At 43.1% G+C, this 63,077-nt stretch overlaps 2 protein-coding genes across 4 annotated transcripts; one reads left to right on the forward strand and one right to left on the reverse strand.

The window, feature by feature from the left end:
* Positions 1-21,820: 21,820 nt before the first annotated feature.
* On the forward strand, positions 21,821-40,751 carry Smu1 (SMU1 DNA replication regulator and spliceosomal factor). Its single transcript, XM_060391037.1, has 12 exons — positions 21,821-21,969; positions 23,548-23,758; positions 25,375-25,527; positions 26,596-26,706; positions 28,219-28,347; positions 30,772-30,891; positions 34,241-34,357; positions 35,439-35,566; positions 36,191-36,317; positions 38,242-38,409; positions 39,337-39,489; positions 40,225-40,751. Exons 1-12 carry the CDS (start codon positions 21,944-21,946, stop codon positions 40,321-40,323), a joined length of 1,542 nt encoding a protein of 513 aa, XP_060247020.1. The 5' UTR covers positions 21,821-21,943; the 3' UTR covers positions 40,324-40,751.
* Positions 40,752-42,624: 1,873 nt separating this feature from the next.
* Positions 42,625-53,992, reverse strand: Dnaja1 (DnaJ heat shock protein family (Hsp40) member A1). Of its 3 annotated transcripts, none has more exons than XM_021664596.2 (9): positions 53,853-53,992; positions 52,677-52,818; positions 52,387-52,564; positions 50,072-50,176; positions 48,358-48,585; positions 45,642-45,756; positions 44,602-44,717; positions 44,259-44,359; positions 42,625-43,731 (listed from the first exon to the last, which is right to left on the reverse strand). In XM_021664596.2, the coding sequence occupies exons 2-9, from the start codon at positions 52,806-52,808 to the stop codon at positions 43,513-43,515; spliced, it is 1,194 nt and encodes a 397-aa protein (XP_021520271.1). In that variant the 5' UTR covers positions 52,809-52,818; positions 53,853-53,992; the 3' UTR covers positions 42,625-43,512. The 3 variants fall into 3 exon arrangements, with proteins under 3 accessions (XP_021520271.1, XP_060247022.1, XP_060247021.1); XM_060391039.1 differs by lacking the exon at positions 53,853-53,992 and adding an exon at positions 53,487-53,563; XM_060391038.1 differs by lacking the exon at positions 53,853-53,992 and adding an exon at positions 53,368-53,505.
* Between the last annotated feature and the right edge of the window lie 9,085 nt (positions 53,993-63,077).

Below are 63,077 nucleotides of genomic sequence, written 5' to 3' on the forward strand. Positions count from 1 at the left end.
TTATCAGATGCTCCTGCTTGAATTTCCTACCCCGAGGGCCACTAGGGTCCAGCCCCTTCCACATTAAGCTTCCATATTTATTGGGTGTCAGGTACTACTCTCTGAGTTAGGAGCTTTAAAATGAGAATTTAAGCATGCTCCCTTGCCTCTTAGCAACACCATTGCCCATCACCAACTTCCACTGGCTGAAAGTTATTATTTTTATCTTTGGGTACGAGTGTTTTGTCTGCATATATGTGTGTGCATTTTGAGCCTCTGAGAACTGGAGTTACAGACATTTATGGGCCATGTAGATGCTAGGAACCGGATCCCTGGTCTTCTGCATGATCAGTAAGTGCTCTTACCCCTGGAGTCATCTCTCCAGCTCCTAAGAAGCTTTATTAGCCTTTACTTCCACTCTTACCCTTGTCCCCCTGTCCTGGCAGACTGCTTTGTGAGGTAAGGGTGCCTTGTTGAGCTAAAATATGATTGGGTAGAGGAAGGTGGAGGCTCTGGTTGTCCAAGATTGCTCTGTCCAGGCCACTAGCTGTCTTGCTGTGCTTGGGCTAAGGGAAGGCTGTTTCCTATGACTGGGAGCCCTAGGGTAGCTTTGGAGCTGGAAGGCGAATTCTGAAAAGACGAAAGCAGTATAATAGGTAAGTTCTACTGTGTACTTCATCCTGTCCGTGGATTTATGAATGTCATCCTGTGCTGTGGGCCTGTGCACATCTGCCTGTCTCTGTTCTGTCTGGGAGTAGCCCACGTGTTGGTTTCTGTGCTTCCATGCTTGTGTGTAATTGCCCTTTATGTCCATAATTTCCTCCAGCCTAGAGCTTCCCCTTCACTTTAATCTCTCTTCAATCTCAACTACTGGTTAAGAATGGCTCCACCTTAATCTCAGAATCCAATGTTTTAGGTTAAAACACACATCAGTTCTCTCATACTCTGAGTCTCATCAAACCCATCTTCCACCTCACTGAGACCTCCAATCCCTTATAGCTGACAGGGCCTCCTGGGTTCCCTTAATGTCCCAACCTGTTCCTTCTAAATACAGGTATGCCTAATGGATCACCTGTAGCCACTGCTGGGCAATTCCTTGACTTAATGCAAGCTGCTTCTCCTCCCTTGTTTACAGCAATTCATTTTTCCAGCCACAGCATCTTTCCTCATCCCCAAATTTTGCTTTGAACTACCTCACAGATAAAGCCATGGGGTTAAAGGGTGGGAATTTTCTCCATTCCCTGCCCCATCCCCCTCCAAATCTGTCTGTAGCCACTGCACACCTGATGTTCAGTGTGATCTTTCCTTACATCCAAGGCTAGATATAGGAGGAGGAGGTGAGCCATGGGGAACAGCTCAATGGCAGAATACTTACCTAGCACACAAGTAAGCCTTGAGTTCAGTACCCAGCATGTAACCATATACACAGACAGCACCCCCATCCCTGCACTGTTTTTAGAGATAGGGTTCCTCTGTGTAGCCCTGGCCAACCTGGAACTAGCCCTGTAGACCAGGCTGGCCTCAAACTCAGAATTCCACCTGTCTCTGCCTCCCAAGTGCTGTGATTAAAGGCATGTGCCACCAGCTAGTCAGCCCTTTCTTAATTTAAAAACCGAAACAAAACTTCAAACCAAATTCATTCTTACAATTAATTATAGGGGGAGAGGAAGCATGTGGATTGAACACAGGCTTTGTGTGAACCTGACTAGTGCTCTATCTACCACCATGCTACATCCTCAGACCCCCAAACTAGCTCATACAACTAGGATACCCAAAGTTGTGCCATTTCTAAGATTAGCTAGATCATCTGATGCCATTTAGGCAAACTGTCTCTTCTGTCTCACTTTCCACATCTATAAAATAGGATATTAATATTTCCTACCACCACGTCTTTATGAGGAAGAAGAGCAACCAGAAGTCCAGGGAGGGTTTTGGTGGCTCTGAGGTCTCTTGCTCTATAGAGTGAGTCTTATCATGCTGCAGCTTCACTCTACTTCCCAGTCATGTTACAGAATGTGAAGTCTCAGGGCTGGAGAGATGGCTCAGAGGTTAAGAGCACTGGCTGCTCTTTCAAAGGTCCTGACTTCAATTCCCAGCACACACATGTGGCTCATAACCATCTAAGATGAGATCTGGTGCCCTCTTCTGTCCTACAGGTGTACAGGCAGTCAGAATACTTTATACATAATAAGTCAATCTTAAAAAAAAAAAAAAACAAAGGGAAATCTCACATCTCAACCTTTCAAGCAGGCTAGAAACAATACTTTGCTATTACTTTTTAATAAAAAACTTATTCTATTTTATGTTTATGAATGTGCACCACCTACCTGCATGCCTGGTATCTTCAGAGGTCCGAAGAGGGTTCAGATTCTCTGGAACTGGAGTTAGGGTGGTTGTGAGCCACCACATGGGTGCTGGGAACTGAACCCCAGTCTTGAGCAAGAACAAGTCTGCTACTCTGCCAAGCCATTTCTCCAGCCTTTGTTGTCACATGAAAATCCAGTCAGGTTACCTTGAGTCAGTGTCTGCCCCTGGGCCATTTAAATACCTGGGATAAGAAATACCCGTTGAAAGATGGTTTCGATGAACCATTCCTGGGTGTGGTTGGATGGGCACAGGAATAAAGTGTAATTGTGATGAGGCAGGATTTAAAAAGTAGGGACATTTAAGGAGGACCTTAGCTAGGGAAAGGAGTCCTTTACTCTATGACCTTGTTTGCACTTCAATGTGGGGAGTCAAGAATTTCCGTAAAGGTCAGGAACAGTTGCCTTCATGGAGACAATGCTCATTTTCCTTATGTATCTGAAAGTCTGAGAACAACAAATGAACTGTTTGCTTAGACTGCATTCCTCTCTTATCCCTATGCCAGAACAATGCAGAGGCCACCTTACAATTCCACCCACAAAAGGGAATTCTCCAGGATAAGAAACACAATCAAAAGAACTCTTCCTTTTCTTTCTGTTTTCCTTTTGTTTTTTTTTTTTAAATATTTGTTTATGCTGGACATAATGGTGCATGCCTTTAATTCCAGCACTTAGGAGGCAGAGGCAGGCAGATTTCTTTGTGTTAGAGGCTAGCCTGGTCTACACAATGAGTTCCACAACTACATAGTGAGACCCTGTCTCAAAACAAAACCCAAATAAACAAACAAAAGATGTATTTATTTTCTATGTATGAGTGTTCTGACTGCATGCATGTCTGTGCATTGTGTGTGTTGGTGACTGGTGCCTATGGAGGCTGGAAGAGGATCCCTGGGGACTATATTTAGAGCCACTGTGAGGATGGTAGGAATCAAACTCCCGAAACAGCAGTCAGTGCTTTTTCTTTTAACAGCTGAGCCATCTCTCCACTCTCCAGCTCTGTTTGTTTATTTTGTTTGTTTGGTGTTGTTTAGAGACAGGGGCTCAGAGCGTAGCATAGGCTAGCCTTAAGCTTGCCGTAATCAATCCTTCTATCAACTTCCCAAATTTTGGCATTATAATTGAGAGTTACCATGCTCCATTTTATCTTGTAATTTTTTATTTTTATGTACAAATAAAGCTTTTGGAATCATGGAAAAGCTGGATGCCATACAGGTGTCACATTCTACAAATCATTCAAAGAATATGCCAGATTCCTCTATCAATGTCTTTGTCTATGAGTGGCTCACTGGACCCAGCAGGGGCTCATCTGGACAAATTCCGTAATAGATGATAGTTCTTAGTGCACAGTAGGCAATAATGTCTGTGATGTTTCTAGTTTGTGTTACAGGTGGGAGGTCTGAATGGGCTGCAGATGCCACATCTAAATGCATGAATGGGTTTTTATCATCACTGTTACCTCCTCCTCAGCGCCCTCCTCTTAGCACATCTTAAAACTTAATGAAACAGTTTATTTTCTTGGTTGTTTAACACAGGGTATCTTGTGTAGCCCTGGCTATTCTGGCACTCACTCTGTAGATCAGGCCAGCCTGATCCTCCTGCCTATGCCTATGGAGTGCTGGGATTAATGGAGTATACCACCACTGTCCAGTAGTTAAACATTTTCTTAAAATTGTATTCATTTATGTATATGTGTGCATGCACTCTCAGAGGCCAGAGGCCAACTCTCCAGAGCCTCTTCTCTCATGTGAGTCAAAAGGATAGAACTCAAGTTGTCAGGGTTATTGGCACTCATCTTTACCAGCTGTGCCATCTCTTTGGCTCTTTAGTACCTAATTTAATTTTTAAGCTCTCCCTAATCTTTGAACCTCTGAGAAATGTAACTTCAAAAGCCATAAAATTGGAATGGGGATGTAGCTCAGTTGATAGATTGCTTGCCTGGGTTCAGTCCCACTCACTGCATAAACTAGGTGTTGTGGTGCATATCTGTAATTCTTAGGAAGTGAAGGCAGAAAAATGAGGAGTTAGTTTAAGGTCATCATAGCAATTTTGAGGCCAGCCTGAGATACATAAGACCCTGTGTCAAATAAAGAAAAAAAGCCACATGACACTGATATAGCTCTTCTTGAGATACTTAAGTGCCCCCATCTCTTTTTCTGCCTGCACTTCAGATTTAAGGATACACTTTCATAATTTTTTATCTCTTTTCAATAAATCCAACTTTGCTTCATACTGACTCATTCTGAAAAATCTCTACGGTAAAAAACCAAATCAACCAACTGTTGAAATAATATTCTTGTGGAATATACCCTTCTCCTGAGAGACCAAAGACTTAAAAATCAGTGGGTATTGTTTTAAAGTTTAAAGCAGAAGCCTGAACAAATGCTAGCTACGTGGAGACTTGTCTAGCCACCTTCGGGGAAGAACTAGCCTTAATGCCCTGAGGGGAAGAACTAGCCTTACTGCATTCTTTCCTGCCCACTAATTATAAAGTTGCTAGGAAACCGGCCCATATGACCAGGCCAGAACTGTTTGTAGTCTTGGTGCCTAAAGTGGACCAATCATTTCAGAAGTCAAGTTTCCTAACTGAATCATATAATACCAAAACATGTAAGTCCATGCTTGTGGTTTTGCCCCATAAAAACCTTGCTTCCCTAGACCATGGGGCCACATTCCTCTCCTGTCTCCACAGGAAGTTTGCGCCCCATGTTCAAACGTGTATACAATTTCAAAAAAAAAACCTCATGTATTTACAGCAGAGACTATTCCTGGTCTTTTGGGGTTCAAGAACTGAGTATAACAGTTCATTCAAATGTGATTTCTCTATCCCACTATCTGGTTTCAATCTAGGCATTGCATTGTGATGCTTATTCTAAACATCACCTGTCTCAAGTTTGTGTAAATGTTATACCCAGTTCGTGAGCCCCCAAGAGATCTCCAGGAATCGACTCTGTTGCAAAACACATGAGGGTCTTTTTATTGAAAATTACAAGCTGCAGCTCAGGCCTATACAGCCCCACCACCGAAGCGGTGGGAGCTGAGCGCGCTGCGCCCAGGTTAGTTGGATGATATATAGATTCTGGTTCCTCCCAGCATGCCCAAGGCAGGGGCGATTCCTGCCTGGCAAGCATCTATTGGTCAAAATGCTACATTTTGAATTGATTGACTATAGGAAGGTTCCCAGACCATAATGACCTGGTGTCCCTCCCTAGAGGGATGGGCCAGTTTCCTAGCAACTGTTATCTCTAGTAGGTGGGGAAAGAATGCAATAAGGCGGTCCTTCCCCTCAGGGCATCAACAGACTTCTCCACCCACATAGTTCAGCCCTTAATAATAGCTGCTAATTTTTAATCTTCTTGATCTCTCATTAACATACCACCATTTGTTCTCTATATTATCAATTAAACATCCAGCCAGTGCTGTGCAATGGAGAGAATAGGGTGGGACATCCTGGTCTGGAGGGGAGAAGAAAGAAGCAAGAGAGTAGGAGCAGAATCAGCAGGAAGGTCTTTGAACCACATGGAGAGATGGACCAGACCTAAGATATGACTAAAAGCAAGCATAATGGGTAGGAAACTACGTGGGCTTGGAGGTTTAGGATGGAATAACTATTGCCCAGCATTGTACTCTAGGTTAATTAAATAAATCACAGTCTCTGTGTGGTGATTTGGTTATATAACTGGTTTAGGAATAACTGCTGTTAACTAAAAGATAAATAAATAGTAAATATTAATAACCCACAACAACTAACCAACAAAAACAATCCAACAAAATAAAACAAAATCCAACCAAAATAACCCAGATTCATCTGTGTGAAGGCTGCAAAAGAACTCCATAGTCTTGGGCTATGTGCACCCTGCTGCTTCTGACAGTGAGCTTGCCAGACAACCCCCCAAAACTTAGCATTGCCACTGGAAAAACAGACTTGGTGTTGTTCTAGGGACAGGATAGTATGAGGAACAAGGGTAGACTCTCCCCTTCATCTAGCCAAAGGAAAAGGAGGAATTTTGGGTATGTAAATTGAGAACTAATTTTGTGCCCAGAGTTCTTTGAGGTTGTAAGAAAATAATTTGGGGAAGGAGGGCCAAAGATGTCATGTAAGAGACAACTCTGGGAAATCCCTGTATCGAAAATACCGGAAGCTGCTGGGGCTCCGTGTGACCTGGCCCTGTGGACTCCATTTGCTCAGATCCCAGATCAAAGGAGTGCAGAGCAAAGCCAGAAACCAGAAGTGCCAGCAAGTCCTGGTGGGGTAACTGGCCTTGGATTCTTGTTCCAGCCTGTGGCAATTACCTTTTCTGGAGAAATAAAGATCCTAGCCATTTCTTTCATGTGGCTTTGTGTCAGAAGCTGAGTTGGTCAATAGGACACACATAATGATTCTAGGGGCCAAAACAAAGTTGAGGACCACAGGAAGCCCGGTTAGCCACCACCTGCTGATGCATGAATAGGATGCAAGCTGTGTGTGAGAGCAGCAATTTATGAAATAGGATAGTATTCCCTCACTCCAGAGCCAGCCAGTTTTAGGCCTTGTTTTAACTTACAGTACTCATTTTCTCTTTGTATTAAGAGTGTTATGTTAAGGGTGTGGTGGCACATACCTTTATTCCCAGCACTCCAGGAGTTAGAGGCAGGTGGAGGATTTCTGTGATTTTGAGGCCAGCCTGGTCTACAAAGCAAGTCCAAGACAGCCAAGGCTACACAGAGAAACCCTGCTTGAAAAAAAAATAAAAATTATTTTTTTAATTATGTGTAGGTGTGTGTGGTGGTTTGAATGAAAATGGCTCTCATAGGCTCATAGGAATTGGCATTATTTGAAAAGATTAAGATGTGTGGCCTTGTTGGAGGAAGTGTGTCCCTAGGGATGAGCTTAGAGGTTTCAGAAGCTCTGGCATGTCTAGTGGATCAGTGTTTCTTCCTGCTGCCTGCTGAAGTGGATACAGAACTCTCAGCTACCTCTCCTGTACCAAGTCTGCCTGCATGCCATCATACTTCCCATCATGATGATAATGGACTAAACCTCTGAACTGTAAGCCAGCCCCAATTAAATGTTTTCCTTTATAAGACTTACCACAGTCATGGTGTCTCTTCGCAGTAATAAAACCCTAAGGCAGTGTGTGTGTACATGTAGTTATCTACAAGTGAATATAGGTGCCCTCAGAGGTCAGATCCCCTCAAACTGGATGGTTACAGATGATGTGAGCTGCCATGTGGGTGCTGGGAATCACAGCTGGGTCCTCTAGAAGAGCAGCAGGTGCTGGTAAGTGCAGATCCTTGTCTGTAACTCCAGAGGTTTTCCTTCTCACCAAATGACAGCACATACTTCTAGATATGCAAGACATGTTTTATATGTAATAATTATTATATGTAATAATTCATTTGATCCTCAGAAATTTAATATTTGTTTTGAGACAGGGTTTCTCTCTGAATCCCTGGATGCCCTGGAACTCACTCTATAGACAAGGTTGGCTTCAAACTCACAGGTATCCACCTGCTTCTGCCTCCCAAGTGCAGGGATTACAGGCATGTGCCACCACCACTGGGTCCTCAGGAATTTTGAGAATTCCTATTGGCACACCCTGAAATTTCTAGCTAGGCCACTCTCTGTGCTACTGCTCACAGGCAAGAGCTTTGTTAGGCTCTTTTGGTATTTAAAGCCTCCTATAAGATCATGGGAAAGAGGGTCATCAAAGGGTAGAAATAGAGCTAAAAGAAAAAGGTAGAAGGTACTGAAATCTAAGAATAGGTAAGTTGGCTTTTTTTTTTTTCAAGACAGGGTTTCTCTGTGTAGCCTTGCTGTCCTGGACTCACTTTGTAGACCAAGCTGGCCTCACACTTACAGCGATCTGCCTGCCTCTGCCTCCCTAAATGCTGGGATTACAGGTGCATGCTCAATGTAAACCAGGCTGGCCTAGAACTCACAGAGATCCATGCAAGTGCTGGGATTAAAGGTGTGCCAACAGGGGAGCTCTTCCAGGCCTGGAAAGTGAAGTTCTCTGGAATTCAGTAAGCTCCACATTCCTGTCATCAGAGAGACACCAAGGCTCCCCCTGTACCTGTCGCTATGGACACAGAGTAGTGTGTGTCCTCTCATGGGCCCTCAAAGACTTGATCCCCTTCAAACTGCACCTTTTCTCTCAACTAAAGCTGCCTTAGACCTTAGGGCCTGTTCCCAAGTCCTTTGGTGTCCCTACCCCCTACCACAACTGCTCAGCTTTCAAAGCCTGAAAAACCAAAGAGCTTGGTTTGTGACTGTGAGCCAGTGCAGAAGGTGAGATGCTGGTCAGCTCATCTGTTTTTAAGTTTGGTATCCATACCACTCATCCAACAGTTTGGGACCACTGTGAGGTTTGAAACTATGAGGTGTAAAGCAGCATGACCTAGACATAGACAATCCCTAGGCCTCGTACCACCTGGTAGACATGCATATGAACTGTGCATGTCCATATGAACTGTGCATGTCCTGTCCAAGCATCATGTCCTCAGTTTCCCTGCCAATCCCATTTCTTTGTCTTCTGAGAGAGGCTTCTTGCCATCCTATTCTCCTCCCATGGGTTTAACTACTAGGACAGTGAACATATTATATCCAGCCACTGATCTGGATATTTCTGGAAGGAAGGAAGGAAGGAAGGAAGGAAGGAAGGAAGGAAGGAAGGAAGGAAGGAAGGAAGGAAGGAAGGAAGGAAGGACACACCCTGGGGCTGATGAGCGATGGTGGAGGACCCTGGCAAGCATGTGCAAGGCCCTGCAGTCAGCATCCTTAGCAGTGAGGTGTTCAAGGCTCCCAACTCCAAGGTGCCTTTGTCCAAACATTCTCATATATCATCTGTGCCCCACCAAAGAACAGTAACAACAAGTCCCAACCAGGTCCTACAGCTGTACTGATTTTCTATGAGCTCAAAGTCCCTCACAGTGAGAGTTGAACAGGGCTTTTTAGTTCCTCCTCTCTCCTTCTGAGGCCAGAGGTGAGGCTCTTCAGTGCTCCCTACCATCCTCACAGTCCAGACCAGTTCGACAATCCACAGGCTCTGGCTGCTCCTTGCCCAGTGATCAGCTGTGTGGAGATGTTTAGGAAAGCGGTCCTCAGGGGGCATAGCCATGTGGCCTAGTCAAACACAGTAGTTCCATTCCCTTTGCCAGTGATGTCCTCAACTCGACAAAGAGCCTGGCCTTGGCCTGTGGATCAGCAGAAATGAGGAGTATGTGTGAGAGAGAGATTTCTAGGAAAAGGCTTTGCCTTGATAAAAACTGATCTGTGAGGAGAAACTTCTCCCATTTCCCTCTGGGATCAGGACACCATGGAACTTCTGAAGGGAACAGGCCTGTCCTTTGAAAATTACAGGAAAGCATATTTTTGTATCAAGTTAAAGTAGATAGCTTTTATCCATGGACATTTTGAAATAGATGAGGGTCCTTTGTCAAGGATTCCAGCCCTGGGCTGGGAAATGAACATTAAAAGCAGGAGAAAGTCATGTTCTGCCATGAGCTGGTAGAACTGTGTGATGGGTTTTCTCTAGACTTGGCCTCATGTTAGGACGAGCTGGCCTAGGTCAACTTCGCTTCATCTTTCCTTTCTAACATTAAGACATCTGGAGGCCGGGTTCACAGCAGTGGTTTTAGTGTGGCTGTCCTGCCCTCTGCTGGATCGAGAAGAATGTTAGTTAAGTGGATTTCGGGAAAGGACAACTAACTGCCCAGAAAGGGGCATGAGCAGAAAAACAGGATTTCCTGGCTCTCTCATTTGTTTTATACAAATCATGTTAAGAAGGCTATAATTAGTAGCCCAGGTTAGACTCAAATTTGGAGTCATCATCCTGCCTCAACTTTACAACTTTGCTAGATTTACAAGTCTATGCCATTCCCATCCTGCTTGTTTGAGTTTCTTTTCTTTTCCATTCTTTTTTTTTCTTTTCTGAGACAGGTTTTTCTTTGTAGCAGCCCTGGCCATCCTAGAACTTGCTACACAAATCAAGAACACACAGAGATCCACCTGTCTCTGCGTCCCCATGTACTGGATTAAAGGTGTACACCACCACACCTGGCTTATTTGAGTTTCTTTCTCTTTGTATGTATGGAGAGGTGTGAAAGGCATATACCACTCTATAGCTAAGCAAAATTTCCAGACAATCTAATCTTTAACAATTGATAAAGTTTATCATGCTGCTAGCAAGGGGACAAGAACTTATTCCTTGGGGAGTGGAAAGGACATAAAGTTCATGAATTATATGTACTTGATACTTACATAAACAACTACTTAAGAAGGGGGAGGGAAGGCTCTTTTAAATGGGCAAAGATTGCAGTTTCTGGGCTGATGGATTAACTCCATGATGTATGTGTTTAGTATTCATGAAGGACTCAGTCTTCTCCAGCACCACAGGATGGGTTGTGGGTGGAGACCACAGTCGGTCTCAGTACCTACGCTGGCAAACATCACAGTTTTTTTCTGTCGTTAGAGGGAAACATGGATAAGGACGGTAGGGCTACTGATGTGAATGAGATTCAAAATCCAGCATTTCCTAGAAGCAAATGAGGTTTCATCTGTGACTGTTGATAATGATGTTCTCTCTCTCTCTCCCTCTCTCCCTCTCTCCCTCTCTCTCTCTTTCTCTCCTTCTCTCCCTCGAGATTAACGCCACAATAGGCTGATGTTATCTCATGTCTCCAGGGCGGAGTCTGATCTGATGGATGAGCATGTATAAACTTCATTCTCCCAGAGACTTTACCAAGTAGCAACCCTGAAGCAGAGTACAATTACTGCTCCCCCCTTCCCACTTCCTGCCTTCCTCCCTTCCTTCTCTTTTACACAACTTTTAGTACTATAATTTTTTTTTGTTTGGTTTGTTGGGGTTTTGTTTCTTTTGTTTTTTTCGAGACAGGTTTCTCTGTGTGGCCCTGGCTGTCCTGGAACTCTCTCTGTAGACCAGGCTGGCCTCAAACCTAGAGATCTACCTACCTCTGCCTCCCAAGTACTGGGGCTAAAGGTGTGCACCACCACCACCTGGCCTAAGATTTTATTTTTACATGCTCATGATAAAACATTATAATGGCAGCCAGGTGCCATAGCACATACCTGCAATCCCAGCACTCCCAGGAGATCACCATGTAGCCTTGGTTGTCCTGGACTCACTTTACAGAACAAGGCTACACAGAGCAACCCTGTCTCGAAAACTAATAAATAAGCAAACAAAAAATATTTTGATGATGCCAAAAAAGAGCAGAATAAATATTAGTTAAAATCTCATCATTCTCAGGGCTGGAAAGATGGCTCAATGGTTAAGAGCACTGTCTGTTCTTCCAAAAGACTGGGGTTCTTTTTCCAGCACCCATGTGGCAGTTTACAGTTGTCTGTAACTCCAAAATCCAACACCCTCACACAGACATACATGCAGGCAAAACAACAATGCACATAAAATAAAATTAAAAAATAATAAATCCCATCATCCTGGGGGCTGGAATGATGTATCACTGGTTAAGAGCACTGGCTGTTCTTCCAGAGGACCCAGGTTTGATTCTCAACACCCACACTGGCTCACAACCATCTGTAACTACAGTTCCAGGGTGACCTGAAGCCCTCCTCTAGTCTCCAGGCACACATGAGGTGCACAAACATACATGCAGGCAAAATACCCATACACATAAAATATAAATTTTTAAAATTTAAAAACCCATCACCGACATGATATTATTAGGTGAACATTATTCCAAATAGTCCTTTTGGATACATACAAACAGAAATTGAAGGGATAGGTAGCTGTGGCCAATAAACAAACACAATCAAAGCTCTTATGATGGCTAATTTTTTTTTTTTTTTTTTTTGAGACAGGGTTTCTCTTGTAGCCCTGGCTGTCCTGGACTCTCTGTAGCCCAGGTTAGCCTCAAACTCACAGAGATCTGCCTGCCTCTGCCTACCAGAGTGCTGGGATTACAGGCCTGTGCCACTGTGCCTGGCTGGCTAATCTCAGTTATTAACTTGAGGGGATCTCAATTACTTACCCAACACACTGGTCTGTGCGGGCATTTCCAGAAAGGATTTGCTTTGGTGTAGTGAAGATGGTTCTGTGAGTGTACAGTACCTACCATTAGAAGGCCAGGTATAAAGAGGTCTAAGGAAAATGTTTGCCCACCTTCACTTCCTGCTTTGAGTGAGGCTGATGCTGCTATTGCTGCCCTTCTCTACCTTGGTAGTTCTCGAAAGGCTTCGGGCCATTGGTGAACACATCTCCTTGCTTCTGTTCCCATTGGTGCTGGAGAGCTTCCAGAGAGATGTCTGCAATGTTTCTGAAGGCCCCCTATCCCATGGAGATATCCTTCATCATGGCCCCTTGTGGGATTCGGAATACCCTTCCAGTGGCCAAGAGAACTGTGAGAACCAGGACCAGAGTCTTTGTGTAGACAAGGAGACTAGACTTGATATCCACAGCAGGTAAGAACCCCGGGGGAGATAGGCAGGAAGGGAGCTTGATCACCCCACAGGGAGTTGCATCTAAAGTCTGAAGGGATAATCAAAGGTAGATTGGTCTCCCTAGAAATAGACAGGAATTTAAAATGGGAATGTATAACTCTTGAATGGATGGTGAATGAGTGTGTAAATGCTTGTCATGGTCCCATAGCCATGTGGCTATGGTATCTCACTGGGTCCCAACCTGTGGTTCTGATGAACCAGCCTGCCTCCATCTTAGGCTTAAAAGCCACCTTACAGTAAAGACAAACTAGGGTCATTCCAGTTTCTGATTAAGCCTCTGTTTCTCAAAGACTGGGCTAGGCCCCACCTGCAACCTTAACTACAACCTTAACTACCGCAACCTTAACAACTGCAACCTCAACTATTGCCTGTTCCAGGAAATGGCAACCACGCCTGTATCTCAGAAGATTATTAGACTACCTGTTGTTATGGCTACTTTATGACCACTTTGCAACCATGCCTTTGTTTCAGGTTGTTATGACCAATTTGTTATGCTTATGTTCCGCTTCTGTAACAGTGCCTACTTGCCTGCCAAATCCCCCATTTGGAAACCCCTACTTCCTGAACTGTAAAAGCCCTTATTTTCCCCATGTCCAGTGTTGACCTCTTGAACCCCATCTTAGGGGAAGGCAGCAGCCCACGCACACAATTTAAAAAAAAAACAAACAAAAAAAAAAAACCAAAAAAACAACTTGCTTTAATTAATTTGGCCATGATAATTTGGGTCAGAAGTCTTTCTCTTCCAATCCTTGGGATTAACAGTGTTGTCGATATAAATATGTCTTTGTTTGGTCCCAGGTGTGGGATGTTGGACTGATTCAGACAGTCCACAGCAACAGACTATTTGCCTCAAGCCGTCTCTGAGAGAGCTCTTTGCCAGCTGCAGATAGTTTAAATCTGAGGACTCTGGAGAGAGAGTAAATGCCGAGCCCAGAGACTGTGAAGAGTTCTGGGAAAGAACAAGGCTGGTCCTGCTTCCCCTTGCTGCTCCTGGTTGCTATTGTGAGGCAAGAAGTTGGAGATCTCCTGAAACAAGGATTGGACTGACTCCAAGGAACCTGACAACCCTAACCACCAGAAAGCAGCTAAGAGAACTGTGGACCCTCTCTCACTAGCCCTTTCTCTATCCTACCTAATGTTGGGGTGTTAGAAGGGATTGGGGTGGAGTAGGGAGAAAAAGATGAAGTATAAAGAAAAGTTTAAAAAGTATGCCAACAGAGTGTTGAGACACCAAGGGCGCACCACATTAGCTTCGCCAGAGGATGACATTTTGCCCATAATGTTCATGGATCCCAATAGGCTCCAATTGCCAGTGCCACACAGCACTGAGGCAGTCGCAAGATCCTGTCCCTCCAAAGGCATCTGTCCTTCTCAGTGCCCTCCCCTCACCCAACAAGATGGAAGCTTTATTACCTGGTCATCTACTTGTCTGAAGAAGAAAGCTCCTCCATGATTTCAGAAAAGGTATAAAAGATTTTTCTCTTCAAAGCCAGAATTAAGGAGGAGCTGCTCCCTAAATCACATATGGAACTTTTTACTGATGGGAGCTGAAACACACACTTGGTAAATAGCCCCTCACATTTAGAGACTCAATGCAACAAACAACACACAAGGAAAGGAACTGCTTTACCTGAGAGGGCAACAAAAAATATAAAAACAGACCAAACCTTTCAGCTCCTAGAAGCTGTCTGAGCCCTGACTGTGGCATTGGTGCACTGCTACACAAAGAGTCAAATTTGAATGAGTTAGGAAAGCCAACTGGTAGATCAGGCAGCCAAAGAGGCTGCCCTCCATGAAGACAGGGCCTTGCAGTCCCTCCTATTAGCCCTGGGAAGGTACGTTTACACTCCCACTGCTCCCCGAGCTGCCCTCATATAAACCAGAAAAAGAGCAACAAATGAAGGGGCTACTGAAAATCAGCGGGGATTGCTGATTACCACAGACAAAAAATAACGATTCCAGAGATGACAGTTCCCAGTCTAGCAATCCACCTAGAAAGAAAGTGCCCACAAGAGATGTTGCAAAGATACTTGGTGGTCCCAAGGTTGCCAACACTGACCCACAGGGTAGACAAGGCTGTCAGCAGTGGGTTCAGAACAATCTCAAGCGGTGACCCAAGGTCTCATGCTGACACAAAAAATAGAAGTCCTGAGAATCTGCGCATCTAACAATGGACTTTATTGACATTTAGCCAGCATAGGTACTGATGCTTGCTGGTTATGGTGTGCATTTTTCAGCTTGGGCAGAAACTTTTCCTATCTGCAAAGAGAAGGCCCAAGGAGTGTCCCACTTTCTGTCCAGATAAGTTATCCTACACTTTGGGGTCCCAGTGAGTTACAGCATCAGAATGGACTGGCCTTTGTCAGTAAGGTGGTCCAACAGGTGGCCCAGGCAGTAAGATTAACTTGGAACTTGCACACAAGGTGCAACCCCACATCTTCAGGCTCAGTTGAGAGAATGAATAAGACTTTAAAAACTGCCCCAACACTGCCAAGAAACAGAGCTCCTGCGCATTAGTTTAAAGGTGTCAGATCCCTGGGACTGGTGTTACAGACAGATGTTCGTTGCTGTGTGGGTGCTGGGAATTGAACCCAGATCCTTTGGAAGAACAGACAGTGCTCTTAACCACTGTGTCATCTTTCCAGCCCCATTATCCCTAAGTTAAAGTCATTTTGAACTGGTCAGTTTCAAAGGCTGGGCAGGATTGGCTCACACTGTTTACTCCTGGCTCAGGTCCTCCTCAGCTTTAGTGTGGTCACGGTGTAGTATGTAAGAGTCACCCAGGTGATGCTGGTTTTGAAGGCGTGAAGCAGTCATGGAGAGCAGCTGAGGCTTGCCACTGTGAGAGGCCAGGAGAGGCCATTGGTGAAGGTGCAGCCTCAGTGGCAGTTGAAAGCCTGGGACTAAAGAAGTTGAGGCTTGATACCATAAAGAGGACTTACGAGAGGCTATTGGTGAAAGTACAGCACAACTGCTGCAGAAAACCCCATCATTTTAGATATGCCAGTACCATGGACATCCACCAAGAACAGCAGCAGCAGCAGAAGCTGTGTTCCAGAAGCTTTGAAAGTAAGCCTGGATTGCCTTGGAGACCCCAAGAAGTTAAAGATGACAGAGTCGTGGATACCTGCCGAGAAAAGCTGCTTACAGGGAGTGGAAAGACATGTGTTACAGTCAACAAAGCTGAAAGGAGCTGGAGATCTGAAGAGTATTTTGACATCAGACATGGAGATGCAGAAAAACAGCTGGTTTTCGGTCTTGCTTTTAGACCAGCATTTTCTCACTGTGCTCTCTTCCCTATGCTTTGGAATGGTAATCTATATCCTCTGCCATGATATATTGGAAGTATGTGATCTGTTCACTCCCCCCCCCCCCCAGAGAATTACAGTTAAGAGATTGCATGACTGTCAGAAGAGACTTTGAACTTTTAAACATTGTTGAGACTGTTATAGACTGGGGACTTTTGAGGTTGGACTAAATCTTTATGGCTACAAGCCTATGGGGACTAGGAAGTGAAACATGGCAGTTTGAATAGATTTGGCCTCCACAGATTCATGTGTTTGAATGCTTTGCTATAGGGGGTTGCCTTATTGGAGGAGGTGTGGCCTTGGTAGAGGAAGTGTGTCATTATGGAGGCAGGGCTTTGAGGTCTTAAATGCTCAAGCTCCACCCAGTATGGAAATCCAGTCCCTTTCTGCTGCCTGAGGACCAAGATGTAGAACTCTCAGCCCCTTCTTCAGCACCATGTCTGCCTACATGCTGCCATGATTCCTGCCATGATGATAATGGACTAAACCTCTGAAAATGTTAAAGGAACCCCAATTAAATGTTTTCCTTTATGAGAGTTGCCTTGGTCATGATGTTTCTTCACAACAATAAAACACTAAGTCATAGGGCAACTCCAATTCCTAGACACCCATCAATATAATTAACTACCCCTCCCCCCTGAGGGATTTTGCCTGATCTCCTTCAGGTGCTGCTATTTGGGAACAGGCCAACCTTGGATCATCCCTCAGATCTCATCATGCAGTGATGGAACTGCCCAAACAGCAGGTGGTGATTCCTTTTGGAGGGCTCCAGGTAGTGAGAGCCTGTGGAAGAGTCTCCAGAGGACAAAGGGAGATTGTGGAAGAAACTGAGGAATGATATGGAAACTGACCACAGAGGGATGACCCATCTCTATGTCATCATCCTGCATGTATTGTGTTCAAGCCAAGTTACCTATACTGGAGTAGGAATGGATAACCAAAGCCTGGCTAAAACCACAATGGTACATGTTTAACTGGGCCACCTTCTCAGGTCATAGAAGAAGCCAATGTGTGGGAAATGAAAAGGGCTGTGCCAAACCAGTCAAAACAACAATGGTGGAGTATGCCATTAATGCCAGCACTTGTGAGGCAGATGCAGAATGGATCTCTGTGAATTCGAGGCTATCCTGGTCTACAGTTGAGTTCCAGGACAGCCTGGGCTACACAGAGAAACCCTGTCTTGAAAAACAAACAAACCAAACAAACAAAAAAGAAAAAGCAAAGATGAGAAGTCCTGCTAGGAATGGCCCTGATAGCGCCACCTGTGCATAGGCATCCAACAAGTTTATGACAGCCAGGTCTTTACTATACTAATCAGTCAAAAATAGCACAAGGGAACGCCAAAGAGTTATTTTAAAGGATTAAGGCTAGAGGTACAAAGGAGAGCCAATGGAGTACAATATGAACAACACGGGGACCCTGGCTGGCTGCATTAATGGGGCTTCTTATAATGATAATGTTGAGACTTCTATTGGGGCTATGCATCTTGAACGCCCTGTCCAGGCTCATCAAAACCGGAATTCAAACCATAAATGTACTGATGATACTCCAGGAGTACCAACTCATATCTTCACAATAGATTCATAAGAGGAGGAAATGAAGTAGAACAAGAGAGAAAAGACCAATTCTGAAATGTTTATTTGTTGATATATTTAGTGAGCCACTTAAAACACTGCTTGTATGGCCTATTGACAAGCGTGATTTCACATGCTACCTGGAAAAGAATGACCTCCATAAATATCTAAAACAATAGTCGTTGTCCTTAGCAACTTGACCACAAAAGCTTACACCAGTCAACTAACTGAAACACACCTTTAAAAACCAAAAGCTCATCTTCACCAACCCTATATCTGACAGAGGGCTGATATCCAGAATATATAAAGAACTAAAGAAGTTAAAAAGCAATAAATCAAGTAATCCAATTAAAAAATGGGGTACGGAGCTAAACAGAGAATTCTCTGTGGAGGAATACAGAATGGCAGAGAAACACTTAAAGAGATGTTCAACATCCTTAGCCATCAGAGAAATGCAAATCAAAACAACACTGAGTTCACCTTACACCCAACAAAATGGCTAAAATAAAAAACTCAAATGACAACACATGCTGGAGAGGTTGTGGAGAAAGGGGAACCCTCCTCCATTGCTGGTGTGACTGAAAACTGGTACGACCACTTTAGAAATCAATCTGGCGCTTTCTCAGACAATTAGGAATAGTGCTTCCTCAAGATCCAGCTATACCACTCCTAGGAATATACCCAAAATTTGCTCAAGTACACAACAAGGACATTTGCTCAACCATGTGTGTAGCAGCTTTATTTGTAATAGCCAGAACCTGAAAGCAACCCAGATGTCCATCAACGGAGGAATGGATACAGAAATTGTGGTATTTTTACACAATGGAATACTACTCAGAAATCAAAAATGAGGAAATCATGAAATTTGAAGGCAAATGGGATCTAGAAAAGATCATTCTGAGTGAGGTATCCCAGAAGGAGAAAGACACATATGGTATATACTCACTTATATAGACCTATATGATATGATAAACATAATGAAATCTATACACCTAAAGATAAACAAGAAAGAAGACCCGGGGTAAGATGATTAATCCTCACTTAGAAAGACAAATGGGATGGACATTGGATGTAGGAGAAAACAAGTAACAGGACAGGAGCCTACCACAGAGGGCCTCTGAAAGACTCTACCTAGCAGTGTATCAAAGCAGATACTAAGACTCATAATCAAACCTTCGACAGAGTATAGGGAATCATATGAAAGAAGGGGGAGTTAGTATTACATGGTTAGGCTAGGAACTCCACAAGGACCAAATATATCTGGGCACAGGGGTCTTTTCTGAGACTGATACTCCGCCAAGGACCATGTATGGATATAACCTAGAACCTTTGCTGGGATGTAGCCTGTGGTAGCTCAGTAACCAATTGGTTTTCCCTAGTAAGGGGAATAGGGACTATTTCTGACAGGAACTCAATGGCAGGTTCTTTGACTCCCCACCCCCCAAGGGAGGAGCAGTCCTGCTAGGCCACAGAGGAGGACTTTGCAGCCAGTCCTGAAGATACCTGATAAAACAGGGTCAGATGAAAGGGGAGGTGGCCCTCCCCAATCAGTGGACTTGGAAAGGGAAAGGGAGGAGATGAAGGAGGGAGGGTACAATTGGGAGGGAATGAGGGAGCGGGATACAGCTGGGATACAGAGTTAATAAAATGTAAGTAATAATAAAAATAAAAATAGACAAAAAAACAAACAACAACAACAAAAAAACCCAAAGCTCCAAAGCTAGCTGCCAGGTTCACGTCTGTTTGCTTGCCTGCTCACTTGCCCCACCTTGTGGTTTTAGAGTATAAAATAAAAATGCACACTGGGTTCTCTTGGAGGAGCCAGCCTGGTTTTTTGGTGAAAGCACACCTCCTATCTTCTACTCTCGTCAGTGTTGGACTGCTTATTCCAGAAGACTCCTGCAATGTTATCAGAGATTTTATTTTCTAAAATAGCTTCCTTAGGTTAAAGAAAATGAAAAGTTAAGAGATATGATTATTTGCTTGGAACTACTTTTATATAGTACTGGGCCTGAACCTAGGACCTTGCACAAAGTTAATTATATGCAAGCTCTACCACTCAGCTACATCCCCAGACCTCTTTTCACCTTTTATATTTACATAAGTATTCACTAGGTTGTCCTTGAATTCCTTGTAGTCTTTGAGTTTCTGATCTTTCAACCCCACTTTCTGAGTACCTGGGATTACAGGCCTACATCACCAGGCCTGACCGTTGGAAGTTTCTCATAGGGATTTCTGCAGTATGTTCTCGGGAGTATTTGGTTCAAGGACCTCCAAATATTTTGTAACTTTCCTTTCAATATTCATCCACAAGGTGGAATCAACTCATTCCAGAATTACCAGGCTACACAAAGAAGCCCTGTCTCAAAAAACAAAACAACAAAAAGGAGGGTGAGGAAAAGGAGAAGAAAAAAAGAAAGAAAAAGTCATTATCCTTATTATTGAGAAAGGATTTCTCTGTGTAGCCTGGGCTGTCTTGAAACTTGCTCTTTGATCAGACTAGCCTTGAACTCAGAGATCCTGCCTCTGTCTCCAGAGTACTAAGATTAAAGGCATATGCCACCACTGCCTGGCTGAGACTGTGTTCTTCAGTGTTGATGGGAAATAGGTGATTTGAAAACTGAAAGAGCTGAGCATGGTGGTGCACCACTTTAACACAAGCACCAATGGAAGACGATCCAGTCCATTGTAACAGCAACATTTTCTAGTCATTTTCTCTACCTAGTGCCACATTTCTCTTTTCAAAAAATTTGGAGGACATGATGGTGCACACCTTTAACCTCAGCACCCAAGAGACAGAGACAGGCTCAGGCCAGCCTGGTCTACAGGACAGCCAGAGCTACACAGAGAAATCCTGTGTCAAAAAACAAACAAAACAAAGATCCAAATAAATAAACAAGCAAACAAATATGTGAACAGTATATGAGAGGCTACACTGAAAGGCCCTGGTTTTGATGACCAGCACTGCTGAAAAAGAAAGAAAGAAAGAAAGAAAGAAAGAAAGAAAGAAAGAAAGAAAGAAAGAAAGAAAAGGAGGCTGTAAAGAAGTTATGTAGTAAGCTGGGTGGGGTGGTCCACGGCTGTGAGTTCAGCACTTAGCAAGACAGAGGCAGGTGGATCCCTGTGAGTTTGAGGACAGCCTGGTCTCCAAAGGGAGTCCAGGACAGCCAAGGCTACAAAGAAAAACCCTGTCTTGAAAAAAAAAAAAAGTTATGTGGTAGATATGTGTAACAGACAAGAGAACCATTAAAAACCCTTAAAAATCTCAATATGTAATTTCACAAGATAGATTTCTCAGTGTCTTGTAAATACATATATATGTGTGTGTCTTTGCTTTTTTTTTTTCTTTTGTACCGAGACAGGATGTCACTGAGTAGCCTTGGCTATCCTGGACTCGCTTTGTAGACCAAGCTGGCCTCCAACTCACAGCGACCCGCCTGCCTCTGCCTCCCAGAGTGCTGGGATTACAGGCGTGTGCCACTGCACCCGGCTTGTAAATATATTTAAATGTGTATTTCTTTGTCAATAAAGTTTTAAAATCGCTTTTGGAACTAGGCACCGTGATGTACAACTGTAATCTCAGCAATTGGAAAGTAGAAGCATCCTCAACGACATAATTAGTTTGAAGCCAGCCCTGGGCTGCATGTCGGTCCCACCGTCTCTCTAGCCTTCATTTATAAAATTCATCAACGTTTATGTATCTTTTTTTAGTAAGTGGGGATTGAACGAGGGCTTCTCACTTGCTAGGTAAGCACTCCATCACTGAGCCCTGTAACTGCTTAACGTATGATCTGTTATGCAATGCTAGGTATGATTTAAAGTCTATACTGAAAGGATTCGCAGATCTGTTATACCTTTGCATTGGTTGCGTTTCTTTTCCCGTAACCGCAGCTCTATCAACTGAATACTGGCTACAGAGGGGCGTGACGGCACACACCTTTAATTCCATCGCTAGGGAGGCAGAGAAAGGCGGACCTGAGTTCCGGGACAGGCAAGGCTGCCACAGCTCAGGCCGGAAGAATAATCGCCTCCACTTCCGGTGGGCACCTTCAGCTCCAAGCACCTTTAACTTCTCTTGCAACCCCCGTCCCGCTCCAGACCGATTGTTGACAAGCACGCGAGGCTCCACCCCTCCGCACCGCCTCTTTGCCCTTTGACCCTGACGAGCGGAAGTGACGCCAGGAGGCCGCCGGAGGTGTCGCAAAGTACCGTGCGATCGGCTCTGTGTTGAGTAGGGTCTGGACCGCGATCGGTACCGCTATGTCGATCGAAATCGAGTCTTCAGAGTGAGTCCTGCTCTGGCGTCTTCGCGGCGTGGGGTGGCGGAGGATACGCGGGAGGGTGTCCGCGGAGGCTGGCTGCGCGCCGGAAGCTGCGGCCTCGGGGGCGGGAAGGCCGGCACCGCCAGACCCGGCGTGGGTGTGTGCACAGGCACACTGAGCCGACCTGACGGCTGTGTTTTCCTCTACCCAGCTGCTCCCCACTCATTTTTGTCGCCAGCCCCCCGGCCCGCCTGTGCGGCAGCTTTTCCTCCTCATCAGAGCTCTAGTTACCGTAAAGGCTCAGTTGTTTCTGCTCTTTGATTAGACAGACCCAGGGTGGCGCCTTTGTGTTTCGGTTTGCAACTTGTAGATTGAGAACCTCTATGTGGAGAGACAATTTGAGTATTGGGTCAGAAGAATGAGCTTTAGCGCAGACGGGGCGGCGAGGAGACAGGTAGGCGGGGAGTTTCTGACTGAAGAGATTTCCTGGACTTCGCCAGGACCCATCCACCGCCTTTTCTTGCTGACAAGTAAAAATTAAGTTAGCAAACATTTGTGTTCTGAGTGTTAGGGAGGTAGGTCTCTTCTGAAGAGCTGCAGAAAAGGGAGGTTTATTAATCGGCTGAGACTGAAACCTGCTATGTATTAAGACTGAAAGTCGGGCGTGAAGTCACAGCAGTAAAAAGAGACGGGTAGGAAGGTCTGAATTCCAGTATGTGGCTCTTCAAAGCGAGATTTATGTTTTTAATTCGCAGTTAGATGTAAATCATTTTTCTGCTTTTGTTTGCTTGTTCGTTTTGTTTCGAGACAGGGTTTCTCTGTATAGCCCTAGTCTGCCTCCAGGTGCTGGGACTAAAGGCATGCGCCACCACCACCCTGCTTGTTGTCATTTTTTAAATGGACCAAAATTTCCCACAGAAATTTAGGTGACTTAATTAATTAATATTTTTAATATTTATTTATTTTGTGTATATAAGTGCTGTTTTCATGCACACCAGAAAAGGGAATCAGATTCCATTACAGATGGTTGTGAGCCACCATATGGTTGCTGGAAATTGAACTCAGGACTTCTGAAGTGGCAGTCAGTGCTCTTAACCGCTGATCCAGCGGTTTTTTCTTTTCAAGGCAGGGTTTCTCCGTGTAGCCGTAGCTGTCCTGAAATTCTCTTTGTAGACCAGGCTGTCGTCAAACTCAGAGATCCACTTGCCTCTGCCTCCTGAGTGCTGAGATTAAGGGCATAAACCAACACTACTGGGCCAGATGATTTAAAAGAAAAAAAAATAGTGACTATTGTAGGTTTAAATTATCTTACACAAATGTCCAGTAAGTCCTGTGATCAGAATAATGGCTACCAACTTCCTTTCTGAGTTGGGAAGAAAGGGGGAAGGGGAGGACATTGGACAAATGATTTCACCTCTCTGAACTCCAGTTCTCCTATCTTTAGATGGAAGTCCTTTGGAGCCTCCTGTAATTTTTGGAAAGTTTTACTCTCATACTAAAATGGAAAGTGGGTAGTAAAAGGACTAATCAGGAGAATTAACCTCAAATGTTTTCCTTTGGGTTCCTGACTGAAGATCTCTGAACTGAATGACTTTCTTTCAGTGTGATTCGTCTTATCATGCAATACTTGAAGGAGAACAGTTTACATCGGGCGTTGGCCACATTACAGGAAGAAACTACTGTCTCTCTAAATACTGTGGATAGCATTGAAAGTTTCGTGGCTGACATTAATAGTGGCCATTGGGACACTGTTTTACAGGCTATACAGTCTCTGAAATTGCCAGACAAAACCCTTATTGATCTCTATGAACAGGTAAGATTGAGATGTTCCTGGGGTTTTTTGTTGGTCACTTGATTAGGATGTATCAGTGAGCCTTCCTTCAAGCACTTAAGGCTTATAAACTGACTGGGAAATATATGTTGTCAAGACTCAAGATTTCTTTTTCTTCCTTTTTGGAAGATTCAAGATTTTCCTGAACTGAAATTATTTCTTGGTGTGGTTTTGAGGATCAAACCCAGGAAAACTGAAATTACTTTTAGGTGGTCATTAAATGAAATATTCTAAAGCTGAGCTTGGAGGTTTGAGGCCAGGTGGTTTATATAGTGAGTTCTAGGCAAGCCAGGGATCTATTGTAAGACCCTGTCTCAAAGGAAATTAAAGAGAGAAAAATATTCTAGTATCAAAAATTATGTGATTCAATTCAGGCACTAACCGCCTGGAATTAGCACACACCACTAAGTCTGACATAGATTTCCCTCACGTCAGATATTTCCTGCACTGTCTTTGGGTGGTGGGTTGCATTGGGGTGGAGCATATTTAGGCCACTTAAGCTGTTTTGTGTGTGTGTGTATTTGTTTGTTTGATGTTTGTTTGTTTGTTTTTGAGACAGGTTTCTTTTTGTCGCCCTGGCTGTCCTGGAACTTGCTCTGTAGACCAGGCTGGCTTGGAACTCGAGAGTTCACCTGCCTCTGCCTCCTGAGTGTTGGGATTGGAGGCATGCTTTACCCCTGCCCAGCTTTAGGACACTTACGCTTTTGCCCAACTAACTTTTGGGCCTCACGTGACATGCTCAGATTTGATAATTTACTAGAATGATCCATAGAACTCATAAAAGCTCTATACTTAGGTGATTAGTGTTTTATTCTCAAGGACACAGATTGGAAGTAGTCAGAGGAAAAGACAGAAAGAGCAGAGTCTCGGAGAGACCTGAATTTAGAATTTTGGTTCTGTCTGTATGGAATTGGGTTGTACCTCCCACCTGGCAGATCCCCAGCCAGAGGGTTCTGTTGAGGTTTTGTTATATAATCCTGATTATACAGTTTCCAGCCTTGGTCTTCATCCACCATCTCCCCATTGGCCCTTATCCTCAGAGGTGGGACTGGCTCAAAACCTTAACCTAATGACGTGGCTTTTCTGGTAACCAATTCTGTTTCTTTTTTGTTTCAAGACAGGGTTTCTCTGTGTACCCTTGGCTGTCCTGGACTCACTTTGTAGACCAGGCTGTCTTCTAACTCACAGATATTCCTGCCTCTGCCTCCCCAAATGCTGGGATTACAGGCGTGCACCACTGTACCCAGTGTTTTGTTTTGTTTTGTTTTTTGTTTTGTTTTTGCCCCCCATCCGTGTTTGAAGGTGTCAGGTCTCATTTTGGCACAAACTTAAGTGTTAGGCAAGCTGTGTCACCAGCAGCTCTACTGGAGTCGTCCATGGAAGTTGGCCAGGATTCTTGCTCCTACTGCATTTGCTCTAACCATCAGTGCTCAAAGGACATGGGCTTCATTAGGTTGGTCTAAGTGATCTTAAGTGGATTATTTAGTAAAAGTGATAATGCTTGTCTTTGTACATAAAAAATAAAAACAAAAAAGTGAAGAGAAAGAAGATTGCTGAAAATTTGTATGCTGAAATTTTGTTTTCTTTCCGTTGTCCAGGTTGTTCTGGAATTGATAGAGCTTCGTGAATTAGGTGCTGCCAGGTCACTTCTAAGACAGACAGACCCCATGATTATGTTAAAGCAAACACAACCAGAGCGCTATATTCATCTGGAAAACCTCTTAGCCAGGTCTTACTTTGATCCTCGTGAGGTATGACTGTAGTAGTTAAAAGAATCTTTGTTAATTGTGAAAGTAAATAATCTGATCCTGCAAAAAAAATTTTTTAATTTTTGTTTGCGTTTATCTGTTTGGAAGGACATACATGTGTGGAAGTCAGAGGACAGTTTACAGGAGTTGGTTCTTCTACCATGGGATTCAAAGTCATCATTGTGCTTGGTGGCAAACACCTTTTCCTAAAGAGCTGTCTCATCCACCAAGAAAAGCACCATTTTAGAGACACACAGTTTCTTTCACACGTGATGTTCCACTGGAGGGCTATCAAAATAAAAGAAAGCAGGGCTGGAGAGATGGCTCAGCAGTTAAGAGCACTAGCTGTTCTTCCAGAGGTCCTGAGTTCAAGTCCCAGCAACCACATGGTGGCTCACAACCATCTGTAATGGAATCTGATGCCTTCTTCTGGTGTGCATGAAAAACAGAGTGTGTTCATATACATAAAATAAATAAATCTTTAAAAATAAAGAAAAGAAAGGAGAGTGTAATAGGATCTGGTTAATAGACAATTAAAAAGATTTCTGAAGATTATGAGTCTTTGGCCCTGCAAATATTTCAGAAACTAGAATCACACCTCTGTCTTTGTGGCTTAGGTGGGCTCTTCAGGATTATCAATATAGATTGACTCATGATATGTATACCAGTTCTCTCCCATACTTCTGAAATGCAGAATTGGAAATTTATTTTAAAACACTAATTGGGTTTAATTCATCACCTGTTTAACTAGATATTTTGTTTTCATATTTTACTATTTGAATTTCTTGTTTCTGTTGCTTTTGAAAAAAAAATTTTTTTTTAATTATTTTACTTAAGTGTGTGTGTGTGTATCCATCCATGCATGTATGTATGTGTGTGCACATGCCTTAGGAAGCCTGAGGCATTGAATTCCTCCTGAAGCTGGAGTTACAAGAAGTTGTGAGCTGACCCATGTGGGTACTGGGAATCGACCTTGTCTCTGGTAGAGTAGTACCTGCTCTTAAGTGCTTTAAGTACATACATTCATGCCATGCTTCTCCTTGGAAATGATACCGCCTCTTTTCCTCCCAGGCTTATCCAGATGGAAGTAGCAAAGAGAAAAGGAGAGCAGCAATTGCCCAGGCGTTAGCTGGGGAAGTCAGTGTGGTGCCGCCTTCTCGTCTCATGGCATTGCTGGGACAGGTAATTAAATGCTGCCTCGGATAGAACATACCTATATAGCTGATTGCTTAGCAGCTGTGCTGTGCACTCTTCCTCTTTTCTTGGAGTAGCAATGTAGACTAAGCATCCAGGATATAAGCTCTAGCATCTTTTAGAATTATGTTGGAACTGCTAGGGAACTTCCATGTTCATGCCCCATTATTCCATACTTTTTTTTTTAAGGTTTGTTTATTTTTATACAGGTTTCTGCCTTCATGCCAGAAGAGGGCACCAGATCTCATTATAGATGGTTAAGAGCCACCATGTGGTTGGTGGGAATTGATCTCAGGACCTTTGGATGAACAGTCAGTGCTCTTAACCTGTGAGCCATCTCTCCATCACGAATCCATACTCTTACCAGCTCTGTGGTCTTGTCAGGCTGGGGCTATAGCTCGGTCAGTAGGACAGAGTGCTTACTCCTTGTGCGTGAGATTGTAGATTTGCTCCCAGTGAAATCCTACAGTGATTTATTTTCTGACACAAAAATATGGTATTACTGTGAGGATTTGCATGTGTGTAAATACTAATACTTGGGAGATGGAGACAACTTAGGGAGGAAAGTATTTTTTTCCTTATACGCTCTACTGTCATCTAGGAAAGCCAGGGTAAGATCTCAAAGCAGGAACATGAAGTCAGGAACTGAGGCAGAAGCCAGTTAGTTGTGCTGCTTGCTGTCTTGCCTTTCATGTCTTACTCATCTTGCTTTCTTATACAACCTCGGCCATCTTCCCAGGGGTGGTACTGCCCACAGTGGGCTGGGCCTACATCAGTTATTAATCCAGAAAGTGCCCTCAGCTGTGCCCACAGGCCAGTCTGATGGAGCCACTTCCTCACATGGGGTTTCCTCTTGCCTAGTAGGCACAAGCTGGGATTACAAAGCACCCCTGTCTGGAGATGTTCAAGGTAGCATTCATTAGATAAGTTGACAAGTTGGAAGCAGTTCAAGTGTTCACTAATATAGTGATTAGCTAAACGGAAACATCCAGTAAACAGTATATTTTACGGCCATTAAAATGATAGTTTTGCCATTCTTAATACATATGAATGGGTATATTAAGGTATGTTATAGTATGATGATATTAGGTGAAGGCAGATTATAGTGAATAGTGTAGTTGCTGATAGAGCAATTTAATTCATCATATGAGAGGAAAATGACTAGAAGGAATTACGTAAAATGTTGTTAGTGGTTGGCTTTGAGTATTGGGACTCTGGGAAATTCCTGCTTTCCACATTTTTTGTTTATAATAAAGGGAAATGATAATAATAATAATGGTATGTGATAATGTTTGCCTGTCCTGTCAGTGCCTGCCGTGAGTAGCCCATGCTCTTGCACACACTGTACCCTAGACTGTGTTTGCATGGTCAGAGATGGTGGTGACCGGAAAGCTTAGTTCTCTCTGAACCTCATTCTTTCAGGCTTGGATTTGCCTGAGTAAGCAGTAATTACTGGCTCTTCAAAGCTTCTGAGCAGATTGATTATTTCTCTTTTCACAGGCTTTGAAGTGGCAGCAGCACCAGGGATTACTTCCTCCCGGTATGACCATAGATCTGTTTCGAGGCAAAGCAGCTGTCAAAGATGTGGAAGAAGAAAAGTTTCCAACACAACTGAGCAGGCATATTAAGGTAGGATCTGATATCTTAGACACTGATATCTTAAACAGTTGGTAGTCAGTCATTGAGTGCTCATAATGGACAGAGCCTGCTGCAGGAGCTAGGTACCAGGGAGGAGAGCTCTGACAGTACTCGGGGCTCTTGGTGTCCATTGGGTACTGCTGTGGCCTGGCAGTGCTGCACGTCACTTGTCTACACAATTATATACATATGTGAAGTCCAGCCCATAATCCTTTATTTGGAGAAATAGTCCACTCTGGTTAAACCTGGGACTATATTGGCTTCTACATGCATGTCCTGTTAAACATTTGTGCTTAGTCGGCTGTGTGTCAGGCAGAGGACTAGGCATGGGTTGTAAGGTTGACTTGTGATGTTAAGGGATAATTTACCTTCGGGCTCACTTAGTTACTGTGTGAGTGCATGCTGAGGGTTAGACCTCAGCACACCAGTAGCTACATCCCCAGATCTTGATTGTATTTGGAGACTTTTGTTTTTGTTGTTTCTTTCCAAGAAGGGTTTCTGTATGTAGCCCTGGCTGTCCTGGAACTCACTCTGTAGACCAGGCTGGTCTCCAACTCAGAGATCAGCCAGTGTCTCTGTCTGTCTCCCAAGTGCTGAGATTAAAGGCATACTTCATCACCACCTGCCTGTTTGTATACTTTTAGGAAAAGGCACAGTCAAGTAGTTCAGTTTCCAGTCAGGTATGTTTGCTAATGTTAGCATCTCTTTTATATTACAGTTTCTCCATAATTTTGTGCTTTAATTGAGTTCATAGATGTAAAAATGCTACATGTTTATGGGGCTAGGGAGATGGGTCAGTGGATAAATGCTTGCTGTGCAAAGATGAGAACCTGAGTTTGGGTTTCCATTACCCACATAAAACTGAGTGTGAGCGTGCATATGTAAGCACAGTGCTGGGGGCAGAGACAGGCAGATGTTGGGGGCTTGGTAGCCAGCCATTCTAGCAGAATAAGGGGAGCTTCAGATTCAGCGAGAGCCTGTGCCTTGAAGAATAAAGTAGACAGAGGTAGAAGATAACTGATAGTGACCTCTAACCTCCAGTGTCCATGCGTGAGTGAGTGTACCAGCATAAACGTGTACATATGCATACACTGTACTACACATAAATGCACACAGATGTTGCATATTATTTGACTTTTTGACTTTGGTTTAGTTTTTCACATTTGTCTTTTCTGCGCTGTGTTCTAACTTGCATGGGATAATATTTTTGAGTAGTAACTTTATTTACCTTGGTTGAAGACTTCATTCAACCAGAATTTATTTTATTGGTGCCACTGGGCTAGAAGTTTTCTGACATGAACATGTAGTAATTTTTTGCATTGAAAATATAGCTAGACATGATGGTGCACTCCAGTAATTTCTGCAGCCTAAGGCAGGAAGACATCGTGGCCTGCCTTAGTTCTAGACTCCGTTCAAGGCCAGTGTGAGCAACTTATGAGACCCTGTCTTCTCCAAATAAAAAAGAGGGCTGGGGATATTTTTCAATAGTAGAGCACTTGCCTTGTATGTGTGGACCCTGGGTGTGCACCGCAGCACTAAAGAAGGAGTGAAATCACTAATGGTGATCCAGTAGTCTTCTCTTGCCATCTGTCCACTGTCCTGAGGCACATACCAAGTGGGTAGCTTGTCAGATTATTATTATTTGTTGTTGTTGTTGTTTCCCTAAAGATTTATTCACTTTTATTTTCTATGTTTTCTATGTATTGGTGTTTTGTGTGCATGTTTATCTGTGCACTACAGGTGTGCCTGGTGCCCACAGAGGCCAGAAAGGGGCACTGGATCCTTTGGAATTGTAGTTACAGATGGTTGTGAGTTGTTTGCCTTGTGGGTTCTGGGATCTGAATCCAGGTCCTACACAAGAGCAGCCAGTGCTCTTAACTGCTGACCTGTGCAGATACACAACAGAAACCTGTTAAGCCATGTTAATTTGTGAGTGGAATGCCATTCTGATAGCTGATTCTGGCAGAAAGTTATTGTTTCAGCTAACTGAATTATTTGTTCTACATCTCATGGTAAAACAAGGAATTTTTTTTTTTCCAGCTAAGTGTGGTGATGTCTGCTTGTAGTCCCAGCACTTGGGGGTACTGAAGTAGAAAGATCTCCAGTTTGAGGACGGTGTGGGCTGTATATCCAGTTCTTGTCCAGCTTAGGCCACATAGTGGAAACATCTTTGAAAGAACAAAACAAAGTGGTCTTTCTCATTTTCTTTGGAAATAATTTTATTAAAACAACATTTAGATGTAAGCATTCAGAGACAGCATCTGCCAGGATTCAGGTTTAGAAATGCCCTCTTGTACTCCATAGTACAGGCCATCTGTGATTATATGCAAGGGCAGGATTGCTCAAAAGGTTAAATGGGTATTATTTTAAGACCATTACATAAAACTTTCGTCTTCATTGTCTCACTTGGAACAGTTTGGTCAGAAATCCCATGTGGAGTGTGCTCGGTTCTCTCCAGATGGTCAGTATCTGGTCACTGGCTCTGTTGATGGATTTATTGAAGTGTGGAACTTCACTACTGGAAAAATCAGGAAGGTAAAGTATTTTAAATGCATTAACTTTTTTCCTTTAGAAAGAATTGCTAATTTTCCATTAATTAGCTGTCTTATTTCTGAGTTAGACTTGAGGAAGGACCTTTCTGAAATGAACATGCATTTTATAATTTAAAATATCGTTTTAAGTTAAATTCTGATTTTTTTTGTTTGTTTGTTTGTTTTGTTTTTCGAGATGGGATTTCTCTGTGTAGCCTTGGCTGTCCTGGACTCACTGTGTAAACCAGGCTGGCCTCAAACTCACAAAGAAATGCCTGCCACTGCTTCCTGAGTTTTGGAATTAAAGGTTTGTGTCACCACCACCGGTGTTGCAAGTTTAAAATCTCGGTTTAGGTTAAAATCTGAGTTTTTTTATTTTATTTCTCAAGACAGGGCTTCTCTGTTGTGTGCTAGCAGTTTCTTACATGTCTTTTTAGTAATGTTCTCAGGTGACAGCATACATGCCTTGTAGTGTATTGTACCCTTCACTTTCCTCTTGTAGTGCTTTTGAAATAATTGCTGAATTGCTTTGCGTTGTATGGAATGAATCATGATCGTGTAATGAGTTTCTTTAAGGTTGTTGCCAGTCTCACATAATTGTGGTACTAATTGTTTTTTTGTGTGTGTGTGTGCGAATGAAATTTATATGTTAGTAGCCCCCAAAACTTTCTAGGTAGCACACTCCCCATGTGTGTATGCTTATATGAGAGTGTCAGGTACCTGTGCACGTGTGTGTGGAGGCCAGAGGACAGCCTTTCGTGTTGTTACTCAGGTGCTGCCCCCTTTTTTTTGACATAAAGTTTCTTTCTGGTGTGGAACTCCTCGAGTAGGCTGGCCTTCGTTGGTGTCAGACCCATGTCTGCTTTCCTAGCTGTGGGAGAACAAATATAGACCATGCTATTTTTTTTTCCACATGAGTTTTGGGGATTGAGTTTAGATCTTCATGCTTGTAAGGCAACAACTCCCCAGCCCCTTTGTCCATTTTCTGACGTTTTTTTTAAAAATTGGTTTCTAGGGGTTTTCTGTCATAGGGAATTCAGATTAGGTATTCCTGGGGCTGAAGAAATGACTGTTAGGTAAAGCGCTTGCTCTGCAAGTGTGAGAACCAGTGTTCAGGGTTCCAGAGTCCATGTATATGTTGGATGGTTGGTTTGGCAGCCTGCCTGAAATTCCAGTGTTTTGTTCTGGTTTTTGGTTTTTTGAGACAGGGTTTCTCTGTGTAGTCATGGCAGTTCTGTAACTAGATCTGTAGACCAGGCTGGCCTTGAACTCAGAGGGATCTGCCTGCCTCTGCCTCTTGACTGCTGGGATTAAAGGAATGTGCCACCACCACTTGGCCTTGCTTTGGTTTTTGATTCACTCCTGGAATTTGTATAGGTGGGTAAAACTGGTGTAGATCCAACTTATTTTACCTTTAGATTACTGTTATTGACTCATCCATTCATTTAAGTGTGATTTTCATTACACTAAATTTCAATCCGTATATAATTATTTTCTCTATTTAATATTTTTAATTTATTTAGTATTTAATTTATTGATAATTTTATTAATCTATTATTTACTATTTAATTTTAAATATTAAATATATTTTTTTTGTTTATGGATGCTTGTGTTCTAATGTGCTTGTGCTGAGGTCAGAGGGCAATTTGTGGGAGTTGGTTCTCTATTGATTCCATATAGGCCTCAGGGATCAAACTTTTAGTAATAGTAGATATTGGTGCTAGCTAGTTTTTGTCAAATTAACAGTAGTAGATAGGGCCATTTGAGAGGAAGGAATCTTTTTTTCTTTTCATTCTTTTATTTAATTATTTATTTATTATTATTATTTTGAGACAGGGTTTCTCTGTGTAGCCTTGACTGTTCTGGACTCACTTTGTAGACCAGGCTGGCCTCAAACTCACAGAGACCCTCCTGCCTCTGCCTCCCAGAGTGCTGAGATTACAGGTGTGTGCCACCGTACTCAGTGAATCTTTTTCTTTCATGATTTGTTTTTATATTATGTGCATTAGCATTCTGCCTGCTTGCATGTGAGTGATGGTGTCAGAGCCCATGGAACTGGAATTAGAGACTGTTGTGACCAATGCTCTTAACTGCTGCGCCATCTCTCCAGCCAGAGAGGAATAGATCATAATGGAGAAAATGCTTTCCTAAGATAGGTTTGTAGGCAAGCTTGTAGGATATTTTCTTAATTAGTAATTGATGTGAGAGGGTCTAGGCCGTTGTAAAAGATGAAATAAATCCTCTCTTCTCCAAGCTGCTTTGGCCGTGGTGTTTTACTGAAGTAGTAGAAACCTCTTTACCCATTGAGCCCATCTTGCCAGCTGGGGTAGTGGATTTTATGGGCGATTTTCACTTTTTTGTATGTTTGGTTTAAAAAAGTACTGAATACAACTGGGTGTGGTGGCACATGCCTGTAATCCCAGCACTGGAGGAGGGAAAGGGAGGCAGGTAGATCTCTGTGAGTTCAAGGCCAGCCTGGTCTCCAAAGTGAATCCAGGACAACCAAGGCTACACAGGGAAATCCTGTCTTGAAAATAAAAAGAAAGAAAGAAAGACAGAGACAAAGAAAAAGAAAGAGAAAGAAAAGCACTTCTGAAAGACAGATAATGGAAACATTTTAAAAATATATGAAATACTATGTGGAGTTGATTTTCTTCTTCCCACCTTTATATGAGTTCCAGAGATGAAATTCAGGTGGCCAGGCCCTTTGTGGCAAGTGTCTTTACCACCTAACTCATCTTTCTGGCCCATTTGTTTAAACCATTAAACAATCTCACTTTATAATAAAAAAACAAAAACCAGTTTCATTTTCTGTGTGTGGTAATACATGCGTCTAATCTCAAAACTTCCCTGCCTGAAAAATAGAAAATGAGAACAACAACAACAACAAATCTTTCATTTGAGTAGTGATAGATGTTAAATGAAACATCATACATAGATATTCCAGTAGATGATTTTAGGAAAGGTAGCTGACAGTTTGAGACAAATGTTTGCTTACTTTCCCATGTCATCCCCCAAATAAGTAAATTGAGATTCCTTAAAGACAGAAAATGTGAGACTTGAGAGACATTTTGCCTAGAGAAGTTTGGTGAGTCACCAGAGGCATTGCCATGTCCACCTTACATTGGTACTTCCTGTAGTGTAATTTGAGTTTTGTGAATTTATTTATCCCTAATTTTATCAGTTGTTCATGAGGAACTTGTACATGGCACTGCTATTTGCTTTGGAGGTTTAAAGTAGACCCACTCCATCGTCCTGCTTCTAGTCAGTTTCAGCAGTTCTGGGTGGGGCCACTGGTTTGACATTGGTTTGATTTTGTGTTATTTTAATAACTGAATCGTTGCTTACTTTAGGATCTTAAGTACCAGGCCCAAGATAACTTTATGATGATGGATGATGCTGTCCTCTGCATGTGTTTCAGCAGAGATACTGAAATGTTAGCAACTGGGGCCCAAGATGGGAAGATCAAGGTATGATCAGTTCCAAGAGTGCTTGTATTTAGACATTTTCAGGTTTCTTGTTTTGTTTGTTGGTTTATCTTGAGATGGGGTTCCTCTGTGTAGCCTTGGCTGGCCTTGAACTCAGAGATCTGCCTGCTTCTGCCCTTCTGTTACAGAGTTTAAGGGTGTGTACCACCATTGCCCAGCCATTTTCAAGTTTTTTAATGGTGTGGTACACATGACTTTCATTATCAAAATAGCTCTTTTTGTAAGCATCAACTTAATGCTAAGTCCTTTTTCTTGTTAAATTTTACTAATAATTCTGTGTGGGATGGTCTGTTAACATGTTTAAGGTCACATACAGCTGATAAATTACAGATCTGGCGATCTGGCACTTCAGTTCAAATCTGTCCTTGTCTGTTTTTGTTATAGCTCACTATATGTAATGTATTAAGGGAATGGTATACAGCCCATTAGCTGTACTTTGTTTTTAATTGCTTATGGTGGACCTGGGGCTAGGTAAAATATGGAAATGGTCACTGCTTAATGGACATAGCTATTGTTTTATTGTTTTTCTTTTTGTGTGCATGTGAGGTATTGGGGATTGAACTCAGGGCCTTGTGAATGTTAGACAAATACTCTTTCCTGTGGCTTGTTTTTTTGTTTGTTTTAAAGGTTTAATTGTCTTTGTTTTTAAGATTTATTTATTTTACGTGTATGAATGTTTTGCCTGCATGTATGTATGTGCACAGTGTTTGGGCCTAGTGCCTGGGCAGTCAGAAGTAGGCATCAGAATCCCCTGGAACTGAATTTACAGGCAGTTCTGAGCCACCATATAAGTGTTGGGAATTGAACCTGGGTCCACTACAAAAGCAGTAAGTGCTCTTAACTTCTGAGCCATTTCTCCAGCCCCTAGTCTTGAATCTTTATCTTAATAATTTATAAGAAAAGAGTTTTAAGTTTCAACGGATTTCACATCATTATACTACTACAGTAGACATGCCAGATGGAAACATTAACATGCAGCTTTCATGCCGTCTTGGTGTAATAGCACTGTGTTGTGAGCTGTATCTGCTAACACTTTATTCACACTTTTATTTTCTTAATAAAGGTGTGGAAGATTCAAAGTGGACAGTGCTTGAGAAGATTTGAAAGGGCACATAGTAAAGGGGTCACCTGCCTAAGCTTTTCTAAGGACAGCAGTCAGATCCTTAGTGCATCTTTTGACCAGACAATAAGGTAAGCGGGATCCCTGAACTCGTGAAGATTTGATAAATAAAACAGGACCCCAGATGGAGAAGTTACTCCATGAGCCTTTATGCTGTTTCCAGGATGGGGTGATGTGATTGCAAGGGTATATAGGCCTCATTTCCTCAAGTTCGGGTAGCATAGCACTGTTCTGTGCATTTGAGTTTTTATCCAGAAGAGATATCCACGTCTCAGTGCATGGTCTGTGGAGCTGGAAGCTTGCACTCCCAGTGCTTGGAAAGCAGAGACAGGTGGACCAAGTCTAAGCCAGCTTGGGCTTCCCAGTGAAACTCTGTCTTGAAAAAGGAAACATGTGGTCTGTGGAGCCACATGTGTTCTTAGTGCTTTGGAGGACCCAGATTCCTGGGACATAGCTAAGACCCACTAATTACTAATCTCTTACTGGTCTGGACGGAAGCCTGTGGTTACTGGTATTTCTCTCAGTCTCTTGCTGTGCAGTTTGCATTATTCTGTTTCATTGTTTGACATAATGATTTTATACTGTGTATATTTAATTTAATAGTGTCATACTTTTGCAGTTCACTTAAAATGCATTCAACACTTTGCTCCCCGGAATGACATACTGAATATTATTCTTTTAATTTTATTTGATAGAATTCATGGTTTGAAATCTGGAAAAACACTGAAGGAATTTCGGGGCCATTCCTCCTTTGTTAACGAGGCAACGTTCACACAAGATGGGCATTACATCATCAGTGCATCTTCTGATGGCACTGTGAAGGTGAAGTATCAGCACCGACTCATTCTGGGATGTCTGCTTCACTATTGCTTTTTATGAAGGTAGTGTTGGTCAGGATGGTGATGATCTAGCATGTGATCCGAGACAAAAGTTTCCTGTTGTGTATGGTACACACTCATGTAACCTCAGACTCATACAGGCCAAGCTTTATCGTGTGTAGAAAGAGGGTTCTTCTAAACCTAGTGAGACTTCCTTCATTCATAGATACATGCAGTAGTTCAGTGTCCCTTCCCATAACTAGAGGCTACTACTTAACCACTCCTTAAAATCAGTTCAGAAGTCTCAGTGACCAAGTCCTCCTTTCTTGTGCTTCTCTTCCAGTTTAGAACTTTCCTTGTTTGAAGAGGAGTAAGGGAGAGAAAGGTTAGGAATAAGAGCCTCCCTGCAGTTGGGAATCGAAGGCACTCCTCTTGCCACAAGTTCAGTGCCAGTCTCTGCGGTTTACGACCTTTTCTTTAAAGACAAACAAGGGGCCAGGAGTTGGTGGCAGGTGTGCTGGTGGTGGTGACTGTTCACGGATGTTTAGAAGACATCTGTGTTGTGCAGAGCTCCGTTAATCACATAGGAAAAGCATCGGGGGCATGTTGTAGAGGCTCTCCCACCTCCTTAGTGAGGGTATCTGAACAGTACCAGGCAATCCTTGGTCCCTCTCTTCTACACATATCACAGGCTTTTCAGGGTGTCTGACTAGAACAAGGTGAAAACTGAGATAATGGGATTGGGAGCGAAAGTGGGAAGGGTCTACATCTGGGATACAAAGTGAATAAACTGTAATTAATATAAAAAAGTACACCAAGATAAGTAGTTCTAGGGTCTGAATGGCTTCAGACTCTTAGATTCCCATGTATGTGCCAATGTTGTGGCTTCTTTTTGACCATATTCAGTAAGCTGTACATTAGAGTCATTTGTGGAACTTCAAGAAAATTCCCATGCGTCTGTCTTACACCTCGGCCTCACCAAATCAGTTTTGAAGATAGGGCGCTAAGCTAACCTCTCCTTTGGTTTTAATGCCATTTGAGTATTCAGTTTGTTTGTATATGTGGGTGTGTGGTGTCTCCTTACGCACTTAGAGCCCAGAGGTCAACTTTGGGTGGTGTTCCTCAGTTGCTTCTTCATGTTGTTCAGGGGTTCTTGCAGGGTCAGGGACACTTCAGGCATGTACAGCCACTCTCAGCTTCCAACTTACTGAGACAGGATTTCTCACTGAACTTGAAATGCAAAGATTCAGATAAGCTGGTTGGCGGTCCTGGTTCCTTCCCAGTACTGAGATTATTGGCATCCAGTTTTTCTGTGGGCGCTGGGAATCAAACTTAAGTCTTCATGTTTGTCTAGCAAGTACTTTACTGAGCCATGTCCTCAGTTCCTGGGTAATTTTTCCCTCCCTTCTTACCCGAGCTCTTGTAAAATATACTTTCTCAAAGTAAGGATCCTTCTGCCTCAGCTTCCTGATGGCTGAAATTACAGGTCTGTACCATCATGCTTGGTATTTTGTTTGATTTGAGACAGGATCTTGCTATAACAGCAGCCCAGGCTGGCCTTGAACTTTCAGCTCCCCAAGTTCTGGGATTACAGGTATGTGCCACTGTGTTAGCTTCTGGTTATTTATGAAGATAGCAGTGACATGTAGCTAATTTCAAGGTATGTGGTTCTGTTGGCTAAGGAAGAATGTATAAAGAAAGATCCTGGATCATATTGTTTAGCTTGTAGTTTTCATTTTATTATGCTAGTTAAATGCTGAAGAGTGCTTACATGTGGCAGTATTGGTTATTTGATTTTCTTAAGATCAAGCAGCTTTGTTTGAATCCATTTTTACTCATTTTTATTAACCTAATTGTTAACTTTTAAGCCTTAAACTTCAGAGATTCTCATATTCAGAATGTTTATATTTTATGTTTTTATATGGTAGATCTGGAATATGAAGACCACAGAATGTTCCAATACCTTTAAGTCCCTAGGCAGTACTGCAGGGACAGATATTACTGTCAATAGTGTGATTCTGCTTCCTAAAAACCCAGAGCACTTTGTTGTATGCAACCGGTCCAACACAGTGGTCATCATGAACATGCAGGGGCAGGTGAGTTCTCAGAAAGTGCTTCTGCACTGGCCTTGATCTGGCCCATACTGTGACCAAATGAGGTTCTGCTTCTAAGCTGTGGTAGCTTAGAACTATATTTGTAGATACCCATGTGGAAGTGTATCCTTTTTGCAGAGTGTATATGATGCTTTTTCTCTTTCATCTAGTCTATCTTGTTTCTGAGACAGAGTCTTGCTGGTCTACCCTCAAACTCAGTGACCCTCCTCTCTCAGGCTCCTCAGTCTGGGTTTATGGGTGTACTGTGCCCAGCTCCGGCCTGTCTTCAGCCTCCTTTAGATAGCAGCATTTCCTTTTAGGGAGGCCACTGTGTGGCCTAGGCTGGCCTTGAATTGGGTGTCCTTTCCCCAGCCCCCAAGTGCTGGGACTTCAGCTGAACACTACCAAGATGAGTTTAATGTTATATACCATAAAGCAAAGTCCTACTTGGTCCATCCTGGGTGGGGGATGGGCATTGCATCTGTTTGGACTGGAATTTTAAGTCCAGGTAGTACTGAAAACTAGAGGTATATTGATTTAGAAAATGGTTATATGTAAGGTACCGAATTTGCCTCAGGAGAACATAGTCAGTAAACTAGAGGATGGGGTGGTGACTTGGAAGCACAACTCAAAATTTCTGTTAGCTCTTTAATTTTAGGTAGCTTATTTGTTGAATGTTTTCAGGTGGAAGCCTGAACACACTCAGGTCCCAGCTCTTGGGAGGCTGGAGGCAGAAGGATCAGGAATTCAAAGTCAACCTTGACTGCATAGCAAGCAAGCTTGAGACCAGCCTGGATATGCGAGACTAGGTCTCAAAACAGACAGTCCTTATTAAGTGCTAGGTCAGCTGCAGGGGTAGTTTAGCATGCTGCCTGCAGTTGACCTGCTGTAAATCTTGTTCTGCTTTTCTTTGGATGTGGTGCCTTCCAGATTGTCAGAAGTTTCAGTTCTGGTAAAAGAGAGGGTGGTGACTTTGTTTGCTGTGCCCTGTCACCCCGTGGTGAGTGGATCTACTGTGTTGGGGAAGACTTTGTGCTCTACTGCTTCAGCACAGTCACTGGCAAGCTGGAGAGAACTCTGACGGTGAGTAGTAACTGGGGATGCATGCCCTGAAGGACAAGCCATCTGCAGGCTGACCACTGTCAGTGTGAACCTCTTTAGGGGGTATGCAGTGGACGTGCTTGCCAATGCACAGTTAGGTAACTGTATCACATGTTAGAATTCAGATAATGCAGTTCGGCTTCAGGGAAGAGGATGACTGTACAGAAAGCAGAGGGACATTACTGTCTAGCTAACTAGGCAGATCTTCCAGGCAGAGGAGTTGGAGACAGGCTTTCTCTGATACCTTTAGAAGGTAAATGACTTGCCTATTATCCTTCCAAATTGATTGCTTTTGAAACTTTCAGCTTTCCGCTATTAAGTTTCAACTAAATTGGAGGTATGAGGAGTATTTTTTCTTTTTCATGACAGGGTTTCTCTGTGTAGCTCTGGCTATCCTGGAACTTGCTCTGTAAAACAGGTTGGCCTCAAACTCAGCGATCCACCTGCCTCTGCCTCCTTCTGGGATTGAAAGTGTGTGCCACCTCCCAGCTTATGAGGAATGATGCATGCCAGTTCCTTTAATAAGCAGTTCCCAAATCTCAGTGATTTAACAAAATAAAAACTGATTATCAGTACTTGGAGAGCCCTCTTCAAGCAGTGGCATTTGGAGTATGTGACCTCTTAGGGTCCCTTCTTCATCCCCACTCAACTCTGGAGGCCTCTTGGAGTGCTTTGTTAAGTAAGGTCTGTGCACCCTGACTGCTTTCCACGGTCCAGGTTCACGAGAAGGATGTGATCGGAATTGCCCACCACCCACACCAGAACTTGATTGCCACCTACAGTGAAGATGGACTCCTGAAGCTCTGGAAACCCTAAGGCAGCCTTGCACTGCAGCCTTGCGGTATTCTTCTCACTCATACAGACAGTTTTCTTTGCAGCCAGGGAGCATGCACTTACATGGAGGCATGTTCAAGCGCTACTTTACTTTCTTATGTCTGCCTTTGTAAAGAGAATGTCTAAATGAACCACAAGAATACTTGTCTGAAATTTTGTGATTAAGAAGACTTACTACCATTTAAAGCATTTTAAAGGCTTTAGTTTATCTGCTTTTAACTGGGACAGTCACTTAATGTTTCAAATCTATCAAAAGATTTGAAACACTGTTATTTCTAGATGGAAAACTTCATTTGAAATGCTAAATAAAACATGCATCATATCATAAACTTGTAAATAAGTCACTATGGTATAATCAGTAGCTATGGATTTTTTTAAAAAAGATTTTAATAAACTTATACCTTTCTGAAGACTTTACCATAAATGTTCATATGGGGGAGGGGGAATCATTATTCTTGAACCTTCAGTGTGGTTGTCAGTTCCTGGGACAGTATAAGGTAGGCTAACATGAAAAAGCCCTGGTGACACATGATCTTTATTCTGTTGTCAGCCTTTTCATGCCAACAGTGTAAATAATTCTCAGGTGTAGTATTCTTCCTTCACTGCTAATTTTTGAGTCTTGCAGTTTTCAGGTTCAAGTTGACTCAGAATTTATGTATTTTCTGTTAAACATTGACTTCATGTGACTGATCATAAAGCAGCTAGATTCCAGTCTGCTTTCATGATTTACCAGTCCAGTAGCTTGTTTGAAAGACATTTTTAGGTTCGACCTCAGACCTACACAAACTACTACACTGAGACCAATTAGCAAGCATGTTCATATACAGCATTTTGTCATCTTTTAGGTAGGTGATTTCATTTTTACTCTTCCCAAAGGTCCCATCTTAAATGTTAAAGGTACAGTAACAGCATTTCTGTTCTATACAGCATGTTAACATCCTATATTTGAAAAGCTTAAACTACAGTATGTTCAAAGTGACATGGCTTCCTGGTTTGAGTTTAAAACGCACAACAGCCAGCCAAATGTTGTGGTGCATGTCTTTGATTCCAGCATTTGGGAAGTAGATCTGAGCTAGAAATCAGCCTGGTACATTTTACAACAGCCTAATGAGGTTCCATCTTGAAAGAAAAAGCCCTTAGGGTTACTGGATTTATGCTTTTACCAGCTCAGACTCGTCCCCTACCTGCCTAGCCCAACAGTTTTGAGTGCTGAATATGTAACCAAGCTACTATTTTCCCCAACCACAGTGGATATCTGAAATTGGAACACCATCAGCAGTGATCATGACTTGACAGCAGACTGGCTTTGAACCCAATACAAATCCCATGCATTATCCCACCTTAAATGCTGGGATTACAGGCATGTACCACCATGATGATGGCTGGCTGTCCCAGGTGACTTGTAGTTCTCCCCCCACATTGGTAGTCTTCAACCTCAGCTACACAATCACCTTCATTTTCAGGCTACTGAACACAAACTAGCTGAAGGCAAATCCCCAACAGGATGAGACCTGGTGTTTCTAGTCAAGGAGCTGGGCTGGTTAAGAGCACTAGCTGCTCTGAGGACCCAGGTTTCCAGTACCCACATGGCAGTTTACTATAGTCCAGGGGATCTGACACCTTCATATGAAAGCACTTGGAAGTGTCCTAGGCATTCCCATTCACAGCCAAAATGACTAATCGGTGACATACTGAAAGCCTGGAACCCTTTTCTTTGGAAAGTTTTAGGTTTGTCTGCATGAATGCCTATGCATGTCTCTGCCTAATGACTGGAGTGAGTTTCTGATGCCCTGGAGAGGAGTTTGAGTACATGTGAACTGCTCATGTGGGTGCTTGGAACTGAACCTGCGTCCTCAAAAACACAGTACTAATTAAGCATTGAGCTGTCTCTCGAGCTCTGATCTTTTTCCAAACCAGTGTTTCTCCGTAGCCCTGTTGTTCACTCTGGAGGCCAGGCTGGCCTCAAATTTAGATTCTCCTGCTCTGCCTCTTAAGTGCCGGCATCAAATGTATGTGCGTCCATGCCCGGCCTTCTGGTGTTTAACTCAAATGTTCTTGTGAAGGAAACTTCAGTCTTTCAAGCTGAAAATGTTTTTAAATTTGTGATTACAGACTGTGCTGACTGGTCAGAAATTCACATATTCTCACCAAAAGAAGGTTGAAGTTCCCTTTTCTGACCTACCCATATATTCTACTACTTGAACATTTTGGGAACAAAGTAACAAGTTTCATCATCTTCATAATGCTCTGATGAATTGAGAAAGAAAGGCCTGCAGTGACACATTGTAAACACTTGCAATCAGTATATTAGGAGACAGTCATACATTTCAATAACTGCTTAAATTCTGATATTCAGATTTAAGCATGTGAACATGTGACTTTAAAACATACAACAAAGCTATCAGTTTGCTGTACTACCAACATTAAATTGCAGTTACGTTGGAACCTAAGCAAGCCTGTAGCAGACCTAAGGAATGCCTTTCCTAGACTATATACATGCAAATCACTTTTCCACATACAAATCTTGTCACTTTAATCTGTAAATTGGGCTTTGGAAGTCACTACCCAAGGGTTTGAGAAGGGGGAAAAAGATGACCATGTTTTCTGTGTGTAGTTTTAAAGATGGCACAGCAGAAGGGAACGCAATCTAAAAGAGCAAGCCCTTATGATAAATGTTATCATTTCTATCACACATAACAGAGAAATTATATATTAAACCACCTTCTAGGATTGGCTGATGCAATACAATGCAGACAATTAATTCACTTCATACAACTAGACAGACCCAACATGTCACTATAATAGTTTTCTTTTTCTGATTACCAGTTAAATACAGAATTTTAATTTCATAGCTTAACATACAACACATAACTAGCATGTCAGTCTAATGTACACAGCTATTATCAGTTACACAAGATATGGCCTAACATATGCTAGGGAACTTTTAAAGTAATTTTTACAAGTATTAAACTTTCATCTTGCACATTGAAGTCATTATACATACAGGGCAAAGTCAGAGCTTTTATATTTGTTTATTCTTCATTTAACTTTTAAAACACTACTATAGTTGAATATTAAAACAAAAACAATAGCCAAGTAGTGAGCGTATTACAATTACAGTCCTTCCCACATTCACTACTGCATATAGAATGTCAGAGAGTGACTGGCACACTAAGAGGTCTGACACTGAACGCCACCTCTGGGGTGATGTTCATCGTCCTCATATGCTTCTCCATTATAATGACGCCGTCTTTCCTGATTTGGATCAAAGTCCACCAGTTCTACCTGATCCATTTCATCAGTCTCTTCTACTTCCTTCCTTTCAGGAAGGAGTTTTTCCAGCAAAGAGAGTTTATCAGGAGAGAGAAAGCCGTTTTCAGGGAAGTTTACCTGCAGAAAAATAAAAAATGCAGTTAAATTTGATTCTAACATCAGAACTCTTAGGTACACTAGAATTATTTTCCCGAGAAAAACATTTCTTTAGATGTACCCTTGCAACTCTTAGAACCACCTTAAATGTAAGCAAAGATGACATTTTTTTGTTTGTTTGAGACAGGGTTTTTTCTTTGTGGCCCTAGCTGTCCTGGAACTTGCTCAGTGACCAGACTGGCCTCAAACTCAGAGATCTGCCTCCTGAGTGCCTGGATTAAATGTGTGTCGCTGTGAACCAACTCAAGTGCTAGACCAGAGGCACATAACACCTAGGCCAGGTACTAACAGAAATTAACTGTCACAGTACCACTTGTGACCATAGTTTAAGAGTAGGATCACAAATAGCCCTTTCTGATCCTAATCCTGACCCAGGGGGGAAAAAAGTCATCTGGTGTTCCAATTCCTGGATAAAGGTAATAAATACAGTTGCTTGGTCTGTATTAGATTTTTAATAAGCTCAAATGTCCCTAAGTTTTAGAGCTTACCTTAAACTCAATGATTAGACGTCCTTTTTCATATGGCCGACGGTATATTGGCATACCTTCATTTAGCACACATTTTATATCTCCATGCTTGACAATCTGACCTAAAGACATTGAAGCCAAATTCTTCCTTAGGTATGATGAAAGAAAAAAACTAAAAAAACCTCTAAGCCTAACCTCTAAGTCTAACAACCCTGTTGCCCTCATTTATGGCTACTCCAATATAACCAGCATTCATCCAAATCTCAGCCCTAGGAAAGACATATACCTACTACTTATTACTTCTTAGTTATCAGGAGACAAGGAGAATGCCAACTAGGGAAACAGGCTCATCTAGTTACCATACCTGGATGAGAGGTGATGACTATGGTTCGGTTGTCAAGAGTGGATATTGGCTTTTGGAAGCCACACAATGCTTCAACCAGCTGTATATCCATACACATGAAAAGGTCTTCTCCTCGTCTACAGCAATACAAGGCACAGTTACATCTTTCCAATCACAAAATGACTACACACACAACAGTGGGCACTTTTCTTTCACCATTCTGAAAACCAAGCAACTGAATGCTCAGATTAGCAAATTTATTTTGGAACCTTCTAGCTGTTTGCTGTACAAGTCTTCACAATCTTACTACACAGCCAGCACAGTGGTATAGGCCTATACTTGGGAGGTAGAAGGTAAAGGCAGAAAAGATCAAGACCTGCCTTGGTCTTAAAACAGTGTTCTTTCACACATTCTCAACAATGTATTCTTCCCAAATTGTAATTTTAAATCTGGTTTAAGAGGGGGGAAAAAATAAACCAAACCAAACACACATCGGGCAAAAGAAAGCCAAACACATTTGGAACATAGGAATCAGTGTAAATCAAAACAGATTTGGGCTGGATCTTCAATTACTTAGGCCAATTTTGACTGTTTAAGGAAGGGACAGTGAAGATTTTTTGATACTTATTTTCCAATACAAAACACCTTTGAAATATCCTTTCTTAAACATACTCAGAACCTACCTTCAAAGTTGAGTTTGGAAATATATACTCATCAGTGCCAAATTTTAGTTTCTTAAGACAGTTTGAATCAAGAACGGGGATCTGGCAAAAGGTATTACCTTCAACCAACTACTCAAAGATAGCAGGGAAGCAAAGTTCTCTATGGCTACCCCTGCCTGCTATCCATTTATGCTCAGAGAAAATCCAGTCAACAATTTACTTGTAAGACAAAAAGCTAAAATCTTGATTCTACTTACAGCCATTTACAACTGAAACAGCTAATAAGCTTTTACAGAACACAGTGCAGTCAGTTAATATATACCTGTGTTCTAAGAGTGAAGAAACACTCACTTAAGCTAGAATTCAACCATATATGCAAGTCTGTGATTAAGGCTTTACCGGGTAAAAACAGCATGGTCCTTCTGGTCTAACACAATGATAATGTCTCCTGGTTCCAGTCCCGGTTCTTGGTCTCCTTCACCATGGAATGTTATCTTCTGACCATCTTTCATGCCTAAACAGATCAATTTTGTATTTTACTGATACCAGATCAGATACTAAGGTCAGGATAAAAGCTACTAGAACACAGATATACAGCACATGCAGAGAGGCTTGGGTTCAACCCTCAGTGCAATTCCTGCAAGATGTCCTTCTGACCTCTACATACATATCTTCCATCATGTCCATATCTTTGTGGATAACAAATACCACAGAAATGGGGGGAAATATTTAATGGAGTCCAGTTTGGCACTGAAGCAAGCTATCACACAGTAGATAACAAAACTCTACAAAGAGTCAGGCTTCTAGTCTCAGAAATGCTACCTACTTTGCTACATATCAACCTCAACTTTAAGCCTCAACTTTCCCGAGACTTATTCCACTCAAGAAGCTGAGGATTTAAAATACCCATGCTGGAACTAAATTGTAAAGTGGCAAACACTATAACCACTAACTGTTAGCATCAGTGTCAACTGACTTTTCTGTTATATCAACAGTATTTCTAGTAAGAACAGTAGGCTTATTTAAATATCCACAAGTATTCTTCCCTTGAAGCCTCTCATTCTGCTCAAAACTAAATTAAAAATTTACAACCTTGGGGCTGGAGAGATGACTCAGTGGTTAAGAGCACTGTTGCTCTTCCAAATGGACCCAGGTTCAAATCCCAGCACCCACATGGCAGCTTATAACTGTCTGTAACTCCAGTTCCTGGTGATTTGACAACCTCACACCAATGCACATAAAATTAAATAATTTTTAAAAACATTCACAACCTTGTGCAATAGGCAGTTCGGTAGCATATATTAAAATATATATTAAAGTGCTGGGTTTGGTTTCTACTAGCCTGGAAAAAAGAAAAGAGAAGGAAGGAGAGAAGAGAGAATAGGAGAGAGGAGAGGAGAAAAAGGAAAGGGAGGAAGGAAGGAAAGAAGGGAGGGAGGAAGAAAATCTGTCAGCAGGGCAGTGGTAGCTGCAGGCCTTTAGCCTTTAATCACAGCACTCACTCAGGAGGCAAAGGTACAATATCTCTAGTTCAAGGCCAGCCTGGTCTACAGATCAAGTTCCATACAGCCAGCTTTGAAAACCCAATGTCCCACCCCTAACAAATAGAACGTTTACTATTAGATACTATCTTAGCCCATGTGGCCCATATAGAAAATACTGAATACTTTCCAATACAGAAAATGTTTTTTAAAGGTATGTATTTACCTTATTTATAAAGATTTAACTTTTTGGTGTGTTATAACCATGCATACGTGTTCATGGAGGCCAGATGTTCTTCTGTGTCACTGACCCTGGTACCTTATCCACAAGCCCCAGTGTTGCTGTCTGCACCCCCAGACCTCCAGGGCAGGTATGTATACAGACTAGGATATGGCCACACCTAACATTATTTGCTCCTTTCGTGCTAATAATTTGAACATGCTTGTACAATAGGTGTTATCCACTGAGACCAGGGCCCAAGTTTAGGGGACAGGCTTATGATCCCAGCACTAGGGAGGCGGAAGCAGCATGGGCTAGATACTAAAACCCTGCTGAAAAATGTTAAAAACTTAAAAGACAAAGAGCCACCCACCTCCCTTTTGTTTTTCTGAGACAGGGTTTCTCTGTGTAGCCCGGGCTGTCCTGGACTCGCTTTGTAGATGACACTGGCTTCAAATTCACAAAGAACCACCTGACTGCCTCCCAAGTGCTGGGATTACTTTTGCCTGAAGTATGGTGAACACTTTAATCTTAACTCCATATCCATCTGAAATCCCAACATTTAGGTGGGGGCAGGCAAGAGGACCAGAAGTTCATGGCCACTCTCAGTTGCAGAGTCCCACTTTATCTCAAAATAAACAAGTTATCTAGTCAAACAGGATAAGGTTTGAGGCCATCCTTGGTTACACACAGAAAAATCTCCATCTCAGAGAAAAAGAAAACTTAAGGGGGGAGACGGACTGATATTCATACATATTCTTTAAAACTGTGTTATACTAGGTATGGTTATACAGACCTGTAATCCCTGATAGCAGTCTAAGTTCTCATGAACTTATTCTTCAGGTAACCTACATCCTTTTATTTTGGATGAAATGTTCTTTAGTTATTGCCACCTAGTCAAAAAGACAACTCTTACACATAAGATGCTTAGGATCATTCATATAACCTAAAGATAGTTTTAAAAAGTAACTATATTATAAAGTAAGGCGTGGTAGTACACACCTGTAATCCCATCACTCAGGGAGGCAGAGGCAGGGGGATCTCTGTGAGTTCAAGGCAAGCCTGGTATACAGCTAGGACAGCCAAGGCTACACAGAGAAACAAAAATATTTTATAAGTGAGAGAGGGGGCTCATAAGGCCGCACCCATTTGGAAGAATTACTGGCAGGCTGTTTTACTGTTTACTGGAGGAGAGTCCTCTTCAATTGTGTAGCCACTGTTAAAATTGCCTATGTTCCAGTAAATAATCCCCATTCATGCTTATGCAAGCAATCCTAAACTCAGTATATCAAAAACAATTCTTAAGAATTTGAGGGTGAAAAAAAACATCAAATCCCTGAAATTATTATACACTATGAATGAAACTGTCAGAATAAAAAACATGATTCAGACTACAGAGTGGATCAGAACTCACCTTTATCAATATGAACTTCTAAAATCTTCTTCTCTCGAACTATCTTTCTTCCATTGCAGCTTTTACATCTATCCTTAGGGCTTATGCGTTCTCCATGACCCTGGCACTCCATGCACACTGACTGAATTTGCTGAACCATTCCTGGTCCAATCTGATGAATCCTTATTTGCATGCCAGTTCCCCGGCAGTTGGGACAGCACTCCACTGCTCCTTTCTTACCACCTCGGCCTAAACAGTTTTAAAAGAAACTTACATATTATCTTAGCAGTAGGTAAGTCTAACTCCTTAGTATTTCCAAGACCCTATGGACAATAGTCCTAAAATGTACAATTCACTCTAAAGGCAGCCATTTCAAAATCATAAAGTTTTTTTAATATTCTTTTCTTTGGAAGTCTGAAAGGGAGTAAAAAGCAAGGTAGGCAAGTTGCCAACAGGAGGGTAAAAAGTCTTGCCTTTTGAGTTACGATTTAATACAAGACACACAGTCAGTAAGCAGGTGTATGTGATGGGGACTGGAGTAGAAGGTTTAAGAAATGCCTTTAAGAAATGAAAATACCCAAGAGTGCCAGAGCATGGGTTCTTAGGATTTTGGTGAAAGGAAGGGAAAGAGGGGGAGATATGGGAAAAGGAAGGCAGGACCTGGAGAGATGGCTTACTAAGAGTGCTGGATGCTCTTCCAGCCCTGGGTTTGATCCCAGCACAAGGTAGCTCACAACCCTCTTTATACCTCCAGTTCCATGGGGATCTGATACCGTCCTGGCCTCCACAGACACTGCATGCAGAACAGAGATACACACAGGCAAGCACAACACCCATGGGGTGGGGGACAAGTAGGAGGTGGAGTGATACACCTTTCTAGTTACAGCTCAGTGTAGGCAAGCTGGAACAGCAGAGATGTCTGCAAGCAGCTTCAGAATTCCACCTTCTTAAGAACACTTTAAGGGTGCAGTGAGCCAAGCAGTAATTCCAAGACTGCCTGCACCAAAGTCTTACATTATGTGTTACCAGAGCACATTTTTTTTTTCACCTTGAGACAAGGTTTTGCTGGTCTCAAAGGAGAGCTATCATGGACAACCATGTCTTTGTTAGTTACGAGGCCAGTCTGGGCTGCACAGTGAGAAAGGTCTCAAAATCAAAACAAACAAACAAAAAACAACAAAAACAAAAAAACAAAACCTAAGCAATCAAGTAATTTTCAAAAAATGCTAATTTGGGGCCACTGAGATGGATCAGAGGGAAACGACACCAAGTCTGTCTGACCAACCCCAGTCTGATCTTTTCATAGCTTCATGGTTGAAAGAGAAAATGGATTACTACAAGTTGTCTTCTGACCCTCCCACACAAACAACACATCATGCGTATGTGTGTGCAAAGTATAAAAAAGAGGTGCTGCTTAGGATCTGTACAAGATAGATCAACGTCCTGTCATAAAGGAGTGAGCTGATGACATTTTATTCCAGCCACTGATTAGGGTGCCTTTCCTTCTGTAAACAATGACCCCCCCCAAATGCCCGCACGTACATACACGTGAAAACACAAAACAATCATTATGCAGTTTCATCTGCTTTTAGTGCAACATTTCAGTTTCACCTACCCAGAAAGTTAGGGACTGGGACCTGGTATAACCTCAGTACTCAGGAGTTTGAGGCAGAGAGATGCAAGTCCAAGGCCATATATCAGAAACCATTAACCACCACCCAGTAAGAACCCTTACCTTCACATTTGTCACAAATCACATTCTTCTGCAGAGCCAGTTTTCTTGTTGCACCATTATACAAGTCTTCTAAGGTCACTGAGAGCTGATGTACAACATTTTTACCTGGAACAAAACCTGCTCATTAAACCCACATGTACTTTGTTGAAGGCACTATAAAAATGGCAAAGGATAACAGAAACCAGCCTCATGCTGTATATCTTTTTGAGCTACACTCATATACAACATTCATCCAATCACTTGATTCTCAAACTGATCTAATCGTAGATGATAGATGAGAAAAATTATGACAGAGGTTCATCTGCCTAAGGACACAGAAGAGGCCCTCTCAATTAAAACACTACTTTTAAAAGCCACTCAATGTCCAGGCACAATTATTTCACAATGATGCAAAGCATGCATCCCTTTGAAGGTTTCATTTATTAGCCAACATGGTCAGTTACATCATCCAAACATTCTTTAGCACAGTAAATTCTTTCTTATCAAGATTGGCTGGAGAAGCCAATTGGAAAAGCAATTCCTACTTCTGTTCCAAACCCCCCATCCCAAAACAGGTTTTCTCTGTGTAGCCTTGGCTGTCCTAAACTCAATTTGTAGACCTGGCACTTGCCTCGAACTCAAAAAGATCTGCCTGCCCCTGCCTCACAAAGTGCTGGGATTATAGGCATACACCACCAAGCCCAACTCTGTTTCAGTAGTTCTTACTGCTAGGCTTGCACTGGCTGTCTCAAATGATAAATTTTCTCAGGCCTTTTGTAATAGCATTTCCAACAGAACTTTCTGTAATGACGGACACACTGTAACCACTAGTCACAACTATTGGGCATAATTTTAAGTCGTGGTGGCTACTACAGCTGGTCATATCTGGCGAGTGACTACAAAAGAATGCCACATATAATTTACCTACAACAGGAAGTAGGTGGTTGAGATCACGTAAGGACAACAAGGTTACAGAAATGAAACCACCGACTGATGGTTAATAAGTTCCTAGCTAGTGATCCTTCCACTAGGACTTTATCCACCACCATCAGCACAGCCTGATGACTGAATAGTTTCAATCCTTTCTGAGTATCATACCTAAAGGTGTTTAAGTGTCATTATATCCTGCACCTAGCTAAACTTCGGGTTATTATCATAAAGAGAACAGCAAGTAGATTCTCATAAGCTGAAAAGTTATCCCTTTCTCAACTTTACACAGAGAAAGGAAATATAGAGCTTCTGGAAACTGACCAAAGTACATTTCCAAAGCAGCAGCAGTAACAAAAACCACTCAAACTCCACTAAGCCAAAAAGGTTAGTACCTTTTCTGTAGCTCTACCATCCCCTTATGGTAAGGGCTGGAGTAAATTGACTGGGATTACAGGTTTTTGTTTAAGACAGGGTTTCTTCGTGTAGCCTTGTCTGTCCTGGACCATGCTGGCCTCAAACTCACAGCAATCCACCTTCTTCTGCCTCCCTGAGCAGTGGGATTACAGGTTTTTATTTTTTTGTGTGTGTGTATATACATGTTTATATGACAGCCCAGAGGACAGAGGTGGTCAGAGCTCCTGGACACTCCAAGTTACAGGCAGTAGTGAGGCACTGTGGGGTGTGGGAAAATGAAATCTGGATCTTCTGCTAAGACCAAGTGTTCTTAATCACTGAGCCACTTCTCAAGCCCATGCTAAGTTCTTATAAAAACACAGTAAACAATTTCTCAAATCTTCCTAAACCTTTAAAAGGGCACAGTGAAATTTAATGGCCTGCCCACTTGTTCTAGAACTGTGCCTTCCCATCAGTTTGCATAAACTATACTGAGAACAAAGTACTATTCTGACTTCCAAGAATATCTTCCCATGATGCCTGCCTACTATCTAGCCCCATGGACAATTTTTGTTAAAACATTAAACGCATATACGTTGAGCTAGTAAAGCTGAAGCAAGGTTAACAGGCAGCAGATCACCTGGAGGCAAAGAGCTGCTTTCAGTCTTTGCTTGGTAAGGTTTAGTCTTCTCAACTCAACTCATTTTTAACAGAAAAAGGCCACTCCACATCAAAGGGGATATGACCCCAAGATGTGTAAGGGCTTAGAAACCCAAGCTGTTAGACTCTGTTATCTTACTGTTTGGGAATCTGTGGCACTGGATATACCCAATAGATTGGCTTGGCTATTTTTTGATTACATAAAATCTCAATTACAAATGATACCAGGAAGCAGAGGCAGTTCATGGACAGAGTGTAACATAACATATAAACAAGCATTTAATCAAAGTAAATTCTCAAAACTCTTTCAGCAGCAATTTTATTTTGCTCCAGGTAAGCTGGATTTTTCTTACCTCTCCTTTCTCTCTGCATCCTTCCTCCTCCTCCGAAGAACATATCAAAGATATCCATGGGCGAGCCAAAACCACCACCTGCTCCGCCCTCTTTAATCGCCTGCTCTCCTCCTTTATCATATAACTCCCTCTTTTTGGAATCAGCAAGAACTTCATAAGCTTGAGAAATCTGTTTAAACTGTTTCAGAAAAGAAAACCCCATTAGAAGTAACAGTCACAAGGCACAGCTACCATATTAGGACCTTGGTTTACACATGGCAACACTGTTTAACTGTTTGAGAATGACTTGCCTTTTCTCCTTCATTTGGATTCTTATCAGGGTGGTACTTCAAAGCCAATTTTCTATATGCCTTTTTCAATTCTTCCTGGGTAGCATTGGGTTTGACCCCCAAAACATCATAATAAGTGGTTTCTTTCACCATGTTTTACAGCCTGAAATCAGAAAACGGGAGTTTTAAGCCAACTTTTAACTTTTAGTGCAAAAAAATCCACCTGCCTCTGCTCTGCCTCCTGAGCGCTGGGATTAAAGCTGTGCACCATGACTGGCTCTTAACGGGTAGTTTAACAAACTAACAAAACTAAAGCAATCTCTTCTTTGCTGCCTCTCATACTACCGAACAGAGCCGTCCCTAAACTTCTTAAACGCTAACCTGATCTGATTCAGCTGTAAATTCTAACAGACTAAATATAAATTTCAGGGAATGCGAAAGCCTAGCAGCTGGTTCCTACTCTACAGCACATGTATAACCTGGCTTCTTCCGGTTTCCTTTCCTCGGAGGTTGTGCTAGTTACCTAAAGCAGAAGCGATAGGTCCCTTCCACTGGTTAGAACATTACCAATGCCTTTGTACATCTGATAAAGGCCACACACTCGCCGGAAAGGGACACTGGACACCCGGGGATGGAGGAGTGGCTTAGGAGAGCAGCTTCGGGGAGCAGGTGCCCGGGCCCCGTCGCCATCCTGCTCCCGCTCGCAGCTTACCCACTCTCGCCCCTCTGGCCCACGAAGCTGACTCGCCCGTTTCCCCAGCACCGACCGTTAAGGTTTCCTTCCTTTCTCCCTCCCACCCTGATCGAAAAGGCGGAGGGGGAAGGCCGGACCTCAACAAAGAGAGGGAGGAGAGCCAGGAGAAGCGCAAGCCGCAGCCTCCGCCCGGCTCCTCCCGCAGCCCCTCACCCCTGCTTCGGTCCGCGCGTGCGCAGCGCTGCCCACCCGGCACGGACGACCGGGCGCGGGGGTGCGAACCGAGGAGCCGGAGGTGGAAGACGAGCTGGCTTGGGCCTCGGGCCGCCTCGTGGCGTGCGGGCCGGCGGCATTCCCGGAGGCCTCCCGCAGACCGAGCCTGGCTCGGGGGAGTCCGCAGTCCCTGCCCACGCGGGGCCAACCGCCTCCGGTTGCCGCTCCCCGGCTGTGTGGTGCCCAGGCCGCACTTCGCGGCCGAGGGGCGCCCTAGGGCCGAGACTTACCGGTGAGCGGGCCGGCGCCGGAGAGCAGAGACTGGAGCGTAGCACAGCGCAGCCGAGCCAGACACGGCTCCTCCGACACCCACCGAGCGTTCTGGAAAGTTCCGCCCGGCCCGCCCCAGCCGACTTCTTTTGTAGCCGAGTCCGGGCGCGTCACTCGCCGGAAGTCCCGCCCCTTGCCACTGCCACCACCCCTCGGTTACCCGGACGACGGCGCAGGGGCACTGGGGCGGGGAGTGGTTGCGCCCAAGGGCCTTGTGGGGGTGGGCTCAGGCCCAGGTTCCCGAGGCTGGTAGAATCTTCTGGATGCTTCTCCTCTTGCTGGGACCTGGAGTGTGGAAGTCGTGTGCTGGAGAGGTCCTGGCCTGGCCTTCCGAGGCAGCTCCGGGTTCCCAAGCCGGGGACGTTGCTGCAGGCGCTGTGCCGAAGGGGGGTCTCTGGGACCCCAACCCTGACCCAGTCCACAGTGTAGTTTTCCGCCGCTAACTGATCTCTGCGGGCTAGGAATGCTAAGCAAGGCGGATCTAGTCCCCAGACCGACCCTGCAGGCCACCCGCCCATCAGAGCTTTTTGGCCTAGCCCAGGCTTCCGTTCTTTCTGGCTCCAACCACTTGGGAGGAACGTTTAGAATGCCTCATGCAAACTGAGTGCCATGGACTTATTTTTGTTGTGTTTTAGTTAGTCTTCCACCCAGTTTGACTGCAGAGCAGCAGAAGAAACAAAAAACAGAAAAGAAAACTAATTTCTTTAGCAAATTGTTTTAATTTTCTGACCATTTTTATGTCTAGTCAGTGAATAAAAATCTGTAGTTGGAAAAGTGAATGTAGGCTTTCAGTGGAGTGTTTTTCTTTCTTTTTTTTTTTTTTTTTCTTTTTCTTCTCCCTCCCCCCCCCCCCCCCAGGTTTCTTTGTGTAGCCTTGCCTGTCCTGGAACTCTCTTTGTAGACCAGGCTGGCCTCAGATCCGCCTGCCTCTGCTTCCCGAGTGCTGGGATTAAAGGCATGCGCCAACGTGCTCATCTGGAATGTTTTTCTTATTCACTCACCCAATAGACATATCAAAGAAGCCGGAGGTGAAGATTGAGAAATTAGAGTACATATATTTTATAAAGATTTATTTTCAGTTGTGTGTGTGTAGGTGCCCAAGCCAGAGTCACGGATTTTTTTTTTTTAAAGATTTATTTATTTATTATGTATACAATGTGTGTTTGCATGTACACCTGCATGACAGAAGAGGGCATCAGATTTCATTATAGATGGTTGTGAGCCACCATGTGGTGCTGGGAATTGAACTCATGACCTCTGGAAGAACAGCCAGTGCTTTTAACCTCTGAGCCATCTTTCCAGCCCCCAGAGTCACGGATTTTACTGTTTCAGATAACTCTTACAGATAGAATCATACATTTTATTGTTTTGTTTGTTGTTTGGCTTTTTAAATCTTACTTTTTTTAATATTCACTGTATGTGTATAAATATTTTGTCTAGTATGTGTACGACATGTATGCCCATTGCCTGTGGAGCTCAGAATTGGGAGTAGGATCCCCTGTAAAGAAGTACAGGCAGGTGTGAGCCACCACATGGGTGCTAGGAACTAAGCCTGGGGCCTCTATTAGAACAATACGTGTTAAGCCATCTCTCTACCTTACCTTCCTTGGCTTTGTTTTTGAGACAGGGTCTTGTCACATACAGCCTAGACTGGCCTGGGTAGCATGCTAAAGCTGACCTCAAACTCTGAACTGCCCAGTTCTCAAGCAATGTGAAGAGTAATGTATTCTCTTAACCACAAAGCCTCTTGCTTAGACTTGTGTTGGAAGATGAACAAGTCAACAGATTACAAGAGAAGTCACAAAACATAGATAAGCACTTGCTAGAGAAGCAGTTGAGCGCATTTCTGAAGGGAGTCTGTACTGTGGCATGTGATGTTGGTTTCATTGTGTGCTTGGGCATGTGGGCCATTGCAGCCCTCTCCTGCCTATAAGTAGGTAACTCACAGTATTCAGTGCTTTACCAGCTGAGCTGTTGTCTCAGCATCTTAAAGAGAACATAGGTAATTGGATATAGCCAGAGCTAAGGGAGCTGTAAAGTCTGTTTTCAAGCCTATCTGAAAACATCTTTACATCTTGGGCTTAATAAGCTAAGGATTTTGGAATTCCAGCCTTGTGCTGTTTTGTCCTTTCTGCCTTACTGCTTTCAGTAAACTATTTCAGTCACTAAAGCTATGCCATTTCCCTTATAAACTCTGCCATGTGGCTTTGTTTTGGCTGAAAAGCATCTGATTTTTCCCATCTTATGTGTTACCCTCTCAAGTATCACAGCAATCAATAGGTTATATCTTTAAAGCAGTGGTTCTCAACCTTCCTAGTGCTGCAACCCTTTAATACAGCTCCTCATGTTGTGGTGACCTCCAACCATAAAATTGTTTTCATTGCTACTTCATAATTGTAATGTTGCTACTAGTATGAGCTGTAATGTAAATATTTTTGGAGACCAGTTTGCCAAAAGGATTGTGAGCCACACATTGAGAACTGCTGCTTTAAGCCAACACTTTTCAGTAAAATATGTAATATGCTAGGCATATTCTACTCTTAAGGAACTTAACTTGTCAAAAGAGATTTAAAAAAACAAAACCAAGAATTAATGAAACAAAACAGAGCTAGGCTGATGAAGAAGCCTGTCATTTATCCCAGCACCTGAAGGCAGAGGCGGGGGGTTCTCTGTAAGGTGGAGGCCAGCCTGGTCCTCTTAGCAAGTTCCAGGGCATCTAGAGCTACAGACTAAGACCCTGTCTCAAAACAGAAAGCCTCAAACATTAGCAGCAAGTTTGTATATGATATTTTTTGCATGGAAATGAGATCTTAGCTTAGTGTGGTGGCTCATCTGAAATTTTAGTACTAGGAAGCAGAATCAGGGAGGTATTGAATTCAAGATCATCTTGAATTAGCTGCAACACTGTCTTTGGGACTAGAAGTATAACTCATAGAATGAGTGCTTCTTAGCCTGTTTCTCAGACTACAAAAAAGAAAACCATACCACACATGTTTACAACCTGCTCTTTCACTTGCCTTGTTTTGTCGCCTTGTTATTTTTGATATGGTTAGCCTGTTTCCTATTGAACGTTTCAGCAGTTTCCAATAATTTACTACTGATGGCTGAAGATCTCCAAATACAGCTTTAGGTACTCATCCTAACTTTATTTTTCTTTTGTGATTTTTCTTTGTGTGTGTGTCTGTTGGGGGGGGGAGGGTGCAGTTTCTGTGGCAGGGTTTCTCTGTGTAGCCCTGGCTATCTAAGAACTCACTTTGTAGACCAGGCTGGTCTACAACTCAAAGATCCTCCTGCCTCTTCCTCCCAAGTGCTGGGATCAAAGGAATGCACCACCATGCCCATCTCTTTCGTGGTTTTTCAGTACAGAACCTCATATAGTGGAGGTTGGCCTCAAACCTTCTGTGCCAGCCTCAAAACCATGATCCTCCTTTGTTAGGTCAGAATTGATTAAAGTGATGTGAAAATAAAAGGGGAAAAAACAGGGCACTCTCAGCTTACCTGAGGCTCTTAGGTCATTAACCCTTCATCCTGTAACTCTGTAACTCGATTTCTAGGAGTCTATCTAGCACAGGTTGTCCTGTCTTGGCCTGAAAAGAGCTGGGACTATATGCACTCCCACACTTGGATGCAAATATTTCTTTAGGACAGACACCTATAACTGAAGATGCTGAATCAACTTGAAAATTATAATGACTTTTTATGCTAATTTATGCTGCTTCCAGCACTGTGTGAACGGGTCTTGTGGACAGAGGGGATTCTTGTCTGCTCTCTCTTATACTGTTAAATCTTTGCAAGCTTTACAAGTAAAAGGAAGATCAGGATCTCAAGGCCAACTGAAGCTACATGGAGAGTTTTAGGCCACTTGGGATATTTGAGACCTTGTCTGGGGGTATATGTGAGAACCTTGTCTCACATACCTTGTCTGGGGGTATATATCAGTTGCTTTAATTTGAAGGTTATTTTTTCTTTGTATGCAGTGTATGTGTGCGGTGCACAGACATACATGCAGACAAAGTACATATACACATAAAATAATAATCAAGTAAATTAATCCCATACTTCTGTCTTACTCTGTGGTGGATGGCCTTGAAGTTAGGTCAGTCCTCCTGCTTCAGCCTTCCAATTGCTAGGATTGCAGTGTAAGTCACCACACCTGGCCCTTGCGTTCAGTTTCCTCCCATTGCAATTGTATTCTTTTTAAAATTTATTTAATCTTATTTTATGTACACAGGTGTGAGGGTGTCAGATCCCCTGGAACTGGAGGTACAGGCAGTTGTGAGCTGCCATGTGGGTGCTGGGAATTGAACCCAGGTCCTTTGGAAGAGCAGCCACTTAACCACTGAGCCACCTCTGAGCCACCTCTCCAGCCCTGCAACTGTATTCTTAATTCATTCTGCCTTAGAAAGATCCTCAGCCTTCAAGTCTGGCTTGGTAGTATAACTGCCTATGTGAGAACGGGGTGAGAGAGAGAATATTTGCTGACACACTTTTTTTTTTTTTGTCTATAGTGTTTTCAAGTAGCATGGAATTTCCATTTAAGTTACCCCTACCCTTTTTCTTTTCTCTTTTGCTTTTTTTTTTGGGGGGGGAGGGTGGACAGGGTCTTCTGTAGCCTAGGCTAGCCCCAATCTTGAATTTGTTGTGTTGCTCAGGATGAACTTGAACTCCCAAACTTCCTGCCTCAACCTAGTCTGGAACCACGTCCAGCTTCTTTTCCTCCTCCTCCTCCTCCTCCTTCTTCTTCTTCGAATGGCACAGGAGAAAGGGCCTTCTCCGTGCAGTGTACTGGAGTCTTGGGGAACTGGGGTTCCTGAGGGCATGTCCATATCATGTCAGATGAGCACTGGGTAGTTGTAGGGTGTGAACTGAGTAGAGCTGCAGTGGGGCCCTGGACATACCCAATTCCAGCTCTGGCATAGGCATTCTTTAAGAAGTTGCTCTGTCTTGTGGCCTTTTGGGTCTTCCTTATTTTTCTTAGACAGTCTTAGCAATGTAAAAATTTCTTGTCAACAAATTGCACACAGAGAGCTTGAAGGACAAGGTGACGGGGCCAGAGAACAACTCAGCAGTTAAGAACACTGACTGTTCTTCTAGAGAACTCTGGTTCAATTCCCAGCACCCACATGGCAGCTCACAATTGTCTCCAAGATCTGACAGCCTCACACAGACATACATGCAGGCAAAACACGAATACATATAAAGTAAAATTAAATAAATTAAGAAGCAGAATGAGGTTAAGATTTCATAGACAAAGTATTTTACAATTTAGAAACAGCAATAAGCATGTTTACTCTACAGCCTTTCACTATCCAGTTGCTCGGGAAAAGGACACCTTCAGGTGTTTGGATTTATTGTTGCTTTTTTAAAGGTGTGGTGACAGCATGTGCCTGTAGTCCTAAATATGGCAGTAATGTTGCTGGAGACCAGGAGTTTGAAGACAGCCTGGCAAACACAGTGTTTTCTCTAAAGGAAAAAAAAAAAAACAAAACTTAGTGTACTCATGTCCTTTGGGTCCAAGCTAGAGAATCCTCCTCTGGTTTTTTTTGTTTGTTTGTTTACAATTTATTCATTATATATGCTGATTATAGCCCTCTCCCTCATCCTCCTGTCTTTATCCATCTCTCTTCTCATCCTCCCACATTCCCTGCTCTATCCCCTCTTTCTTGTTTTTATTCTGCTAAGTATTTAACCCAAGCTTTGTGCTTGCTAAGCACAAACTGCTCTGCTGCCACTGAACTGTACCTTCTTTTTTAGTTAGTAGCTTCTATATGGGATAAGTGATCAATTTGGGATTCAGTTCAGGAGTAGTTGCTCACCTGGCAGACCTGAAATCCTAACACTAGCAGCATCAAATAAAAAAGAGTCAACTGTCCATTCCTAAAATCACCCAGAGCTTCTGAAATAAAATTCCTATTTCTTAGCATAGAGCATGAATCATTACTGTTGTTTCTGCCCACAGCCACCTCCAGCCCCTTCTTGTGATCTCACAACATGGTTACTGAGAGTTATAGTGTGCTCCACTGAAATATGCCTGCCCCACCCTCCTCCTTCCTTCCTTCCTTCCTTCCTTCCTTCCTTCCTTCCTCCCTTCCTTTCTTTCTTTCTTGACAGGGTTTCTCTGTGTAACAGAGCCCTGGCTGCCCTGGACTCACTTCGTAGACCAAGCTGGCCTTGAACTCACATAGATCTGGCCTCTGCCTCCCCAGTGAATGCTGGGATAAAGTCATGTGTAGCCCTCTCCTTTAGTCTTCTCATATATTACATCCCAACTGCAGTTTCCCCCCTCTCCCCTCCTCCAGCCTCTCCACCCCTATCATCCCTCTCCCCCAGGTCATTGTTTCCCCCTCTGCCCCTCCCCCACACTTTCAGAAAAGGGCAGGCCTCCCAGGGACATCCACCAAACATGGCATAACAAACTACAATAAGATAAGACCAAGCACATACCATCACATCAAGGCTGAACAAAGCAACCCAGTAGGGAGAAAAGGCACAAGTAGGCAAAAGAGTCAGGGAAGCCTACACTCCCACTGTTAGGATTTCTACAAGAACACCAAGGACCTACAGATATCCTGATCTCTAAAGTTCCCATGAGTCCTGGTCAGTTGATTCTGTGGGCTCTGTTGTGGTGTGCCCCTGACCCCTCTGGTTCCTCAAATCCTTTCTCCTCATCCTCAGTTGCTGGATACAGTTTCTCTAGTCTCTGCAGGCAGGACAAAGGTATTGTGGCTGGGTTGATGTTCCAATCCCTCCACTTGAAGCCATGTCTGGTTACAGAAGATGTATGGCCCTTATTTTTAACCAAAAAACGTTATATGGCCAAAAAGTATACATAGATATAGACACTATGTAAACAGCTAAAAATACACAAACATTGCAGCACATGGTAAACATCTTCCATGCCTAATACAAAATGGCTACCATTTATCAGAAATTCATAACAATATAAATGGACAATCAATAAAAGAGTCAGTAAACATTTAAGATATGATTAAGCACACTACTAGAGAAACTTAATGGCTGGCAAGATGGCTCAGTGGGTAAAGGCATTTGCTGTCCAGCTTGCGACTTGAGTTTGGTTTCCAGAACCCACATGGAAGAAGGAAAGAACAAACTCCCACCTGTACTTTAACCTCCATATAAAAGCCATGGTCCATATATACACACATACACACACTGTAAAAAGAGGGAAAGAGAGAGAAAGAGAGAGAGAGAAACCTCAAGTTCTGAATGTGGTGGTGATATTAGGCCACGGCAGGAGAATCACGGTGGATAGCCTTGGTTACATAACAAGAGCCCATCTCAAACAGAAAACAGGGTGAGGAAATGATTCCTTGTGGGAAAGAACTTGCTCTGCATACATGAAGACCTGAGTTCAAATCCCAAGCACCCACATAAAATCTGGGTGTGAGACAGGTTTTGTGGCACATGCCTTTAATCCCAAAATTGGGTGAAGTTGGGGGCAGGGGTTGTTGGGCAGAGGCAGGCAGATCTCTCTGAGTTCCAGGTTATCTGGGGCTATAATGTGAGACCCTGTCCCAAAACAAACAAACAAACAAAAAAATCTGTGTTTGGCTGGTTGTATCTGAAATCCCAGCATTGTAGAGGCCAGTTGGGTTACAGCAGCTCACTGGTCAGCCAGTCTAGTCAAATCAGGAATCTAGCCAAACCTCCATGACAGATCCTATTTAAAAACCGAGGTGCAGAGCTACAGAGGATGACACTCAACACCAGTCTCCGGCTTCCCGAGAGCATCCACAGACAAGCACACCCATTTGCACATGTCATGGTTAGTTGGTTATCAACTTGACACACCTGGGAAAAGGGACCCTGGAGAAGAATTGCCTCAATCAGACTGGCCCATAGGCATGTCTGTGGACATATTCTTAATTGTTAATTGATGCAGGAGAGCTAAGCTAATTTCAGGCAGTGCCATCCCTCAGCCTGGGCTGTATAAAAAAGCTAGGTGTGATTGTTGGCTTTTTTCAGCTTGACACAAACCCAGATGTATCTAGGAACGAACAGGAAATCCTAACTGAGTAAGTGCTTCTCTAAGATTGGCCTGTATGCACATCAAGGATGGTGTATTGATTAATGATTGATGTGGGTTTTTGCCTTCTTTGTCAAGAATCAATTATCTGTAGATGTGTGGGCTCCACAAGGAGACCAAGAGAGCCAAAAAAAAATCTGGATCCAGGGTCCCTGCGGAGACTGATACGCCAACCAAGGACCATGCATGGACAGGACCTAGAACCCCTGCACAGATGTAGCCCATGGGCAGCTCAGTATCCAAGTGGGTTCCCTAGTAAGGGGAGCAGGGGCTGCCTCTGACATGAACTCAGTGGCCTGCACTTTGATCACCTCCCCCTGAGGGGTGGGTGGTGGTGGTGGTGGTGGTGGTGGTGAAGCCTTGCCAGGCCACAGAAGATGATGCAGCCAGCCTGATGAGACCTGATAGGCTAGGGTCAGATAAAAGGGGAGGAGGACCTCCCCTATCAGTGGACTAGGGGAGGGACATAGGAGGAGAAGAGGGAGCGAGGGGGAGTAGGGAGAGGGCTACAGTCAGGATACAAAGTGAATAAATTGTAACAAATAATAAATAAAAAATTTAAAAATGGTTGATGTGGATAGGCCCACCTCACCATGACTGGTCCCACCCCTAGGTATATCCTGGTGGTCCTGGATGGTACAAAAAAAGCAGGCTATTTATGCTCTGAGGAGCAAATCGGTAAGCAACACTCCCCCCCCAGCTTCCGTTCCAGTTCCAGCTCTGACTTCCCTTCATGAAGGACTAACCCGTAAGCTAATGATAATCCTCTCCCAGGTTGTTTTGTTCAGTGTTTTATTGTAGCAACAGAGAAGCAAACTAGGACACATGTTCACCAGAAGAGGGTGGTGGATCCCCTGGAACTGCAGCTATGGGTGGATGTGAACCACCGCATGGCTGAGAGGAACTGAACCTAGAATGCTGGAAAGGCAGCCAGTGTTTTTAAGCACTAAGCGTTCTTGCCAGCCCCATACTGTGGCAGATGTAGTGCAGCGGGAGAGCACAAAGCTCTGAGTTTAGTCTCCTGCACTCCACCCCACCCCCACCCCAAAGAAGAAGAGAAAAAAAAATATCTTTTAGTATACTTTGATCTGAATAATTTAAACTCTTAGATTCCATTTGTCATTTTTTTTTCCCCAGT

Source organism: Meriones unguiculatus, chromosome 9 (assembly GCF_030254825.1).
Source record: "Meriones unguiculatus strain TT.TT164.6M chromosome 9, Bangor_MerUng_6.1, whole genome shotgun sequence".
NCBI lineage: Eukaryota > Metazoa > Chordata > Mammalia > Rodentia > Muridae > Meriones > Meriones unguiculatus.

What these genes read in the sequence shown, in the direction of transcription:
- Smu1 (XM_060391037.1), top strand. Translation starts at nt 21,944, where the DNA reads ATGTCGATCGAAATCGAGTCTTCAGA. An exon ending in AACTGAGCAGGCATATTAAG is followed by an intron (nt 28,348 to 30,771) that starts GTAGGATCTGAT and finishes CACTTGGAACAG; the next exon opens with TTTGGTCAGAAATCCCATGT. An exon ending in TCATGAACATGCAGGGGCAG is followed by an intron (nt 38,410 to 39,336) that starts GTGAGTTCTCAG and finishes GGTGCCTTCCAG; the next exon opens with ATTGTCAGAAGTTTCAGTTC.
- Dnaja1 (XM_021664596.2), bottom strand. Translation starts at nt 52,808, where the DNA reads ATGGTGAAAGAAACCACTTATTATGATGTTTTGGGGGTCAAACCCAAT. An exon ending in GATGCAGAGAGAAAGGAGAG is followed by an intron (nt 50,177 to 52,386) that starts GTAAGAAAAATC and finishes GTTTTGTTCCAG; the next exon opens with GTAAAAATGTTGTACATCAG. An exon ending in AGTCATCACCTCTCATCCAG is followed by an intron (nt 44,360 to 44,601) that starts GTATGGTAACTA and finishes CAATGTCTTTAG; the next exon opens with GTCAGATTGTCAAGCATGGA.